At 43.2% G+C, this 54,268-nt stretch overlaps 1 protein-coding gene across 2 annotated transcripts; it reads right to left on the bottom strand.

Moving 5' to 3' along the window:
• Positions 1 to 18,097: 18,097 nt before the first annotated feature.
• GLT8D2 (glycosyltransferase 8 domain containing 2) lies at positions 18,098 to 52,870 on the bottom strand. 2 transcript variants are annotated; one of them, XM_073620297.1, is made up of 11 exons: positions 52,652 to 52,870; positions 52,505 to 52,557; positions 47,429 to 47,470; positions 47,238 to 47,330; positions 42,242 to 42,407; positions 40,361 to 40,478; positions 34,392 to 34,476; positions 31,418 to 31,530; positions 29,460 to 29,626; positions 26,652 to 26,764; positions 18,098 to 20,779 (listed from the first exon to the last, which is right to left on the bottom strand). In XM_073620297.1, exons 3-11 carry the CDS (start codon positions 47,445 to 47,447, stop codon positions 20,523 to 20,525), a joined length of 1,131 nt encoding a protein of 376 aa, XP_073476398.1. In that variant the 5' UTR covers positions 47,448 to 47,470; positions 52,505 to 52,557; positions 52,652 to 52,870; the 3' UTR covers positions 18,098 to 20,522. The 2 variants fall into 2 exon arrangements, with proteins under 2 accessions (XP_073476398.1, XP_073476399.1); XM_073620298.1 differs by having other exon boundaries at positions 18,099 to 20,759.
• Positions 52,871 to 54,268: the final 1,398 nt, after the last annotated feature.

The following is a 54,268-nucleotide window of genomic DNA, read 5'->3' as shown; positions in this document are numbered from 1 at the left end:
AACCTTTTTTTTAGGTTACCGGAAAAAATGTTTTTCTCTGGATTTTCCCATTCTAGCTTAATCGTATCAAGAAGGGAACTATGCACGGGGAAAAGTCTAGCCTTTTTCTTATGCATTTCTTCATACATAAGGTCATGTTTAGACATTTGTACCTTCTCCTCTTCTATGTCAGGAGTCACATAGATAGCATTCAACAACTCGTCATCATCTAGTGACAGCTTGTACCTCGAGCCCCTTACGGATTCTCTATCCTTAGGCCCTCCATCTGATCCTGATTCTTCCTGAGAAGAATGGGGAGATCTGGTTTCACTTTCCGTGTTCTGTGGCGGAGCGCCAGAACCGTCTGGAGTCAAATCTTGGGATGGACCCTCTGAGGGAACCTGTATCTTAGCAATAAGGGATTTAAAAGAGCTAAAAGTTGACGTTCCCTCATCCCTAACTGAAGTCAGCATTTTCTGACAAGATACTACTGGGTCATCTTTAACTAGGTTGTCTATACAAGTGTGGCAGACTGCTTTACTCCCTGAGGAGCTCTATTTGTTTCTGCAAACTGCACACTTCCTCTTCCTTTTAGGTGGCTGCGCTTGGGTCTTGTCCTGAGTCTTGGCCTGAAACAGAAAACAAATGACTCAGGATACAACTTAAGCCACTCCATAACACCCCCGTGCAGGAGAGAGGGGAAAAATGTGCCTCCTTCACAAAGTCCCACAAAGTACAAGGGGAGAAGATTCTCAGGATTTGCAAGGGGGTACAAGTAATCCAAGCTTACCTGTGAGGTGCTGGGTCCTGCATCCACTACCTGTGCAGGTGCTGCAGAGGAATCCATCCTGCCCCTGTGGTGGTCCGCAGCCTCTGTTGGGTCTTCACCCTCTTGAACACCAGCCGCCCAGCGTCCTCTGTTCTCGCCATTTGGAGACCAGATCCAGCGTCTCCGGCGCCCGCTGATGACGTCAGCCGCTTGGAAGTGACCCGCCTGGTACTCCCTGTGGGCCAGCTTGGAGCGCAGTGGCCCCACCCACCTGCGGCTTCACGGTTTTCCCCTGCAAAAAACAGCCAGGCTGCCAGCGGGCAAACGCACCAATCCAGGCCACGCGGCCTATGCTGCTGGGGCTACAGACATCACAGTGGTCCTGGCTTTCCCCAGGTACTGAGAACAAAGAAAAGGACAGCAGCAACACCCTACTTCCCCGGTGGAGGTGCCGCTTTGGGACAGAGTAGACGGTAGGAAATCTCTCCCTAACGGCAACAAGACCATCGCTCATGAGACCTAGGGAAACCAGGTTCCAGGAAACATGTTGCCCCCCCACCCATCTGGAGGAAACATGAATACTGACATGGGGCCTGGAGGCTTGCCCTTTTTATCCGGTGGGGGTTAATGTGTTTCCTGTCCTGGTAAGAGGAGTCCTAGGTCTCATGGGCTGTCCTGGAAGATGCCTTGAGAAAATATATTTCTTAATCGTATCATCACAGGGCACAGAAGAGTTTATTCTAAAGCTGGCTGTAGACTGATCAAGATTTGACTGGTTCAGCAGGGATTGGCTAAATTTTGGTCAGCGTGTGGCCCTCCCTGCACCACGGAAAGTTGATCATTTGACTTCTGTTGAAGGGTCATGCTAGTGTATTCTGACAATGGCGAGTCCTGCTATCAGAATACAACGTCCCTGCGGGATGATGGGATTCCTCCATCCACACACTTAGGAAAAAAAAAAAAAACTTTAATTGAGCCTACTGACTGAATGGGAAAACAAAAAAAAACTGCCCAGGTCCGTGGACACTGGCCAATAGCAAAGCTTAACACTGCACAAACCTCTCCCACTTCCAGCATTACCTCATTTTTTTTTGGTAGTGTCTGTAGCTGATCTTTCTACTTGAACTGTATTACTCTGTTGAGCATCAGTGTGCAATAGCAGTGGTACTTTTCCAGAACTGTCCCTGTGGATGTTTATATCCCAGAGGGTGACGGTACCCAGACCCCGTTTTGAAAAACAGTGACAGCCTGTAAGCTGCATTGGCACTGGATGCGATTTTGGCAGGCAGTTGCACGTGTGAGTTATCTGGTTGAGCTGTTGGCAGTGCTCTGGATATGCTTATCTGAAAAATCACCAGAGGAATAAGCATTTTACTTTCTTTAGAAAGCGGTAAAAAAATCTGTCTTCGTCTGGAACCAAGATGGTTCCTTTCATGGGCAAAACACTGTGGAGGTAAGTGAGGAACGTTGGGTGTGAATAGATGGTTTTGGAGGCTCCAGATGGTTGTAAAACAATGATCACTTTGTTGGTGTGACATAAAACATGGCTAATATATTTCAGGGGATTGATCAGTGCAATGTGTTCTTCATAATTCTTTGTCGGAGTTTAGCTTCACAAGATGTGAAGAAAAAAGGGATAATGCTTTTTCCTAGCACCAACATGAAAGCATCCATCTCGTAGTATGCTGCCATGGATTGGCACCAGGAAAGGAAAATTACGGTATTTAATACAATTTTCCGTTTTCCTGGTGCCAACATGGCAGCATGCTACCACAAGTAATGCTGCCATTAATTGGCACCAGGAAAGGAAAATTACGGTAAGTATTTGATACAATTTTCCATTTACTAGTGCGTGCCTGAGAAGTGCAAGAGAGCAGGACACTTCCATGTTCCTTTTATGGAGGTGCCAAATGTACTAATCAAATGTCCCTTAAGCCCACAAAGCTCTTTGAAAAAGCTTTGTAAGGTCTCTTAAAATGTAAAATTGGCACTCCGTTTTTTGTTTGCTGTAGCCTCCACAAGTCTTAGCATTTGACACTGATGCCTGTGTCTCCCCACTGTAATAGCAATATAGAGTTTCCATTCCAGATTAATGGCAGCACAACACTCGACAGTTTTAACTAGTGTGGCAATAACATGATTAAAAGCTGATTGTAAACAATCACTTTGTAATACAACCCATTCAGTTTAAAATAGTAATAAAAGGCAAAACATTTTTGTATTTTTATAGAAGTGATCACATCCCCTCTGTTCTCAGCAGCATAAGAGCTGGAGGGAGCAGACGCAGCAGGACACTGAGCTTCCAAGTGAATGGCTGTGCAGTGGGGCATGTCAGGACAATTCTATTAATTGAAGGAGACTACACGGAGTTCCCAGCATAGCTAGAAAACTGACCACAATGTGTTCTCCTGCTTAGGGTGGTCAGTTTTTAATATGAAAGCAGAGGGACTGGCAGGAACACCAGGGATTTCACACAAAGGAAGCAATACAAAGAGGACAGGACACTTTATCATACAAGGACATGGTAAAGCAGGCACATATCAGGAATATGAAGTGTTGGGGTAACAAACACTTTAAACATGATTTGTACCGTAAGTTACTTCAATGTGAAGCTGCGAACGGAACATTAAGGTTTAAATATATAAAGCAATCCATCAGATTGCATTTGTCTTTGTTCATGTGCAGGCTACAAAAAGAAGTAACTGCTTGGTTTTGCTATGTGTCAACTTTTCCTTTTTAGTTTTTATAATTTTGACTTTTTGCATCCAGACGGTGGACTAAAGAGAACAAGTGTGTGTAGAAATATGGAAGCTGCCATTGCTAACACCAGGGCTGATATCCTTGCTTCCCTGCTTTGTGAACTGCCCTGGAAAAAGCAAGCGGCCATTGATGTCAGAGCAACTGATATGCATGTATTTTGGGTCAGCGGGTCCCTAAAGCTGGCTATACACTATTAGAATTTTTTGTTTGAAATTTTTGCGCTCTAAGAATGTTTTCCTTTAAAGGTTCGTTCCATTTCCTGATCATTAGGTGGGTAAAATTTGACATTTGTTTTTGGACCACAGTGACGACAAAATAAGGGGCAGGATGGAAAACTTTTCTTAAAAAAATTTCTTACAGTTGATGTAGCTTTTGTTCAGTAAAGTCCATTTGTTAAAGTGTTTGAACTATTTTTAAATGACATTCATCAAGCCACTGAGGATGTACTGAGAATTTTCATACCAATTTTTGTTTAAAAATCTATCTATTGTATAGCCAAAATATGAGCCACAGTACACTCAAGCAGGGGCCAGTTCTATAATGTATGGCCAAAAGAAACTTGAATGTAGATCTGATATTCTATTATAAAGTTTGTTAGTTTTTTCATATAACTGTTAAAGCTCGCTGTTGTGCTGGAAGCCTTTCTGTCTTTTCCACTCATATCTTAAAGACCCAATGACTTTTAAATGTGCTCCCTGAAAAACGTTAAGAGAAATGTCCATCTTTTGCAAGTATTTCTGTGCATGTATGTATCTGTGACTTTTTTTATCTGAAAATAGGAAACAAAAAAAGTAATAAGAATTATAAAGACTAGACTAGTTAAAAAAAAGCAGTTCATGTATTTACCTCTTACACTCGGTCTTAGTCATGTTTTCAGGTTTATGGTTACTTTCATGTATTAATAAGCTATTAATAAAACTATGTTGCCGTGGTATTGTTATGGCCGTTTTTAGAATATGTTAGTGTGGTATAAATATTTCTTATTAAATAATAAAAAACACTATTGGTGAAAAGTGCTTTTATTTATTTCTTTATTTTAGCAAATTGATATGTCAGTTAAGTTATGAATTTTCTTAACCACTTCAGCCCCGGAGGGATTTGCCCCCTTCTTGACCAGACCATTTTTAGCGGTACGACATTGCGTCGCTTTAACTGACAATTAAGGTCGTGCGAAGTTGTACCCAAACAAGATTGATGTCCTTTTTTTTTTCCCCACAAATAGAGCTTTCTTTTGGTGGTATTTGATCACCTCTGCAATTTTTATTTTTTGCACTATATAAACAAAAAGCAACAATTTTTTAAAAAAAGCTATTTTTTTTTTTACTTTTTTCTATAATAAATATCCACCAAAAAAATGTAAAAAAAAACAAGTTTCTTCCTCAGTTTAGGCCGATATGTATTCTTCTACATATTTTTGGTAAAATAAATCGCAATAAGCGTATATTGATTGGTTTGCGCAAAAGTTATAGCGTCTACAAAATAGGGGATAGATTTATGGCTTTTTTATTATTAATTTGTATTTTTTTTTACTAGTAATGGCGGCGATCTGCGTTTTTTTTTTTGTTTTTTTTTTTGGGACTGCGGTGGTCAGATCGGACACTTGACACTTTTTTTTGGGACCATTGACATTTTATACAGCGATCAGAGCTTAAAATAGCCACTGATCACTGTATAAATGTCACTAGCAGGTTAGGGGTTAACACTAGGGGGCGTTCAAGGGGTTAAATGTGTGTCCTAGGGAGTGATTCTAACTGGGAGGATGGGACTGCCTGAAGGAAGAGACCGATCGCTGTTCATACTTAATATGAACAATAGATGTGTCTCCTCACCCCTGACAGAACAGAGATCTGTCCGTTTACATTGACAGACCTCCGTTCTGTGTCTCTCAGGTGCGATCGCGGGAGGCCCGCGAACATCGCGGCCGCCAGGCATGTGCATCGGCAACGTTGTTGCACCACTGGCACCCGCGCGCCCCCTAGTGGTCTTAAAGTATCCGATGTACACCTATGGCGATTTGTCCAGGTGAGGCAATCTGCCGCAGTATAATTGCGACGGCTGGTTGTCTAGTGGTTAAATACTGGAGAAAATATGTTGCAAACAAGGTATGTTGGGAAGATAGCTTGGTTTTAGGGTATTTTCGGTGGGTGACTTTAAAGACCTGTTATGACAATGGAACAAATATAGACTGTGGAACAGCTAGCTTTCATAGCGTCAACTATCAGAACTGGGCTTATGCAAGAAACAAGAACTAAATTTTTAAAAAGTTGTACTGGATCCATATCACTATTTAAAGATGAATTCCAGCCATGGCTATATTATTAATATATACTATACAATGCATCTGGAAAGTATTCAGTGCTTCACTTTTTTCCACATTTTGTTGTGTTGTAGCCTTATTCCAAAATGGATTAAATTCATTATTTTCCTCAAAATTCTACAAACAATACCCCATAATGACAACGTGTTAGAAGTTTGCAATCGTTGCAAATAAAGATAAAAAAAATCCTGTGTACATAAGTATTCACAGCCTTTGCCATGACACTCAAAATTGAGCTCAGATGCATCCTGTTTCCACTGTTAATCCTTGACATGTTTCTACAACTTTTATTGGAGTTCACCTGTAGTAAATTCAGTTGATTGGACATGATTTGGAAAGGCAAAAAAACGTCTATATAAGGTCCCACAGTTAACTGTGCACGACAGAGCACAAACCAAGACATGGAGTCCAAGGGATTGTCTGTAGACAGAATTGTATCAAGGCACAGATCTGGGGAAGGGTACAGAAACATTTCTGCAACATTGACGGTCCCAATGAGCACAGTGGCCTCCATCATCCGTAAATGGAAGAAGTTTGGAACCACCAGGACTCTTCCTAGAGCGGGCCGCCTGGCCAAACTGAGCAATTGGGGGGGGGGGGGGAGAAGGCCTTAGAACCCCATACATACAATTAGATTTTCTGCAGATTTTTGTCTTCAGATTTATGAAAACGATGTAATGCAAGGGCCTGCTTGATTGCATACAAATTGAAACTCTTAAGGTTTGACCTCATATTATATGGTTTTGGTAAATCCAGGGCTTTTTTTTAGCAGGAACTAGGGGGAACTCAGTTCCACCACCTCTGGCTCAGGTGTTCTGCTCACCACTATCACTTGGTAACACTGAAGTCCAGCTTCTGCGTTTACAAGTGATAGCTTATCTCAGGTGCCCAGGGTTTAGTGCAATCATAGGCAGGAGAGGGTGCATGGTAGGCTGCACCCTCTGTGGTCTCCATCTTTTCCCTGGTAACCAGTTGTTGATGCTCTCCTTGCATGATCTCCTTTGCAAATGTCTGTAGTATATTATAGTATGCTGGGAGGTACTACAGCCGGATAGGTGTTTTCAGCTTATTATTGCAACAAAGGTAAGACATATGACAGATGGTGAAGCTTTTAAGGAAGGGGAAGAAAATGAGGGCAGTGGAGGGAGGGGGTTGTATGCAGAGGGAAGAGCTGCTATTTGATGCCATTTTGGCAGGTATTTGTGTGTGGTGGGCACTGTTGAGTTTCTGCACCTATTCTCTGAGGAAAAAAAGCCCTGGGTAAATCTGAAGACAAAAATCTGCAGAATCTGTGTATAGGGTCTTAGTCAGGGAGGTGACCAAGAACCTGATGGTCACTCTGACAGAGCTCCAGCGTTTCTCTATGGAGAGAGGAGAACCTTCCAGAAGAACAACCATCTCTGGTATGGTAGAGGGGTCAGACGGAAGCCACTCCTCAGTAAAAGGCACATAACAGCCTACCTGGAGTTTGCCAAAAGGCACCTGAAGAGCTCTCAGTCCATGAGAAATAAAATTCTCTGGTCTGATGAAACAATGATTGAACTCTTTGGCCTGAATGACAAGCATTATCTGGAGAAAACCAGGCATGGCTCATCACCTGGCTAATACCATCCCTACAGTGAAACATGGTGGTGGCAGCATCCTGCTGTGGCGATGTTTTTCAGCGGGAGGAACTGGGAGACTAGTCAGGATCAAGGGAAAGATGAATGCAGCAATGTACAGGAAAATCCTTGATGAAAACCTGCTCCAGAGTGCTCTGGACCTCAGACTGGGGCAAAGGTTCATTTTCCAACAGGACAACGACCCTAAGCACAAAGGCAAGATAACAAAGGAGTGGCTACAGGACAACTCTGAATGTTCCTGAGTGACCCAGACTTGAACCCGATTGAACATCCCTGGAGAGATCTGAAAATGGCTCTGCACCGACGCTCCCCATCCAACCTGATGGAGCTTGAGAGGTCCTGCAAAAAAGAATGGGAGAAATTGACCAAAAATAGGTGTGCCAAGTTGTAGTATCATACTCAAAAAGACGTGAGGTTGTAGTTGGTGCCAAAGGTGCTTCAACAAAGTATTGAGCAAAGGCTGTGAATACTTATGTAGATGGGATTTTTTTCATTTTTTATTTTTTAATAAATTTGCAAAGATTTTAAACTTCTTTCACGTTGTCATTATGGGGTATTGTTTGTAGAATTTTGAGGAAAATAATGAATTTATATTAAAGTGAAGCGTTGTGAATACTTTCCGGATGCACTGTAGTTACATTAGTCCAGCTTGGACCAAATGTATAAATATATATACACACACTCACACTATACCTGGCTGATCCCCCTGGAGGCTCAAAATCACTGAAGTAGACACTGCTACTCCAGCAATCACCACTTTCTTCCAGGTTCTGTGCAGATTAGCTGGCCTGATGCATTGTGAATACAGGTAGTCGGCCACTCGGTAGAGTCTCCATTTAGAGAATGCTTTGCATTTTCGTAATGAATGCAAAGCATTCTCTGATTGGATGAGGCGGGGAGGTAAAGTCGTACTCTCCACCCCATGCAATCAACTTTGCATTAATTTAAAAAATGCAAAGCATTCTCTGAAAGGTGCCCATGCCAACCGGTCGACCTCCTATGTTCACAGTACATCAGGCTGGCCACTCTTGCATAGGACCCAGAAACAAGTGGAGATCACTTGAGTAGAGGCAGCTACTTCAGTGTATTCAAGCTTCCAGGGGTAGCAGCCAGGTATGATTATTTATATAATACATTATATATATATATATATATAATGTATGTGTGTGCATCTCATAAAATTAGAATATCATCAAAAAGTTAATTTATTTCAGTAATTCAATTCAAAAAGTGAAACTCATATGTTTTTCAAAGATGCGTTACACACAGAGTGATATATTTCAAGCATGTCTTTCTTATAATTTTGATGATTATGGCTTATAGCTAGTGAAAACCCAAAATTCAGTATTTCAGAAAATTAGAATATTCCATAAGACTAATAAAAATATAAAAAAAATTAAGTATTTTTAATACAGAAATGTTGGCTTACTGAAAAGTATGTCCATGTACAGTATAGTATGCACTCAATAATTGGTTGGGGCACCTTTTGCATGAATTACTGCATCAATGCGGCGTGGCATGGAGGTGATCAGCCTGTGGCACTGCTGAGGTGTTATGGAAGTCCAGGTGGCTTCGATAGCGGTCTTCAGCTCGTCTGGTGTCTCTCATCTTCCTCTTGACAATACCCCACAGATTCTCTATGGCAGGGGTCTCCAACCACCGGGCCGCAGCCCACTACCGAGCCGTAGCATCTCCGCAGCGGGTGGCATGACATTGCAAGGCAGGCGGGCAGGCATGTGGGCGAGAGAGCCTGGTGGTTCAGATAGCCAGGCGGGCGGGAGGCTGAGAGAAGAGGGCTGGCGAGCAGAGATGACATCATCTCTATCCGCCCGCCCAGTATCACCGCTCTTCTGCCCTCACAGCGTGCGGAATGTCGGAGGTGCGGTGGGGAGCAGAGGGATGACAGCATCTCTCACCGCCCGCCCCGCATCACTGCTCTCCTGCTCTCACTCAAGAACGACCACTGCACAGTGGCATTCCTTATCTGGTGGCAGGCAGCCTGGCAAGTGGCATTCTTCATCTGGTGGCAGGCAGCATGGCAAGTGGCATTCCTCATCTGGTGGCAGGCAGCATGGCAAGTGGCATTCCTCATTTGGTGGCAGGCAGCATGGCAAGTGACATTCCTCATCTGGTGTCAGGCAGCGAGGCAAGTGGCATTCCTCATCTCGTGGCAGGGAACGTGACAAGTGACATTCTTCATCTGGTGGCAGGCAGCTTGGGAAGTGACATTCCTCATCTGGTGGCAGGCAACATGGAAAGTGACACACTCAGGGCTCCCACTGATTTTGCATTATGGTGAGTTGAACTATTTCATTTATATTACAATGTAATATAAGAAATAATGCGCTTCAATCATTCTGACACCCTACCAACCATGGTGCCATGATGATTGAAGCGCCAACACCAGAACACCAGCTGTTGCCCCAATAAATTGCCCGCAAAAAATCGCTTACCCCCCCGTGGGGGTAATGTGATGATTTGGGGAGCCATGTAATCTGCTGGCATTGGTCCACTGTGTTTTAGCATGTGCAAAGTCAGCGTAGCCCTTTGCCAGGAAATTCTTGAGAATTTCATGCTTCCCTCTGCTGACCTCTTTATTGCTGATTTCATTTTTCAGCAGGACTTGGTGCCTGCCCACACTGCAAAAAAAGTACCAGAACCTAGTTTAATGATCATGGTATCACTGTACTTGATTGTCCGGCAAATTTGTCTGACCTAAACCCCATAGAGGAAGATGAGAGACACCAGACCCAACAATGAATTCAAGCAGAAAACCACTGGGCTTCCATAACACCTCAGCGCTGCCACAGGCTGATCACCATCGTGCCACGCCGCATTAATGCAGTAATTCATAAGGAGCCCCGACCAAGTTACATAGTTACATACATACTATGTAACAAGTATTGAGTGCATACTATACTGTACATGGACATACTTTTCAGTAAGCCAACATTTCCGTATTAAAAATCCTTTTTTTTATCGGTCTTATGTAATATTAAAATTTTCTAAGATACTGAATTTTGGGTTTTCACTAGCTGTAAGCCATAATCCTCAAAATTAAAAGAAAGAAATGCTTGAAATATATCACTCTGTATGTAACTCATCTATATCAAATATATGCGTTTCACTTTTTGAATTGAATTACTGAAATAAATTAACTTTCCGATGATATTCAAATTATATGAGATGCACCTTTACATTTTTACATAGGTCCAGCAGCACCTTCGAAAATACATTTGGTCAGAAATTCCTCCTGAAAAACAGGTGCATTTCCTGGTTTGTGAGGGTGCCTAGGCATTCATGTACTGACAGACCATTGGCTGTATGATGTCTAAGGTGCAGCTGCCTCTAACTTGCTAGGCCAGTGAGATTTGTGATGTCAACAATAATGTGAAAAGAACCAAGATTGCTGCTTTCACACACATAGATAGTGTAGAAGCATGCAGCTGTAGAAGCTGTGCCACAAAATGAGATACAGGGTAAAGGATTAGTCCCCAGCATTCTGACAGCATAAATGTGGGAGTAATCTTTCATAGGTAAGCCTGTATATTCATAAAAATTTAAAACTGACTATTCAATTTCATACTTGAGCCCAATCATAACTGGTTCTCTTTGCATGTAACACTTTCACTATTTATGAAAACCCAGTACAATACAGTATCTACCTCCCCTATCCTATTCACGGTATTTTTTTGCCAACTGAACTAAACTTGTGTTTCCACTAAACGTGGTAAACTATTAGCAAGAGTATAGAGTTGCAGCTAGAGATACACTATCTACTATACACAAGTGGCTGAGGAGCTGGTGTAGAAAGGAGGGGTTTGGGTTCCTGGAGAACTGGGGCGACTTCTCAGTCGGTTACCAGGTCTATAGAAGAGATGGACTGCACCTAAATGGGGAAGGTGCAGATCTGCTGGGAGTAAAGATGGCCATAAAGTTAGAGGGGCTTTAAACTAGGCGACGGGGGGGGGGGGGGGGGGGTGGGGGGGTCCAGAGGTAGAGATAGTCAGCGCGGAACATTTCAGGGGGTGCATTAGTGGTAGGTTGACTAAAGCACTTAAATCCAAGGTAAGACTAGTAACAAGTCCTATTTGCAACCCCAGAGCACCCGATAAGGAGATAGTATGTGACCGGTTTAAACTACGTGGTGTGTTCACCAATGCCAGGCGTCTGGCGGACAAGATGGGAGAACTAGAGCTACTGTTGTACAAGGAGGATTTAGATTTTGTATGAATTACAAAGACTTGGTTCGACAGCTCTCATGATTGGCTGGCAACCATTCAAGGGTATTCCCTATATTTTGCTGGGATAGAGAGGGTAAAAAAAGGGGGAGGGGTATGCCTGTATATCAAAAATGATGTACAAGTGAATGTGAGAGATAACATCACTAAGGGAGCAAGGGAGGAGGTGGAATCCTTATGGACAGAGCTGCAAAGGGAGGAAACTAAGGGGGATGTAATACTGGGAGTATGCTATAGACCAGTGTTTCTCAACCTTTTTCCAGTCGGGGCACCCTTAAAAAGTATTTTCAGTCTTGAGGCACCCCAGTCCAAGTCGCGGAACATGCGCAAAATCGCACTCGTTCCTGACACACAGACAAATTCTCTGCTCTTTAGGGGTGCCATTAAATCTAAATGGTACCTTACACATTGGAAAATGTGGGGTGCTTTTGGTGCAGTGCAATTTAAAAAAAAAAAAGGTCGGATTTCCTTCCCTGAATCTTTGTGGTTAGGGAAGCCCATTGAAATGAATGGGCTGCACTACACGCAGCAACACAGATGTGAACCAAGGGCTTGTTCACATGTCGGGTTGGAGGGGTGGTAAAAGCACATGGTTAAGCTGTTTTTACCACCCCCAAATTCTTCTCCTTTAGCTGCAGAGACAACAGCTGGGGGTGTACACATGTTGTGGCTGCAGCTGGAGGTATACCCAGGGTGAATGGGGCTGAACTGCAACTACCCTGCAACTGTGTACATTGCACAGTTGCGGTGTAGTGATGCTGCATTAAAACAGGTGGTGATGAGGAGGCAACATAACCGCCTGTCAAATGCCTCTGAAAAGTGATCTGTGCATAGGTTGCCTTTCAGAGGAGAAGCAGTCCTTGCTGCTATCAAACAAGACCTACAAAAGCAGTTCTGATGGTACAGGAATGGGGGGGGGGGGGGGGGTGTCAGTATTAAAAGTAACATACACACACACACACACATATACAGACACATACATACAGACACTTGTACATACGCACGTGCACACACACATGCAGACACGTGCACACACACATGCACACACACACATGTACAAACACACATACAGACACACACACATACAGAAAGACACATGCACACACACATACAGACACACACATGTACAAACACACATACAGACAGACACTCACATGCACACACATACAGACAGACACTCACACATACAGACACATGCGCACACACACATGAACAAACACACATACAGACGTACACACACACATACAGACAGACACTCACATGCTCACGCACATACAGACACATGCACACACATACCAGACACATGCATGCACACATACACACACACATACAGACACACACATACATACAAACACATGCGCACACACACATACATATACAGACACATGTACACACATGCACAAACACACATACAGACACATGTACACACATGCACACACACACACAGACACATGTATAAAGCCCTTTTAAAACGAAATCTAGCTTCTAGCACAGTACCTTTCCAGTTTCCTCATTCAGCCGGGTACTGCACTGTAGGGGGAAGCAGAGAGCAGAGCACACTCCCCTGCTCTTTACTTTCACTTTGCTGAGGTTGACGGAGTTTCTCACAGTGCCGATGTACAGTTCGGCAGGGGATCGGGAGATCGGGCTCATCTGACAGCCCTTCTCTCCCCTGATCCCGCGGCACACCTGAGAACCTCTGACGGCACACCAGTGTGCCGCGGCACACTGGTTGAGAAAGGCTGCTATAGACTCCATTCTTGCCGCTAATCCAAATTGTGATAGGAGGTCCACCTCTGCCTCCGGTTAGGGGAAGTGTCATTATAATGGGGGATTTTAATTATCCAGACATAGACTGGGTGGGTGGGTATAAGGAACTCCAGATTCATCTAAGGCTCGCCAGTTCCTAAATGTCTTGCAGGACAATTTCATGGGTCAGATGGTAAATGCACCAACTAGAAACCAAGCGTTACTAGACCTACTGATTACCAACAATACAGACCTGATCACGGATGTGGAAATACGGGGCAATTTAGGAAACGGCGATCACAGGTCGGTTAGTTTTAGTATAAATCACACAGATAGGAAACATAAGGGGAATACATGGACACTGAATTTCAAAGAGCCAACTTCCCTAAACTACAATCCTTGCTAAAACATAAAAATTGGGATAAAATCTTAGGAACAAAGAACACGGAGGAACATGGGTATGCTTTCAGAGCATATTAAATAAGGGCATTAGCTAGTGCATCCCAATGGGAAATACATTTAAAAGAGCTAATAAAAGTCCTGGGTGGCTTAACTTCACAACGAAAAATTCATATAACAGCAAAGGAGAAGGCCTTCAAAAAAATATGAGGCTGAGGGATCATTATCAGCATTCCAACTTTACAAAGAATGCAACAAGAAATGTAAGGGTGAAATCATGGCAGCTAAGATAGAACACGAATGGCACATAGCGGAGGAGAGTAAAAAAAAACCCCAAGAAATTCTTTAAGTACATAAATAGTAAGAAAAGGTGGTCAGATCATATTGGTCCCATAAAGAATGATGAAGGAAATCTGGCTACTAAGGATGGAGAGATGGCGAAGGTATTGAATTTATTCTTCTCCTCAGTCATCACGAGGAAATCGGGGGGCTTCAGTAACCAAAACTGCAATGCTTATCCTCATGACATGTCACAGGAAGCACCCTCATGGCCCTCAACAGAGGACAGAATTAGAAATAGACTTGGAAAACGTAACATTAATAATTCACCGGGACCAGATGGCTTGCACCCGAGGGTCCTTAAGGAAGTCAGTCAAGTAATTGCCAGACCATTGTTCCTAATCTTTACGAACAGTCTACTGACTGGAATGGTACCAGCTGATTGGAGAAAAGCCAATGTAGCACCAGTATTTAAAAAAGGGCCAAGATACATCCCTGGGAATTACAGACCAGTTAGCCTAACATCAACTGTATGCAAGCTCTTGGAGGGGATGATAGGGGACTAGATACAAGAGTTTAGGAATGACAACGGTATCATTAGCAGTAATCAGCATGGATTCATGAAGAATCGTTCTTGCCAAACCAATCTATTAACCTTCTATGAGGAGGTGAGCTGCCATCTAGATAAAGGAAGGCCCGTAGACCTGGTATATCTGGATTTTGCAAAAGCATTTGACAACAGTTCCCCATAAACGTTTACTGTACAAAGTAAGGTCCATTGGCATGGACCATAGGGTAAGTACATGGATTGAAAACTGGCTACAGGGGCGAGTTCAGAGGTTAGTGATAAATGCGGAGGTCCAGGGTGGAAAGTGGGTTCCCCCAGGGTTCTGTGCTTAATTAATTCATAAACGACCTGTAGGATGGGATAAACAGCTCAATCTCTGTATTTGTGGACGATACTAAGCTAAGCAGGGCAATAACTTCTCCGCAGGATGTGGAAACTTTGCAAAAAGATCTGAACAAATTAATGGGGTGGGCAACTACATGGCAAATGAGGTTTAATGTAGAAAAATGTAAAATAATGCATTTGGGTGGTAAAAATATGAATGCAATCTACTCACTAGGGGGAGAACCTCTGGGGGAATCTAGGATGGAAAAGGACCTGGTAGATGATAGGCTCAGCAAAGGCATGCAATGCCAAGCTGTTGCAATCAAAGCAAACAGAATATTGGCATGCATTAAAAAGGGGATTAACCCAAGAGATAAAACAATAATTTTCCCACTCTACAAGACTCTGTTCCAGCCGCACCTGGAGTACGCTGTCCAGTTCTGGGCACCAGTCCTCAGGAAGGATGTGCTGAAACTGGAGAGAGTCCAGAGAAGGGCAACAAAACTAATAAAGGGACTGGAGGACCTTAGTTATGAGGAAAGGTTACGAGCACTGAACTTGTTCTCTCTGGAGAAGAGACGCTTGAGAGGGGATATGATTTCAATGTACAAATACCATGCTGGTGACCCCACAGTAGGGATAAAGCTTTTCCGCGAAAAGGAATTTAATAAGACACGTGACCATTCACTAAAATTAGAAGAAAAGCAGTTTAACCTTAAACTGCATAGAGGGTTCTTTACTGTAAGAGCGGCAAGGATGTGGAATTCTCTTCCACAGGCGGTGGTCTCAGCAGGGAAAATTGATCATTTCAAAAAACTATTAAATAGGCACCTGAACGACCACAACATACAGGGATATACAATGTAATACTGATATAAAATCACACACATAGGTTGGACTTGATGGACTTGAGTTTTTTTCAATCTCGCCTACTATGTAACTATATTGTTAAAAGTATTGGGATGCCTGCCTTTACATGCACATGAACTTTATTGGCAACCCAGGCTTAGTCTGTAGGGTTCAATATTGAGTTGGCCCACCCTCTGCAGCTTTAACTCTTCTGGGAAGGCATTCCACAAGATTTAGGAGCCTGTCTATGGGAATGTATGACCATTCTTCCAGAAGAGCATTTGTGAGGTCAGGCACTGATGTTGGACGAGAAGGCCTGGCTCGCAGTCTCCGCTCTAATTGAGCCCAAAGGTGTTCTGTCAGGTTGAGGTCAGGACTCTGTGCAGGCCAGTCAAGTTCCTTCACTCCAAACTCACTCATCCATGTCTTTATGGACCTTGCTTTGTGCATGGGTCCAAATCATTTGTTGGAGGGGGGATTATGGTGTGGGGTTGTTTTTCATGGGTTGGGCTTGGCCCCTTAATTCCACTGAGGGGAACTCTTAAGGCGTCAGCATACCAAGACATTTTGGACAATTTCCTGCTCCCAACATTGTGGGAACAGTTTGGGGGCAGCAACTTCCTGTTTCAACATGACTGCGCACCAGTGCACAAAGCAAGGTCCATAAAGATATGGATGAACGAGTTTGGGGTGTCCTGCACAGAGTCCTTACCTCAACCCGATAGAACACCTTTAGGATGAATTAGAGCGGAGACTGCGAGCCAGACCTTCTCGTCCAACATCAGTGCCTGACCTCACAAATGGGCTTCTGGAAGAATGGTCAAACATTCCCATAGACACACTCCTAAACCTTGTGGATAGCCTTCCCAGAAGAGTTGAAGCTGTTATAGCTGCAAAGGGTTAGCCAACTCAATATTGTACCCTATGGACTAATGCCCTGTACACACGATCGGATTTTCTGACAACAAATGTTGGATGTGAGCTTGTTGGTGGTAAGTCTGACTGCATGTATGCCCCATCGAACATTTGTTGTCGGACTTTCCGCCAACAAATGTTGGCTAGCAGGTTGTCAAATTTTCCGCCAACAAATGTTTGTTGTCGGACTTTCCGATCGTGTGTGCACAAGTCCGTCGGACAAAAGTTCACGCATGCTTGGAATCAAGTACAAGCCGGAGATATAACTAGCGTTCGTAATGGAGATATCCATTATGTTACTACGTTCGTAATTGTTGGCCAACATTTGTGTGAGAGTGTGTTTGCAAGACAAGTTGGAGCCAACATCCTTCGAACAAAAATCCGGTTTTGTTGTCGGAAAGTCTGATTGTGTGTATGGGCATAAGACTGGGATGCCATTAAAGTTAATGCGCGTGTAAAGGCAGGTGTCCCAATACTTTTGACAATATAGTGTATCGGCATACACCTATGTTCCTGAGGAGCCTAAAGGCCCGTACACACGTTCAAACTTTTTGACAACAAACATGCAAATTAGCTGTTTTAAGGCAACATCTGACCGTGTGTACGCTCCATCGGACAAACTTTTTCAGTTTTCATCGGACTTTTGTTGGCTGTCCGAACGAACAAACTTTCCGACAACAAAATTTTGATAGAGCAAAGTCCGATTGTGTGTACACAAAACCATCAGACTTTTGTACAAACTACAGTACCTGCCCGCAAGAATGTTTCCAGCATGATCCCATCGCGCTGGTTCTTGGCGATAGGGTACTGTACATCTCGCGCTGGCTGCAATAGGAAAAACATATTTTCCTATTGCAGCCAGCGCAACAAGGAATTCCCCTCCATGGGCATACCAGGCCCTTAGGTCTGGTATGGATTTTAAGGGGAACCCCCATGCCAAAAAAAACGGCGTGGGAGTCACCCCCAAAATCCATACCAGATCCATAAAGTAATGTATTAGGCAGCTCCGGGGATCTTCTTCCGACTTGGGGGGTCTCTTCCGACTTCTCCGCACTCTCCGGCCTATTCTCCAGGTGTCCGGTTCTTCTCCCGCTCTCCGGCCTCTTCTCCAGGTCTCCGGTTCTTCTCCCGCTCTCCGGTTCTTCCGCCGGGTTCCTCCGCTATCTTCTGCTCTTTTGCCACAGCGGAGGAACCCAGCAGAAGAACCGGAGACCTGGAGAAGAGGCCGGAGAGCGGGAGAAGAACCAGACACCTGGAGAAGAGGCCGGAGAGAGCGGAGAAGTTGGAAGAGACCCCTGAAGTCGCAAGAAGACCCCCGGAGCTGCCTAATAAATTACTTTAAAAACCTGTCTAGTGTGTTTTTTTATTGACACTTTTTTTCCCCAGGTGAATGAGTAGGGATACAATGTACCCCTACTCATTCACATAGGGTGGGGAGCCGGGATCTGGGGGCCCCCTTATTAAAGGGGGCTCCCAGATTCCGATAAGCCCTCCGCCCGCAGACCCTGACAACCAACAGCCAGGGTTGTCGGGAAGAGGCCCTTGTCCTCATCAACATGGGGACAAGGTGCTTTGAGATGGGGGGCCGCAGGGCACCCCCTGCCCCAAAGCGCCCACCCCCCATGTTGAGGGCATGCGGCCTGGTACAGTTCAGGAGGGGGGCGCTCGCTCGTCCCCACCCCCTTTCCTGACCAGTCGGGCTGCGTGCTCGGATAAGGGTCTGGTATGGACTTTGGGGGGACCCGCAGACCATTTTTTCAGTGTAGGGGGTTCCCCTTAAAATCCATACCAGACCTAAGGGCCTGGTATGCTCTTGGAGGGGAACCCATGCCGGTTTATTATTTAAAATTTGGCATGGAGTTCCCCCTCATGATTCATACCAAACACCTGTCGGCAATGCTTGTCACTCATCGCGAAAGAAAAAAACAAATTTTTCCTTTCCCGATAAGCGAGCTGGCTCCCGCGACGGGGCTCGCAGGTGTCAAATCTCGCCGATAACAGCGATGAGATTGACACAATATCGCGGTCACTTACTGTACAAACAGGCATGCTCAGAACCAATGCAAAAGATCAGACAACAATACAGAAGTTAACCAAAGGGCGGTGGCAAAGAGCTGACAAACCACGTGATTTGGTGAAAGTTGGATGAAAAGTCCTCCCGTGTGTATGCTTAATTAGTTTACGGCCAACGCCCTTTGTACAAAAATCTACAGGAAAGTTTGTACAAAGTTCTATCATGTGTATGAGGCTTTAGGATGTTCATATGAGCAAATCTCAACTTCTGCTTAAAGTATGACTAAACTTTTTTTGAGTGATTAGAACGCTTGTCAGTTTTTATTGTTGTCTGTGCCCTTGTTATGGAGATTCACCCTCTCTGTTTGTCCTGTTTACCATTATCATTGAAAGTGAAAGTAAAAAAAATCCTAAATTTTGGGTTGTCCCCAGAAAAGTAATGTAGGGGAAATCTTCCAATAGTTCTGATGATCTGGAGGTCCCCAAAGCATTCCCTTATTTTTCAGGGATTTTCTTTCACTTCCTGTTTGGCTACCGGCCAGAAAATGAAGGGAAATCTCCCCAGTGGGACACCGATGGTGCAAAAAAAATAAAAATCTGGCAGTTGGTAGAACCCTCCCTTACTCTATCCAAAATGGAAAAAAAAAAGTTTTGCCTATAGTTGTACTTTAAGTTCTGGCACATCCCCGTTTGGAAGAAGTCCAGGCCCTGTATACACAAAGGAACAGGTGTAAAGATAATCATAGGTACTAGTGAGCTCCAAAATGCACCTGCATTTACTAGTTGAATTTGTTTATACGTACACTTTGGTGGACTATCCACTTTAATTACATTACTGATATCTTATCTGAAAATGGTAATTGCATGGTTATCATTATCATGGTTATGGTTGCTGTAGGCCAGGTTCATACTGTGTGCGGACGCAACTCACAGCAGGGGGTCCGATGTGTCCCTGTTCTCCATTTCAGGGATGAATCAGGCCTGAATTTGCCTGAATTTGGACCCAAAACTGAGCCAAAGATGCACAGGACCCTTGTACAATGCACTCCGCAGCTGCCCCAGAGATGTGTGAAACGGATCTGTTGAGAGCCAGTCACACTCACCTGTCATGAGAATTGGATGCAGGAAAACCTGCATCCAATTCACATCAGTGTGAACCCAGCCTTAAAGTGACTTACCTGCTCTATGCAGTGGTTTTGCACAGAGCAGCCATGATCCTCCTCGGGTGCCCTGCTGGCGCTCTTGGCCCCTCCCTCCTGTCAAGTTTCCCCAGAGCAAGCAGCTTGCAATGGGGGCACCCAAGCAGGCGCGTTCCCAAGCTGCTGCTCTGCATGTCCATTCAGAGACGGAGACGTGGCTGGGCCCCATCCCCTTTCTCACCTCATCGGCTCACTGGCTGTGATTGACAGCAGCGGGAGTATCTCAGCCAATGAGGAGGGAGAGTCCCCCGAAAAGCGGATGATCGCATGCACATTGCTTGATCAAGGTGGAGCTCAGGTAAGTATTTTGGGGGGCTGCTGCACACAGAAGGTTTTTTACCTTCATGCATATAACCTGCCACTTCCCCAAACCTAGATGTGGTTGTGGATAAGGATCTTTGATGTTTCTTTGATTTTGCATATTTCCAGGTCAGTGATTTATAAAGGACAGAAGACATTTTGTCAGGATAACAGCCAGCTAACTATAGCATTTTCAGAAGGGGATCTGCAATGGCAGTCTCTCTCATGACAGGTGTACTTTAAGCACAGGTACTCTTTATTGTCCTCAGCAATATACTAGTAAACAACCTTGGGGAAGTGAGCTGTGGGTCACAGTTTGTGGATCTGGAACTTTCCTGTGGGGTCTGGAATAAACCATCTCTCCCAGAGTTTGCTGTGTGAGCTTGGAATTTGCCAGGGTTTGTATCTTCCATTCCAGTGAAGTAGCTTGGCATCACTAAGGACACTCTCAGATATCTGATCATCTGGACTCCATCCTGCAAAAACAAAAAACATACTGCTATCACAGAAACAGCAGTCCATTGAAAGTAAGATTTTATAACACTTAAAAATCACATGATAAATGCCATATTCATGTTAAACCAGACTTCTACTTATGATCATAATTGCATAGTTACACTACTCCAGATTCATCATTATCTTCCTGGTCCTGTGCCTGATTAGCACCGCTGCCATTTACAGAATACCTTGTATTTTTTAAATTAATAAAATTTGATGAGGTAGAGAGGAGCGGCAGTGAAGTCACAATCTCCACCTTGTCCAATGCATTTAAAGAGGAGCTCCAGTAATTTCTGTTTATTAAAAGTCAGCAACTACAAAAAGTGTAGCTGCTGACTTTTAATAGGCACACACTCACCTGTCCCACGATCCAGTGATGTGCTCACCCGAGCCCTCGGTTCTCTCCCCAGCGCTGGCATTTTAACTGTGGGCACCCGGCTTTGACAGCTTGAGGCTTCACAGCCAGGTGCGCACTGCATCTCCTGAATGGTTTGGTAGTCTTCTTGGACCTGTGACGTGTCCCAGAAGACGGGAGGGAGGGAGAGAGGGGAACTGTCAAAACTAGGTACCTGCTCCCCACCCCCCAAAAAATTACATGCCAAATGTGGCAGGGGAGGGGGGTAGGAGTATTTAAAGTGGAGCTTCCCCTTTTAGGTGGAGCTCCGCTTTAAGCTTATACCTGGAGTACAGCCTTAAATGAGAAGTATGGGTATTTTTTTTCCCCCAATCATACTTACCTAGGTGGATGCAGCATCAGACCAATGCTGCATCTGTCCCCTGGCGCCTCCTCGCTGAAAACCAACAGATCGAACATCGCCGATCCCTCGGTTTTCACAGCTCCGTGAGCAGAGAGCTGTAGACTGTCAGTCACAGCTCTCTGCTCTTCTCCATCCTCACTCATTGGAGCGCTGGGCTGTGGAGGGGGTGGAGCGAGCCGCTGAGAGGCTGCGCGGGGTGTCAGTCCAGGCACCTGGCGGATCCAGACTCTGTGGTCGGGATGACGCGGTGCCTGGACTGGCATTGGTGACGTCAGCAGAGAGAGGACTTTAGTCCGCTCTCTGTTGAAAACAGGTCACAGGGAGTGCAAAACGAATTGCACTCCAGTGATCCTTAGAAGTCCAGCCAAATGAGCTTTAGCTGGACTTCTCCTTAAGTCAGCCTGCCACAAGTATTTGTATTTGTGGGGAAATACATTTTCTCTTTCTGTTCTCTTTAAATACTTGTTTCTCTGGAAATCTCCTCAGTTTTATAATTGTAAGTGTGGGTGCTTCATAAGCTTAAAAACCAGAGGCTGCTTGGAAAGTGAGGCTGGGTTCACACATATGCAATGCGGGAAAAGGCAAGATTCCTGTGCGAGTTCCCGCGTCACATGTCTCTCGCAGGCAGTTCACACTGCCCTAAGCGAATCACGGTGGGTGTCAATACAAGGTTAATGACACCCCCAGATCGGTTCCAGTGCGGACCAAAACAAGGGTCCTGCACCATTTTGGTCCGAATGCGATGCAAATTCAGCCATACAGTCTGTATGGCTGAATTCGCATTGCACAGACATCGCATGTGATCTGCACAGCATGCGGTGCGAATCACATGCAATGTCTGACATTGCAATAGTGTGAACCCAGCCTGAAGGATAATCTTTTTGCTAATTTTGCTTTCTCTGTCAACATATTAGTATGCAGCACATATGACTGGCTTCAAGTTCTACAACTTCCTTTTCCAGTCTGCTGCTGTGTAGGGGATTTCAATAAGCTGATAAAGGTTCTAAGGAATATACACTAGCTGCATTTTAAAAAAAATGCTTGTAATGATTTATAACTTAAACCTAACTGCATTAAATTGTGTCTGGAATTCAGCTTTAGGTGAATTGTTTGAAGTGAAGCGCCAATTTTGTGGGTATAGTCTTCTCCTTGTAATTTTATATACCTTGCAACGAGTTTAGTAAGTATTGCAGGGGATGCTTGTAAATTTGTCCGATTGCAGACTCTCAAGAAAGTCACTGAAGCAATCACACAAGCGGGAAATAAGATTTTTTTTTTTTTTTTACTACTAACAATCCTTTATACTGGCTTTTGAAGTTTACCAATGCAGAAACCTAGAAACAGGATGAATAGTTTAGCTCTGAAAAACACTTTTTGAATGATAAATAGTGCATTTTATAGACAACTATATACAGTAGATCATACCAAAATGAGGGACAAATAAAAAGGAAAGGAGGGCAGAAGGACTTTGTTCCAAATCATTGACAGTGCCTCGAAACCAGGGACAGTTGGGAGCTATGTAGGTAAAATTGATCCAGGGAATATCTGATTGCCTCTTAGGGGACTAGGAAGGATTTTTCTCTGCTGGAGAAAATTGGATCATCCTTTAGGCTGGGTTCACACTAGTGTGAATGGAATGTGGATTCAATTTGCATAACAGGAGATTGTGACGGCTCTCTATGGAACGGATTGCACAGGGTTCTGTGCGTCTTTGGCTCCGTTTCAGGTACGAATTCAGGCAAAAATTTGGGCCTGATTCATCCCTGAGACGGAGAACAGGGACACGCCGGACCCCTGCTGCGAGCTGCATCTGGCATATGTGTGAACCCAGCCTTATTGTTTTTTTTTCTGTTTTTTTGCCTTCCCCTGGATCAACTGTGGATATAGGATTATGTATATGGAAGTTTTCTGTTTGTGTGTGTGTGTTTTTTTTTTAGTTTTCTGTTCCATGTGGGTTTAACTGGATGGACTGGTGTTTTTTGGGTTGTTAAGAAGAGGCCCTTGTCCCCATCAACATGGGGAAAAGGTACTTTGGGATAGGGGGGACAGAGCCCCCCTTGCCCCAAAGCACCCCCCTATGTTAAGAGCATGTGGCTGCATGCTCGGATAAAGGTCTGGTATGGATTTGGGGGGGACCCCACAATATTTTTTAAAATTTTGGTGTGGGGTTCCCCTTAAAATCGATACCAGACCCCAAGGGCCTGGTATGGATTGGGGGGGCCCCAAGCCATTTTTATTTAATATTTTAGTATTGCCAGAAATGGTATTGTATTGCCAGCAATTTAAATGTCTTTTTTTTTTCTTTATAAAAGTCAGTTTTGCTGCAGCAGGTTCTACACACGGTACAGATGCACCACTTTAGAGACAGACTAAGGGAACACCCCAGGCACTATATTTAAAGGAATTTTTCACTTTTATTGTTTCACTTTAAGCATTAATAAAATCACTGCTCCTGTAAAAAATATATTTTTTAAAACATTTTTGTGCATTGATACATGTCCCCCAGGGCAGTACCCGGGCCCCCATACCATTTTTATGGCCAATAACTTGCATATAAACCTTCAAAATGGGGACTTTTGATTTTTCCAGCTCAGGTCTCACAGATGTTAATAAGGTTTGTGGTTTGAGTACGAACTTTTGCGATGTTCGAGAGTTCTGGCGCGAACCAAATGAGTGGTGGTGGTGGCGGGGGGGTTTTGGCCCATCTCTACTTGTTTGGTGTCATTGTATATTAAGGAAAGGATATATATAGATTTCTCTTTTATCACTCCACTTTAGGGTTAGTATTGCTTCATTACGCAAACTGTCTGTTTTCCCCCCATTTTAGTTTCGTGGTGACCAAGCTTTGTGGGAACCCCTTGTGGTTGGCCCATGCTGTCCCACAGGCCACAGAACTCTGATGTAAAAGGGACTGCTGTGGACTCTGGTGTAAAAGGAAATTCTGATGTAAGGGGTTTCTAGTAAACACTGCCCTTTCTTTACACAAGAGTCCACAGAGCTCCCCCTTACATCACAGTCCACATAGACTGCAGGCATGGCACAAGGGACAGTCAGAAACTGCGGGCATGGCACAAGAGACGGTCAGAAACTGCGGGCATGGTACAGGGGACAGTCAAAAACTGCGGGCATGGCACAAGGTACGGTCAGAGACTGCGGGCATAGCACGGCAGGAAGTGTATCCCCAGGTGAATGGGGTCACCAACCTGCAACCATGTACATTGCACGCAGTTGTGGCACTGTGATATTGCATTTAAGTGGATTAAAAGAGGCATTGAGGAGGCAACTTATTGTCTCTTCACTGCATGTCAAATTCCTCTAAAAAGAGATCCGAGCATGAATTGCTTTTCAGAGGAGCATCAGTCTTTGCCAACATTATGAACAAGCATAAAAAAAAAAAAAAAAAACAGTTGTGATTGTACAGGATTAGGGGTCAAGAGTAATGTACATACACAAACGTCTTTAAACACATATACATATATTGCTCAGGGGGATTAGAAGGGTGACACAAGGAAGTTGGACAAAGGTATAAATTTGGACTTGTCAGTAGGCAAATTCAAAGCTTCCCTGCGACTTCCATCACTGTCATGCAAACCTGGGCACTGCCACGCTGCCAGCAACACCTAGGCACCGCCATGCTGCCGGCAACACCCAGGCACCGCCATGCTGCCAGCAACACTCAGGCACCGTCACACTACCAGCAACACCCAGGCACCAGTATCCAACCTGTTAGACCCAGAGACATCTATTAATTATCAATCAATGGTATTCTGCATGTAACAGAATCCAGAGCAAGCTGTCCTGGGCACTGTCCCTGCTTGTCACATCTGTGCTGTGCAGTCTTGTCAGCCTCACCTGGTGCCATCTGTGTTGGTGCTGACAGTTACCTTCCCCAACCAGACATCTCAACATCTTCCTCTCCTCCAGGAGATCTCCCCCCCCCCCCCCCCGGCCCCCGCACAGACAGCCATAAACCCATTAGACTCAAACAGCTTGTCCAGCATCCTCATCTTCCCGGACTTCCCGCTCATGCAGACCCCACCTCTGCCGCTGCCAGTGACATTCAGCTGCCTCTGGATTGGTGCAGGGCCCAGCTCACTGATGAAGCTGCTACTTCTGCCTGCCCCGATGACGCTCACACTGCTCTGATATACAGCTCAGCAGCACAGTGGAGGTTAGGGGGGTTTCATGCAGGGGGGGAAGCTTTTTTGCCGCCCTAGGCCTGGGCCTTATCGGCCTAGGCCAAAATAAAGCGCTGGGCGGAATAGTGGGGGAAATGTGTAGAAATGATCTACATACAAATTGTAACCTTTCTAGAATAGCAGCTCCACAAGTTGGCAAACAATTTTGCTGTAGCAGGCTGTCCTTTCCCTCAAAAATTAGTTGTATGTATATCCCATGGACCTGTCGCATAGCTTGTAAAATTTTACCCCGTATTTGGCCCATTTACTAGAGATGTACTTCCAGTAATGATACACTGTAACCTCTGGCAACCAATCTCAATCGCTGCCTGATCTGATTCAGTAAACTGATTTTGAGTCTAACTGCTGTTTATTGTATGTCTCAGAGCAGGTGGAGAGCAAAATTACATGGGGGGGGGGGGGGGGGGCAAGAAAATGTTTGCCCAGGGTTCAATCAGTATTAAAGATGGCCCTGCTCCTGGTTACTCCCCTCTGCCTTTCTATCAGCACGCTTCTTGTTAGCATGTAAGCACTGGAGCATAACAGGCTGGCCCCTGGTGAAGCACTTCCCTCCCCAACCTGAGCTTTGCTGTATAGGGAATAGCAAGAGGTCAAATTCACGTATTTACACTAGTTGCTTTTAAAAAATACTTTTTTTAATTAACATATCTGCATCAACTGGGATTTTTTTCTGCCTGGAGTTCAGCTTTAAAGGGTGATTCCACCCTCTGGCTACACATTGTTGTAAGGGTGAGAATTACAAGAGGGGATGAACAAAATTACATATATTTGGGTGGGTAGCATAGATCATCTAAATGTTTAAAATGTAACAGATTGGTTTAAATTCTATTTAAATGTTATTGAATTTTGTATAAAAGTTACATCATTTACCTAAATAGCATTCCTGCATAATGAAATGACAGCGTATACTCACCCAGATGTCTGATGTGCCAGTTTGGAGTGATTGGGGAATATTTATCATGGAAAACGATAAGCATGGGAGGAGTAGCTACACCTCCTCCAACAGTACTGCTGTATAGATTCTCCCTGAAAGAAAGCACAGTGTTGCTAATAAACTGTCTGGGGATTGATCTTTTTCACACTCACTACAGAGTATATTTATAAAGCAGTGAAATGTGACATTCACCAAACATTCACTGCACGGTATCTTCCTGGGGCATGTGTTTTAAACAATTGTGATTGATTCACTTGCAGTAACGGTTTGGTAAATGTTAAAGTGGATGTAAACCTGATTTTCTTATCTCTCTCCAAAGCCCTAAGTCCCGTGGCTTCCTCCTGCTCCATTCTTCTGTTATCAGCATGATAACTTCTGACAGGTTCTCTATTAACTGTGATAAAACCAGCCTGAATTTTGTGTCAGGGTGGGTGCTATAATTAGATTAGCAGAGAGCTGGTCCATTCACAGCACAGCTCTGCAAGTCTCTGCCAATGTGGAGAGGGCGTGTGTGACTTTCCTCCAATCAGCTGTCTCCCAGTGTAAGCAAAGAATCAACACCCACAGGTGAATCAGGAAGAGAAAATTCTAACAGGACCTGTACTTTCTAAACAGTATATAAATCTGAGGACTGCAGATATACATCAAAACATATGTAGGATGATTTGTTTCATCTCTGTGTATCAACTGAGGCTGTTCACTTCACTGGGTATATGTGAGGGTTTACATCCACTTTAAATTTAAATGTAAATTGCAGCGCTATAAAAGAAACTGTCAAAATCCAAAACCATTGTGGTGTATTTGCCATTCACCTACCATATCCTCAATAAGTATCATAAAATAAATGTCCAGTCATAAAATTCTGCAGATTGACCAATCACTATATCAAGAAATCGGTGCACAAAATGTCGACTTCTATGACGAACACTAAGCACCACTAGATGTTCAAGGTGAAGACTCACTAGATAGTAGGACCTGGCATGTATAAAGGTCAATATTCATTTGTGTCAATAAAGAAAATGTAGGACTCCTATGCCATTTGGCTTCCCGCCACTTTTGATCCATAAGGATAAAGGGTACCAGGGGTGGCCGCTCCATTAGGGGCGCCTCCTCCCTAATCGATGCGCCCGGCCCCTACTCTACATGCAGGGCGCCAGATGTATGAATTTCAATTTTTTTTTTTTTAAGCATATGATTAGAGCCTGGCTTTAAAAAGGTTGGGTTTTGGGCGCAGAGCACTGCACCCGAGCCCACCCACTTGTGTGACAATAGCGAATTTATATTTGCTTTTGGTATCCTGCTTCTCCTCCCAGCCAATCAGGAAGCAGGCCTTAAGAAACAGGCCCAACTGGCCGAGAGGAGACGCAATTATATTGGCAGGCCAGGAGCAGAAGCAGGGGAGAAGCCACTGAAGCTGCCCCTGACCTGGATGGGGTAAGTGCAGGGCTGGTGGGCGGATGGCGAGTGGGGGGTCTTGTTGGGCGAGCGACCAAGCGACGAGGGGGGGTGGAGGGTTTTCATTGATTGACCGACCAAACGGGGGGGTCAGGTGGTTTGTTTGCCCCCCCCAAAAAATGGAGCACCAGCCACCACTGAAGGGTACTCTCCCACAACAAAAAATAGAAAGAGGGGCTCCATTAAAGTCCATTAAAACATGCATTGCACTGTGTTGATAGTCCATTAAAAATAAATACGCTGCCTTAACATAAAAACATGACGCATAACACAAGAGAAACTAAACTCAGGACACTGCGCCTAAAAAGGCAGAGAGAGGACAAAGGACTAGTCACTAGCACTGACTGTGGGTGGTCTCTCTACAGCTGATCTTTCCCTATTACTGTCCATGTCTTGTTCTGCACTGTGTGTCTGTATGGAGGCAGCAATTTTGGTAGAGGCAGGGTTCTGTTTCCTCATTTCAGAGCCTCCAGGAAAGAGAACAGTGAGCACAATAGTGACTTCACCAAATCTTACTTCAAATCTAGCCATGAGAGGCAGCAGTGCCTTAGATCTCACATCAAAGATATATTGTACATCTACATGCTACTAGTAGTGACACTGACCCTAACCAAATGCAAAACTAGTAAAAAACTGTCAAAAAGATGAGTAGGGGTAAAAATGTCAGTGGCCTCCACCTGTAAAACCGTTCCTGTTTTGGAGATTGTCTCAATGTTTCCCATCTAGTGCACCTGTTGTCAATTTCATTAACACCAAAGCAGCTGAATCTGAATAACAACCCCCTCTGCTACTTAACTGACCAGATCAATATACAAGGAGTTAAATTGACTTGATGCTATACTCTGATTAAAAATGTTTCTTTAATTTTTTGAGCAGTGAATTTTAAATGTTGTTATTGACATGATATGTATGAAAGCTCAACTCTGGGAAACCTAAATATGATCCCTTGCAGTGGAGCCGTGCCCACACTGCAAGTACTGATTGCTCATTTAGGACTAGGGGACATAGAAAAGAAGATCTAATTATCTGGTCCTTTGCTCCTCCGCACTGATAGACCAATTCCCACAACATCTTCTACATTCTCTGGTGGTCTAAGGTCCTGATGTCTTCAAGACCGATGCAGGAAACAATGATGTCCTAATGATGATGAAGGGCAGTCCAACCACAGAGCATGGGGGAGAGCTGTCTACCAGGGGGGCAGAGGTTTGAGTAAGTGCTTCTCCTCTTCCCTAGACTAAATGAGCAGGTAACCCGTGCAGTGTGGGCACAGCCCCACTTCAAGGGATAATTTTCCCAGAGTTGAGGCTTTTTGGCATGCATTAGGTGACTTACTCCACATTTTTCTTCATCCATTTTTCCAGTTTCTTTGTGATGTGCTGTTGCCTCCACTCAGTCATGTTGGCTACAAATACTCCTGGGTTAAAGGAACAAGTGCTAGGGCTTATGCCCAGCTTCTGAATAGACTTCTTCCTGTAGTCTAGAAATCCCATGAAACTGTTCTGCAAGAGAAGACACATGACTAATGACCACTGTGCTTTGGCAAACAAACACCATTTATGTTTTGTTGGGTATCTTTGTCTAAACCCTAAAGTGGTTAAATCCTTCTGCTGCCCATGTACCTCCAGACCTATTGTTAAATCCCAACTTTGGGCAACTAATTAAAACTAAAAATTTAAAGATGTTTAGGGCTTCGACCTGCACTGAAAGCGTTAATGGCATTTTGTAAAAAAGGTTTAACATAAATCAATAAAATCTGACACCTGTGAGTGGTAAATTGTGTCAATCCTCAAGGTACCACTTTTGCTGGACAGCTTGGTCTGGTAAAGGAATGACTGGATCACCAGGTGAAAAAAAAGAAAAAAACAGAAACAATTGGAGCCACCACATCTAGCAATTGGTAAGCTACAATGTATTACTTTTTTTTATTTTTTATTTGGCAAGAGTGGGGGATACTGCTTAAAGGGAGTTTTGGATAGGTAAAGTATCCACCACTCATATTAGCCCAATCTGCAGGTCTGAATTAAAAAGTTTATCACAGTGAGATTCAGAGAGCTGAAATCTGCCACAGCTTTGGTTGCGCTGCTGCATTGTCCTGTAGGAAGACACGCAAGACTAAAGCCTTTAACATGGCACTTTCAAAATAGGCTGAAACTATCACTGGATTAGTCAACGACAATGTTTACCCACCCTTAGCAGTTATGTAATACATGACAGTAGGCATGTGCAATTCGTTTCGTTCCGAATTCGTTTTTTAACGAATTTCGATAAATTCGTTAATTCGGGAATATCCGAAATAACGAAAACCCGTTTAACGAATTTTTTCCGAATATTCGTAAATTCGATAAAATTGGACATTCGTAAATTCGGGCATTCGAACATTCGTACATTCGCAATTTACATTCGTACATTCGTGCATTCGTACATTAGTAAATTAGTGAATTCGTAAATTTGTAAATTCGAAAATTCGGAAATCTGAAATAATAGTTAACTAATAATAACTTAACTATTAGTAATTACTAGTAACTTTTAATTTATAGGTATTGTAATTTCCTTTTAAATTTGGCTGTTAGTGAACGTAACACGTACAAATTTATCCGAAGTTATGAATGATCCGAAAAAACGGAATGGAACGTAATGAATTAATAATAATAAATAACAATAATAATAATAACAACGTTTTATTATTATTATTTATTATTAATTTGTTCCGTTCCATTTGTGTAGATGCAGCATTCGTTTTGGATAATTCGTAACTTCGGTTAAATTTGTATTTGTTACGTTCACTGACAGTCAAGTTTGAAAGGAAAATACAATACTTATAATTTAATAGTTAGTTACTATTTCAGATTTTTGAATTTTCGGGTTTTTGGATTTTCAAACTTCGAATTTACAAATTTCCGAATTTTCTAATTTACAAATGTACGATTTTACGAATGTATGAATTTACGAATGTACAAATGTAAAAATGTACGAATGTACGAATGAACGAATGTACGAATGAACGAATGTTCGAATTACGAATGAACGAATGTACGAATGAACGCATTTACGAATTTACGAATGAACGAATTTACGAATCGCGATCATAACGAATGACCCGAAAAACGAAAAAAATAATAAACTAATGAAACGAAAACGAAAATAAACAAATTTTTTTGGTTGTGCACATGTCTACATGACAGAAGGAGTTTTTCAACAGCAGAAGGAATGCACTATTAACAGGATCATATAGGAGGAAAATAAGTTAGATCCTTTTAAAGAAATGTGAATTTTGGACATTGACCTAGTACCTGTATTCCAATTTTCATGGCAATATCTCGTAGTGATGGTAAGTCACAATCATCAGAAAATGCAGCAATATGCCCCCTTGATAATTTTGTGTCATAAAGTTCTTGAATATCACCTGTGAATGATAAAAACAAAAATGGTTGAGTATATTTAAAGGGAGGATTTGTAAGCAAAGTATTTAAACGAATTCTAAAAGAAATGAATAGTCTTTTCAAGGTTGATTTACTTTTTTTGTTTAGATGAAAGAATCGATCTTCCGCAATTAATACATTTATTTATCCAGGTATGCCATTGATATGATTAAGGCTACACGCTGAAATGCATAAGCTCTGTATTTTTTTTGTACCACACCTGGATTTATAAATGTATCCATTGCGAAAGATCGAGCTGCTGGCTTTCTTTCACCTACATGTTTGCTTGAGTGCTAGGAGGACACCACAAGCCAGTGCACCGACTACTCACCACCTCGGGGAATTACTACAGGTGTTTTCTACTATATTTTGATATTTTTTTGTTTGTCTTGTGTTTTTGTTTTTTAAATTTGCTGCTAAAAGAGAATTGCTTGATACAACCCAACTTTTTTGGAATTAGGGTTGTTCTTTGCCAGCTTTTTGTTTGGTCCCATATTTTTGAGACGGCTTGCTGCCATCAATTTCAAAATTACCTTATTTTATTTAAAAGCGGTAGTAACCTTAGTTTTTTGAAAAGTTGCTGACAGGCAGGGTATTAATGACAGAAGAGACCCTATCGGGCTCTTCTATCATAAATGCTTCCTCCTACCTGTCAGCCGTCATGTACACTGAGCAATGCATGTGCAGCTCAGTGAACATTTATGGCCCTGTTCTGTGCCACCGCAATGTGATGTCATCACGACCCGGCCATTCAAGCGGCCTGGAAGGAAGACTGGGTGAATATGGGAGCGCCTGTGACCTGCCAGATCGATCATAGCGCAGTGCTGGATGGCACGGTTTGACAGGTAAGTATGCCTTAATATGCTAAGACAAAATAGAATGGCGCATGAGAGGCTACCGAAACACACTGATAAAACAACTAAAAGTCTATGAAGTCCAGGGAGTATTCTGTACATATGCTGCATTAGTGGCAGCTCCCTTGAGAGCGAAGCAGTCTCTGGAAGAACAATGGGAGAAAAGCAAGGTGCGTCAACAACTAAGTGCAGCAGAAGATGCAACGTATGGTATATTTAGTTAAAATCAGCCAAATGGCTACTCACACTTATATAAAGATCAATAGGCATATAACAGTATAATACTGTGGTCACTCAGCAGGTCCCCGGTGGATGGTGGCTCAATGGTCAGTCCGCCCCTGATTGTTATAGATATGAGAAGTGGGAAAGGAAAGTTTGAACATGGGTGCTACATAGAACCAGGATGGTATAGCGAAATGGGGTAAAAAAAAGGGGTAGGGATGTGACATGAGGGTAAATGGGTTTGCACCTCTGCTACCCCTGGGCTGAGGTTTTATTCCCCCCTTGTGGGTTTTCGGGATATTGCATGTAGCTAGCTTATAGGCAAAAAATACAAGTGTGGGTTTGTGTAGGGGCATGAAGTAATGGTATTCCATGTTCTTTTTCAGGTATGGAGAGATGAGACATAATGTTCTCAAACTCTGTCATCTTTTTATAGTATATCCAGCAGGACTACATTGTCGACAATTCCTGTAGAATGGAATGTTTTTAGTATCGCTAGTGTGTAGGTGCGCACATTCTGGCAGCATTGATCATGTGAAGAATAGCCAATGCCCTACAATAGTGCATCTGGGTAAAGTGGAGTAGTAAAGAAAGTACTCTACCCGAAATGTATGTAGTCCAGGTTAAAAGTAGGAATTGCAGAGGTGATACAGTGTACATAAAGTGGAACTTAAGGCATACATACTTATTTCCCAATGGACTGACGCTGGCAACGGCATCTTCTCCCTGGTGCCGTTCTCCAGCCATAATGATTGGCCAGCGTGGGATGACGTCACTTCCGCTTATGAGGAAGATTCATCCACTGGTACTGTGCTGGAAATGTAAATGTAGCTGTGCATTTACATTCCTTAAAATGTATAATGTAGATTCCTTAGCTCCGTGTGCATTCCTGGATTGTGTGGATTGTGAAAAGGCAGGTAAGTGCATTTAATTGCAGAAAACACATTGCATGTCTCGTTTGCAGTAAAAGACCTGCTTGTTTGCAATTTTTTATTTTGTACATTTAGTTCCACTTTAACGCCAGAAGTGCTGAAGTTCCAGGCATGGTCACCAAATAGTGATCATATAATCTTTTAACCCTCCCCTACACTCTCCCAAATGAAAACAAAATTGGCAATTTTGCCTTAGGTGCCAAAGGACCTTGTCCTGACACTGAATATAGCCTCTGATCACCTAAAGTGACATTTAATCTGTCAAATCACTTTAGGCCACATGTTTTTTAGCCTGTTCCTATGTTGCAAAGTTCTGCCACCTTGACCAACCTCTGAGTCATAATGTACATGTACCCGAGGTGTTATAATAGTTAAATTTAGTCTTCCTGTTACAAAGCTTCTTATAACGCTAACATGATGCACTGACTGCACAATAAATAATGAGACCTGTAAGTGTCATACTAATATGTTCTTTTTTGCTAGGAGTTCTTAGCTTTCCATAGACATCTGAAAACTGTCTCAACAATTCAAAGTTTATAGGGTAACAATACGGTTTCTGTTTGTGATACCACTGAGTCAGGTCACATCATGCATGAATGATCAACCACTAAACTGTCATTTTTAAGTCAGTATTTTCTGCAGTGTTTAATACACAACTCAAAACTAAAAAGTCAGCTTTTTTGAAATGTACTGTATTCCCTCCTCTTTTTTTAGAGAATTAAAACATTAAACTGATGTTTTAGATGCTGAATAAAAGTCAAATGGAGAAGACAGTCACCACTAAACACTTAAAGATTCACATGATCTTTATGTCAATAATATTAAAAAGAAACCCACCTAATACAATGATATCATCATCCAGATAAATGACTTTCTCGTGTTCCTGGGTGAGCAGTGGTAGGTAGAAACGTACAAAGTTCAGCTTTGTGAAAGAATTAAAACAAAATCCATAAATTAGGATACCATAAAACTGCTAATAATATTACAGTTTTTACAAACATATCACGGCTCCAATTAGGCTTAGCAATTAAACTTTTTGTAATAGGGGCCTTTGAGTACTTATCGCTCCGGAAGGTGGCAGGTCTGAAATCCTCTCTCTTTAAGAGCTACAGCCTCCAGCAGAGTCTTTACATCTAAAACACTCCTGGGTGTGTTGAATACCTGGTCCCCTGTCACACATAAAATCGTTCCTCTCTTTGGCCCCTAATGCCAAGTACACATGATTAGAAAATCAAATGAAAAATATCGCACTGAAAGAGATCGTCCGATAATCTGTTTGTTAGTACACAGCTTTCGAGAGCCTATCGGGACAGTTCATGCTAAATAATCCAAAGGGACAAACACAAAAAAATTTCTCGTACGGTACCAGAATGAATGATTTTCATTCAATTAGTACAGTATTCATCTGCAAATATCGGAAAACCAAGACCACGCATGCTCGGGAATGAAAGACTACATTACAGTACAATACAACACATTACATCACTGCCGAAATTGTATTCTGTCGTACAAGAATTTTTGTAACTTTAATAAACCTCTTCATTTTCGATATAAGGCTAGCATGCAAAAAAAAAAAAAATGGACGATCATTCGTCCAATATTCTCATTGTGTGTAGGAGGCTTTAGTCACTACTATATCTTGCAGTGATACCATTACTAAGACCCCTTTCACACTGGGGCGGTTTGCAGGCGGTATTGCGCTAAAAAACCGCCTGCAAACCGCCCCTAAACAGCCTCCGCTGTTTGTTCAGTGTGAAAGCCCGAGGGCTTTCACACTGAAGCAGTGCGCTGGCAGGACGGTGAAAAAAGTCCTGCAAACCGCTTCTTTGGAGCGGTGAAGGAGCGGTGTATTCACCGCTCTTAAACCGCTCCTGCCCATTGAAATCAATGGGACAGCGCGGCTATACCGCGGCAATACCGCGGATATAGCCGCGCTGTACGAGTGATTTTAACCCTTTTTCGGCCGTCAGCGGGGGTTAAAACCGCACCGCTAGCGGCCGAATACAGCTGCAAGAACGACGGTACAGCAGCGCTAAAAATAGCGCTGTTGTACCGCCGACGCCCCCACCGCCCCAGTGTGAAAGGGGCCTTAATCATGTAGTGATGTAAGAGCATTAACACTCCTGAGGTCTGTAGTGCTTGAAGACAGCAGATTTTCAAATTGGTGCCTGCTGGAGAGGAAAGTATTCAGAGGCTTCTATTGCATGGAACTTTTACAACATTTTTTTTAGTCAATAGAGTGGCTTTAAAGTGAAATAATGTAATGGTCACTGAATACACCAAATTATCAGTGACAAAAAAACCTGTTCCAAAATATCCACATTAAAATAAAGTGATCCAATGGGTGTCTGTAGGTTACATAAAGAAATACAGGGTAACCATGTGTTCATTTGCTCTGTCTTCCCATGTACAGTACAGAGTCTCATCCAAAAATAAGTCAAAAAGTGGGGTAAAGTCTGGCCAAAAGACTGTATGACATGACCTTATCCTATACTATTTGTAGTTTCCCCGCTGTCAGAATATAATAGCGCAGAGGGAGGGATTGCCCCATCTACATTGAGTGTGTGGATACAGGAATCAAGTCATTTTCTTTTGTTCAACCCGCTGGTTGAGCAAAAAAAAACATGACTCATGTACACACACAACTATTTTTTAATTTTTTTCGTTTAACCCAGCGGGCTGCAGTACACAGGGGCCGAATGTCAGCTAGTTTCTGTTGAACAGGCCAATACCGCCTGACGTTTGGCCCATGTGTACTAGGTTTTAGGCTGAACAATATATAATCTGATTGTACAATCTTCTTTAGACCCACCAATAAGTACTGGTATGTATTGGAAGGTCTGGTTCACACCTATGCATTTTTTAGCACGTTTTCAGTTTTGCAGAAACACACTAGTACAGCCCATTTAACCACTTCAGCCCCGGAAGAATTTACCCCCTTCCTGACCAGTGCGTTTTTTTTTGCGATTTGGCACTGCGTCAGTTTAATTGACAATTGCGCGGTCGTGCGATGTGGCTCCCAAACAAAATTGAGGTCCTTTTCCCCCCCACAAATAGAGCTTTCTTTTGGTGGTATTTGATCACCTCTGGGGTTTTTATTTTTTGCGCTATAAACAAAAAAATAGCGACAATTTTGAAAAAAATACATTTTTTAAAAACTTTTTGCTATAATAAATATCCCCAAAAAATATTTAAAAAAACATTTTTTTTTCCTCAGTTTAGGCCGATACGTATTCTTCTACATATTTTTGGTAAAAAAAAATCGCAATAAGCGTTTATTGACTGGTTTGTGCAAAAGTTATAGCATTTACAAAATAGGGGATAGTTTTATGGCATTTTTATTATTAATTTTTTTTTTTTACTAGTAATGGTGGCGATCGGCGATTTTATTGTGACTGCGACATTATGGCGGACACATGGGACATTTTTGACACATTTTTGGGACCATTGTCATTTATACAGCAATCAGTGCTATACAAATGCTTACTATACTGATTCCTGTGTAAATGAAACTGGCAGTGAAGGGGTTAACCACTAGGGGGCTAGGGAGGGGTTAAGTATGTCCTAGGGATGTGTTACTAACTGTGGGGGGGGGGGGGCGTGGCTACATGTGATGCCCCTGTAGCAGTCCTATTAGGATGAAAAGCGTAGGGCTTTGCTTTCTGGCTCTCCACATTGCTTTTTTTAACTCAGATCACAATTTTATGCCATTATACGCTGGTTTTATGAAAATAAATACCCGATTTGCTTTTGAGCTGCACCATCTGGAGCATTTTTTCTCTTTATTCCATCACCATGAATATGCTTATTCTATCCATCCGGTCATCATTGGCCCAAGGGCTGCTTCCCCTGTGGTGGTTCTTTTGGAGAAGAGCTGACTCTCGATGATACCTGTGTCTACTCCAGTCTCCTTGCTGACCATCTCAGGATACTTCAAGCTGTTCCTGTCCATGCCTGTTTGAACTGGTGTCGCTGACATCCAGATCCATTGGTTCTGGTAAGAGTACCCATTCATTATTGACTGACTGCCTACAGGAAGATGCCTTCAACTTGATGTACACCTCTCTTCATGTATACACCACCTTTTTTTCATTGACTTATTTGTGATTCACCACTCATTGGGACTTGTTTGTTTGTTGATCACATTTTGCATATGTGCATTTACATGTTTCCTCATATTTTATTATATTTTGGCCCACTTAGCTGTTTTACACAGTTTCCATTAGCGCTACATTTTCACCCACGTACATGTGACACGTCACTGATCTCTGCTCCCAATCACAGGGATCAGAGATCAGTGACACGGTCACTAGGCAGAACGGGGAGATGCTTGTTTACTTTAGCATCTCCCCGTTCGTCCTCTTTGTGAGGCGATCGCGGGTATCCCCGTGGTGATCGAGTCCGCGGGACCCACAACCCGACTCACGGAGTTCCCGGCCGGCACGCGCGCGCATGCAATGGCACGGCGGAAAATTCAAAGGGACGTACGGGTACACCCATTTGCCCAGCCGTGCCATTCTGCCGACGTACATCGGCGTGCGCCGATCGGGAACCGGTTAACATGGTTTGCTATGTATGTAGTTTACACCTGTGCATTTCATGGAAAGGGCCAGGGACTTTTTTCTGGCTTTTGGTTCCATAGACTTCAATGGATCAAAAACGTGTATTAAAAAATGCAAAATGCACCTGAAATGTAAGGAAAAGGGGGGAAAACTGTTTTAAGCCTCCCTTGCATCATGGGATTGCGGCAGCGGGGTTTCTAGTATCCCCTCAGGTTTAAAATTTGCGGGAAGACTTCCCTTTGGCCCTTGGCTTCTGGAAAGGTCAGGTGACACTGTATCTGGGCAGTTTAACCACTTCAGCCCCGGAAGATTTTACCCCCTTCCTCACCAGAACACTTTTTGCGATTCGGCACTGCATCGCTTCAACTGACAATTGCGCGGTCGTGCGATGTTGCACCCAAACAAAATTGATGTCCTTTTTTTTCCCACAAATAGAGCTTTCTTTTGGTGGTATTTGATCACCTCTGCGTTTTTATGTTTTGCGCTATAAACAAAAAAACAGCGACAATTTTGAAAAAAAATATTTTTTACTTTTTGCTATAATAAATATCCCCTAAAAATTTAGAAAAAAACTATTTTTTTCCTCAGTTTAGGCCGATATGTATTCTTTTACATATTTTTGGTAAAAAAATTGCAATAAGCGTATATTGATTGGTTTGCGCAAAAGTTATAGCATCTACAAAATAGGGGACAGTTTTATGGCATTTTTATTTATTTATTTATTTATTTTTACTAGTAATGGCGGCGATCTGCGATTTTTATCGGGACTGCGACATTATGGCGGACACGTCGGACAATTTTGACACATTTTTGGGACCACTGGCATTTATACAGCGATCAGTGCTATAATAATGCATTGATTACTGTAAAAATGTCCCTGGCAGGGAAAGGGTTAACACTAGGGGGCGATCAAGGGGTTAATTGTGTTCCCTAGTGTGTGTTCTAACTGAAGGGGGGAGGGGACTGTGTAGGGGAGGTGACAGATCGCTGTTCATACTTTCTATGAACAGACGATCTGTCTCTTGTCCCCTCAGAGAACCGGAAACTGTGTTTACACACAGAGATCCCGGTTCTCGGTGTGCCCCTAGCGATCACGGGAGCCCGGCGGTGATCACGACTAGTGCCCGAAAAAGGAAGCGACGTAACATAACGGCGATTCGCACAGCCGAGCCAGTACAACTGCGACGGCTGGTTGGCAGGCGGTTAAGGGGATTGTGGTGTGGAATTGAAAAAGATCTCCTCACGTTTTAAAAATTGCGGGAAGACTTCCCATTGGCCCTTAGCCTCTGGGAAGGTCAGGTGACCACTGTATCTGGGCAGTTTAAGGGGTTTTCTGTGTGTCGCGGCTAAGAACTTTATTATGTGGCTAGTGTCACCTTTCAAGGGGGACAGTTTATTTTAAACAAAGTTAAACAAATTATTTAAAGGTGATAAAGTTATATGCTGAAAGTGGGGAGATTCCCCTTTATTTGATTATACAGCTTGAGCCGTAGTGGCTTAGCTGTTTTACGCGTTCTAAAGTTTATCTTTTATTATTTATTTATTAAGGCCAATAATAAAGACCACAGCAAAATATTTTTCCAATCAAAAGTTATAGTGTGTTTTATTGTGTTTAAATTCTGCTGACTGCTATCCCATATGCAAACTGCAACCTGCATAGGTGTGAACCAGGCCGAAGGGTCCACCTAACTATCTACTGATTGATTGGATAGTTCAATTATTACCTATTAGTATGGTAGATGTAAAGTTGATTGTACAATGATTGTACCTAAAGGTACGAAAATTCTCGTACGACAGAATAAAAAAATCAGAAGTGATGTCGTGTTGTAGTGTATTTGTATTGTATTCTCAGACGACAACTGTACTGATTAAACTAAAATCGTACGATCTGGTATCATATGAGAAAAATTTTCGCGTTTGTCCAATTGGATTATATCGGATGAACTGTCGTAATCGGCTCTTGAAAGCTCTGTACTAACGATCTGATTATCATATGATCGTTTCGAAAGCGTTTTTTTCTTCCGATTTTCGGATCGTGTGTACAGGTCTGTTACACGTGACTATTACAGCAAAATAAAACACATTTTTGACAGTTTGTAATAAATTTTAGGTCTAGCACACCTGCCATATAGCAAAATTGCAAGCATTCACCATTTGTATCCAATATGAGTTTCTATTTCATACAACGTATGTACTTAACTCAGAGAGCATTGGCAGTGTAATGCATTTGGTGTATTGGCTTACTGGTTGAAGAAGCTCTGGGAAAGCTGTATCAGGGCGAATTTTTCCTTTAAGGACCATTGGGTTAAATTCTACAATCTTAAATCTAATATCAGACAGCCGAGTGCCTTCAATCCATTTCCTAAAACACAAAATCAAATTGTCACAATTAAAAAATAACTGAGCCTGAGGACTATATAGCATACAAAAGCTTGTTTATTCTCAATACCTAAAGTTTTAGGCCATGTTGTTCACATTATTATTATTATTATTATTCAGGATTTATATAGCGCCAACAGTTTACGCAGCGCTTTACAATATAAAAGGGAGACAATACAGTTATAATATAATACAATACAATACAATAGGATTAAGAGGGCCCTGCTCAGAAGAGCTTACAATCTAATAGGGTGGGGCAGGTGGTACAAAAGGTTGTAACTGTGGGGAATGAGCTGGTGGAAGTGGTAGGAGATTAGTTGGAGACGTGATAGGCTTTCCTGAAGAGATGAGTTTTCAGGGATTGCCTGAAGGTAGCAAGAGTAGGGGATAGCCGGATAGATGGAGGTAGCGAGTTCCAGAGGATGGGAGAGGCTCTGGAGAAATCCTGGAGACGAGCATGGGAGGAGGAGATGAGAGAGCTTGAAAGCAGGAGGTCTTGAGAAGAGCGGAGAGGACGATTTGGGTGATATTTGGAGACAAGATTAGTGATGTAGCTTGGGGCAGAGTTGTGAATGGCTTTGTATGTTGTGGTTAGAATTTTGAATTTAATTCGCTGGGTGATTGGGAGCCAGTGTAGGGATTGAAGTAGAGGGTTGGCAGACACTGAGCGGTTGGTAAGGTGGATAAGTCTGGCAGCAGCTATCATGATAGACTGAAGAGGGGATAGCCTATGGAGCGGTAGGCCAATGAGAAGGGAGTTGCAATAGTCAAGGCGAGAGATAACAAGGGAGTGAATGAGGAGCTTCACATGGGTGTACTTGTGGCATGTAAGGACCACATTTTGCTGCATGGGATGCACAGGTGTTCCATGCATCCGCGAGTATGCAGTCTCATTTATGTCCACTGGGACGCAGCAGTTGCAGGGACAAGGAGACTGTGCCCAATTTGATATCCATGTGGGTGTAGGTGTGTGTCCCCAAATGCAGACAGTGTGGGACATGCACCTGCACCCACACGGATGTCAAAATAAGAAGCAGTGGCTATGTCTGGAATACATGGAACACCTGTGTGTCAGCATATTTCAGCCTCTCAAATGCTTTGACAGTCTGCAGGTGGTGGTGGGAGCATGAAAATGCTGGGATTGATCGCACAGGGGCTAAACACCCAATGTGCATGTGGCCTAAGAATCTTTCTTTTAATCATATGCCTGTAATTTTCAAACATTTTAGTCCGAGGAACGATCGTACGATTTTCTGATTGTGTGTACACAACTTTCGACAGCTGATTCCGACCTTCCGAACGAAGATTTCCAAAAGGACAAACGGGAACAGAACGAACGATTTTCGTTTATTGTGTATCGTTTTTGTATGATTTTCAGGTAAGAAATATCAGATACGAAACAATGCACATGATCAGAAACAATAAATAACAAAAAAAAGCCTTTGTCTTATGAGACTTTTCGTTATTTCTATTTCTTGGTTCCGACTTGCTTTGAAACATCGAGGAAAACCGTCCGAACATTCGCCCGGTTTTCTTGTAGTGTGTACCTGGCTTAAAGCATAATCTAGCTAAAATAGGCTACTACTGCAGAACAAACATTGGCTGTCCTCCATAGCCACCAATTTCTTTTTTTTTTTAATCTGCTAGAGTAAACTGGCATTTAGAGCTTTGTGCTTGCTTTTATAAATGTGACCCACTGTATTTGTTTATCGCTGTTTACACAGTCTGAGATAGATGTGTACTTACCTGATATGAACTAAACTGTTTCTTAGACCAATAATATAAAAGAGCACATTGGCATTAGTGTTGCTGTATATGCTATTAATTGCCGCAATAGTGCCTCCCATCCGGCCTGAAGGTGCACAAATGACAACAGGAATGACGTCCTCCTCTTCCACTTCTATTTCAGGATCTGGTAATAAAAAACACGAATATTAGAAATCATTTGAGGTAACCAGTTACAGTGGGAGACTAGCTAATATACAAATTTACAATTTTACATTACCTGACACCCAACAAAATATGTTCCTAATTCTACACCTTTCTGTTTCCTTAAAATTGTATGCAAAGCGGAGTTCCACTCGTTTTTCTGTTTATTAAAAGTCGGCAGTTAGAAAAAGTGTAGCTGCTGACTTTTAACCACTTCAGCACCGGAAGAATTTACCCCCTTCCTGACCAGGCCATTTTTTGCGAAACGGCACTGCTTCACTTTAACTGACAATTGCGCGATCGTACGACATTGCACCCAAAACAAAATTTATGTCCTTTTTTTCCCCACAAATAGAGGTTTCTTTTGGTGGTATTTGATCACCTCTGCGGTTTTTATTTTTTGTTCTATAAACAAAAAAAGAGCGTCAATTTTGAAAAAAAAAAAATGTTGTACTTTTTGTTATAATGAATATCCCAAATAAAAAAAAAAGTTTTCCTCAGTTTAGTCCGATATGTAGTCTTCTACAAAAATGTGGTGTGGTAACAATAATCGCAATAAGCGTATATTGATTGGTTTGCTCAAAAGTTATAGCGTCTACAAAAAAGGGGATAGATTTATGGCATTTTTATTATTTTTTTATTTTTTAACAGTAATGACGGTGATCACCGATTTTTATTGTGACTGCGACATTGCGGCAGACAGATCGAACACTTTTGACACTTTTTTGGGACCAGTGACATTTATACAGCGATCAGAGCTAAAAATAGCCCTTGATTACTGTCTACACTAGGGGCGATCAAGAGGTTATCTGTGTTCCCTAGGTGTGTTCTAACTGTGGGTGGATGGGACTGACTAGGGGAGGAGACCGATCGGTGTTCCTACTTAGTAGGAGCATGCGATTTGTCTCTGCTCCCCTGAGAGAACCTGGATTTGTGTGTTTACACACACAGATCCCAGTTCTTGCTCTGTCACAAGCGATCGCGGGTGCCCTGCTTAAAAAGCTAACGTACAGCTATGACAGCTCACGCAGGGGAGCCAACCTGCCGCAGTATAACTGCGGCGGCTGGTCCGGAAGCGGAAAACACACATGTCCCACAGTTCAGCGATGCAGACGTCCGAAGTCTCGCTTCCCTCCCTCTCCTCTCCACAGCGCCACAATTGCAAGCATGGGCACCCGGCTGTGACAGCCTGGGGCTTCGCAGTCAGGTGCGAACTGCACATGCCCGAGTCACGCGGCACGTTCTGAGTGGCCGAGCAATCTTCTGGGACCTGTGAGGTGTCCCAGAAGATTGCAGGGAGGGAGAGGAGGAGACGCCTGGGCGGTGAGAGCGGAAGTGGGAGCTGGGTACCTGTCAAAACTAGGTACGCACTTCCCCCAAAAAAATTACATGCCAAATGTGCCATGTCAGGGGTAAGAAGTCTATAAAGTGGAAGTTCCACTTTTGGATGGAACTCAGCTTTAAGGATTTATAAACATATATAACATCAAGCACAATTCTAATCAAGAAGGGTGAATACACAAGATCAGTGTACGATACAATAATAGTCTGGGGCCGAGGAAGCCATGACTATATTCTCTCCAATAGAAAATCACATAAAACACCTTAATTGTGATGTAATGATCAATTAAAGGGGAAAGAGAAGAAAGATAGAAGAAGGAGGACAGCCTGGGGAGGTAGGGTAGGTAAGAGGTAGGGGAGGGGGGTCTGCCGGGGTGCATATTGTATATCACTCATTGACCAGGTGGGGTGGCCTACCTGGCTAGATGATATAGTCAGTGATCAAAAGTGAGTAGTTGAGTCCCTAGGTACAGTAAGTAATGTTTAATCCAAAGGACTCCAAACCCATTTAAATTTATACAGTGTGTTGTTAAGAATCGTAAACATCTTTTCATTCAAGAGATGCCATGGGGCAGATTTACTAAAATTGTTGCACACAGAATCTGGTGCAGCCGCGCATAGTAACCAATCAGCTTCTAAGGCCCCTTTCACACTACCGCAACATTAAAGTCGTGCGATTTTGCCGCAATTTCGCGGCTGCAATTTTGCCTGCGATTTCAGGGAATGCCTGTGTAACTCACATCAAAGTCAGACCAAAGTAGTGCAGGGACTACTTTGAAGTCGACACGACTTGAAGTCGTACTAATATGAATGGTAGTCATTGAAATCATGGGAAACGACTTGTTATACGACATTTGCAATTCCAAGTCGTAGGACAAATCGTACAAGTGTGAAAGGGGCCTAACTGCTGCTGTAATCACCATGTCGGATGTCAAAAGTCAGATGGTTAGGACAAGGATCCTACTTTGATCCTACTTCAATGATATTCAGTGTGCTGAAGTAGGACCAAAGTTGGACCAAAGTAGTGCAGGGAGCATTTTCAAAGTCGGACCAACTTGTGTCGGACCAGTTAAGACGGCTCCCATAGGGAACCATTGATTTGCACACATCATGCGACATGAGCTTCCAATGTCGGCGCATTTGTCGTACCAGTGTGAGGCTGGGTTCACACTGGTACAACACAACAGTCGTACCACTTTGGATCCAACTTTGCCCTGCGACTTGAAGTCCGACATGCGTCCGTCTTCAATGAACAGGGATCCTACTTTGATCCCCAACAATACCAGGCACTGTGTGTGGTATGAATCTTTAGGGGAACTCAATGCAAAATGTTTTTTAAAAATGGCATGGGTTCCCCCTCCAAGAGCATACCAGGCTCTTTGGTCTGGTATGGGTTTTAAGGGGAACCCCCACGCCAAAAAACGTCATGGGATCCCCCCCAGAATCCATACCAGACCCTTATCCGAGCACACAGCCCGGCAGGTCAGGAAAGAGGTTGGGGACGGCCGAGCGCCCCCCCCCCCTCCTGAACCATACCAGGCTGCATGCCCTCAACATGGGGGATGGGTGCTTTGGGGCAGGGGGGCCCTGCGCCCCCTACCCCAAAGCACCTTGTCCCCATGTTGATGAGGACAAGGGCCTCTTCCTGACAACCCTAGCCGGTGGTTGTCGGGGGCTGCGGGCAGGGGTTTATCGGAAACCTTTGAGAAAGGGGCCCCCTGATCCCGGCCCTCCCCCTAATGTGAATGGGTAGGGGTACATCGTACCCCTACCCATTCACCAAAAAAGCAGTGAAATGCAATAAAAACACAAGAGCTAGTTTTTGACAATTCTTTTATTGATAGCTCTGTCTTCCCTAGCCATCTCTTCCCATCGTCTTCTCCTTTCCGCCTTCTCCTCCTTTCCGCCGTCTCCTCCTTCCCACCGTCTTCTTCTCGAGCTGTCTCCTCCCGCCGCCGTCACCCGCTACTGTCTTCTTCCTCGCAGCCGGTTACCCACTAAAATTTTTTAAAAAGCCGCTCTTGTTCTGTTGCATTAAGAATGCATTAAGGTGAAAAAATTTTTACCTTTACAACCCCTTTAAGAGAGGGCCTACTGTCAAAGAGCAGCTAGAAGTTACTCATCCAGTCCTCAGTAGGACCCAGAGTCTGTGCTCTACTGTGATTGGGATAGTCAAAGGGATAGTACAGGGCAGGGGGGGGGGGGGCTCTGTGTGAGCCCAGGAAAGGTGCGCTGTCACTTGCTATAAACACAGAAGCCTGCAGAGGAAGCTAGTCATGCAGAAAATTTCCTGTATCTGCTTCTGTGTTTAGTTGACAACAGTCAAACTAGGGCCAGTGCTAGAGGTGGTGATACAGAGTTTTCTGACTGCAATCACTGCTATTATGCTGACATGTTGCTGTTCTTTACATTACATTATTAAATAAGATAACTTGTAATTGTCATATCATGCAGAATAAATTCCCTTGGAGCATATACTGTAAAGTCTTTCAGTGCCATGTTCTTTACGACTTTGGTGCTGAATTTGATCACTGGTATACAGGGGCGTTGCTAGGTCTACAAAAGATCTGGGGCTGGAGCCCATAGCAGCGTACTAAAGAAAGTAAGACACTTGGGTGGGTATATATATATATATATATATATATATATATATATGTGTGTGTGTGTATATATCCCCAGAGAGCCCCCCCTTACATCAGGGTCCCCAGAGAGCCTCCCCCTGCATCAGGGTCCCCAGAGATCCCCCCACTTACATCAGGGTCCCCAGAGATCCCCCCACTTACATCAGGGTCCCCAGAGAGCCCCCCACTTACACCAGGGTCCCCAGAGAGCCTCACCCTGCATCAGGGTCCCCAGAGAGCCCCCCGCTTACATCAGGGTCCCCAGAGATCCCCCACTTACATCAGGGTCCCCAGAGAGCCTCCCCCTACATCAGGGTCCCCAGAGAGCCCCCCACTTACATCAGGGTCCCCAGAGAGCCTCCCCCTGCATCAGGGTCCCCAGAGAGCCCCCACTTACATCAGGGTCCCCAGAGAGCCTCCCCCTGCATCAGGGTCCCCAGAGATCCCCCCACTTACATCAGGGTCCCCAGAGAGCCCCCCCTTACATCAGGGTCCCCAGAGAGCCCCCCTTACATCAGGGTCCCCAGAGAGCCTCCCCCTTAAATCAGGGTCTCCAGAGAGCCTCCCCTCCCTTTGGGGACCCCTGCAGATACTCAAGGCTATGGGCCCCAGATTCGGGGCTATAACCCCAAAAGCCACCCTCTAGTGACGCCACTGCTGGTATACATTGCCCACACACTAAACATTCACTTGCTTTTACTGCTACATTGAAGGTTTTCTGTTCACAGCATCCTGACAGTTAAGAGCCTTTGTATAACCTCGACTTTACTGATCCAAATATCTACAACAATATGTTATATAAAAATATATTTAAGTTATAGGTGGCTTGAAAATTGCATGCATTTTTTTACCTTCATCTTTCGTGATAGTAGGCACCTTATAGATGGTGCTATACCATATGCCACAAATTGTCAACAAAAGTAGAAGCAGCAGTATGTGATTAACTGCAAAAGCATAAAAATATTTTGGTTACATAAACAGAGAAAATTACAGTTTGTCTGAATCATATATTTACATGGGGTTACAACAATTGGCTACTTACGTTTCCTTAGAATAGCCATAAAGTTGAATGCTGTAGAAGCACCTACAAAATATAAAGCACATTTAAAAGCATGCAATAGTATTCAGAAACGGCTTTTCTCTTATATGATAATAAAAAAATAACAAAAAATGTAGGATTCAGTAGAATCAGGTAGCCCATAGACACCAACTACGGCTGCCTCCCTATCCATCTGGTTTTGGCTGAATTTGGCTATGCCAGTATGCAGACACCCCAGGCTGGACAGTCTTGGCCGTTTAGATTTTCTGGGCTGACTGCTATTGGCAATACAAGATTAGACTGCTATAGACCTAAAAGGCCTGGTATGAATTTTGGGGGGGACCCCCACACCATTTAAAAAAAAAAAATCGGTGCAGGGTTCCCCTTAATATTCATACCAGACCTGAAGGGCCTGGTGTGACTTTGGGGGGGACCCCCACGCAATTTTTTTTTTTTTTTTGGTGCGGGGTTCCTCTTAATATTCATACAAGAGCCGAAGGGGCTGGTAGTGGACTGGGGGGAAACCCATGCCGTTTTTCTCAATAATTTGTATCTACATTGCCAGGATCCGACAACACATTACAGCCACAAGCAGTTTTAAATGACGTTTTTTCCTTTAGAAATGTCATTTTGCTGTGGTACTGTTATAAACACGGGAAAGATGCGCTACTTTACAGGCATACTATAGACAACCCCCAGGCATGATATTTAAAGGAATATTTCATTTGTATGGTTTCACTTTAAGCATTATTAATATCACTGCTACTGAAAAAACGGCCATTTTTTAAAAAAATGTTGCATTGATACATGTCTCCTGGGGCAGGACTCGGGTCCCCAAACACTTTTTACGGCAATAACATGCATATAAACCTTTAAAATGAGCACTTTTGATTTTTCATGTTCTTATCCCATAGATTTTAACGGTGTTCGCACAAATTTTTCGGCTGTTCGCAAGTTCTGGTGCAAACCGAAACGGGGGGTGTTCAGCTCATCCCTATAGTCTACTACTTGCATAATACAAGCAGATTTGGGCAATACCAGCAGGCACATATGCTAGTGTAGCACCCTCCTAAGTAGGTGCTAGGATAACTAGGTAAGTGTTAGTGTGTGTTTTTGATAAGTACATTTAGTTGCCACACTGTAGTCAGTGTGGCTATAATTTGGGGTAAGATAAAAGCATAGTTTGGCTCACTGTACTCAGTGAGCTATGATTATTTAGCTAGGTCTGCTCCATGTGCTCTGCTGCTGTCAGTCTGCCTGATAGCTCCCTCTGTATCCAGGTAACGTGAGAAGTTTCTGGATGATAGGTGTGGAGCTATGCAGATGAAAGCATGAATATTGAGGCAGCCCTGGCCTGGCCCTGGCTCTGATGGCAGGCTGGGAGAATGCATATATTCTGAGAGCACACAGAGCTGAGGGTCTTCTCCCAGAGTGGATTATTCCAGCCTGGGGGGCACACTACCCTTCTAGGCAGATAATGCTGTTGGTGAGGCCTCAGGTGAGCGATCTGAGAGGAGGAATGCTGAGACCCGGGTGCTAAGTAGAAGCTGACTGAGGGGAGCTGTCTGCCAAAGATCTGTCTGGTATCACTGGAAAGTGTCGCTTGGAAGATTGGAAGGAGGCTATCATCTATCCTTGGGCCTTGTGAGTACAGACACTGAGATATCTTGGGGACCTTGTGCTCTAGCTATCGCTCTGGTGCCTTATAGTCAGCTGTGGATCTGTTAGGAGACACCGGCTGGTGTCCTGAAGAGCTTTGTCCAGATAATCAACTACTTGAAGGGACTCTGCTCTTGTGGTTCTAAATATAACTTAAAGAGGAACTGCAGTCTGCTCACATGATTTAAAATATAAAAACATCTTTGCCATTCTGAAGCTTCCCTCCAACCACTTTGCATATTATTTCATATATACTGTGATTCTGTACTTGCCAAATATGCTGCAGAAATCTCCCTCCACTGAGTCTGGCTGCAATCATTTTAACTGTGGGCAGCTGCCTGTTCACATCCTGGATTTACACAGACACACAGAGGCACACCCCCAGCTCTGCAGCTCTTATTGGCCCGCTTATGATTAACCCCCCCCCCTTCTTGGCAAACTCTCACAAAAGTGAGAGAGAGCTGTGCATGATGTCATAAACCTAAGTTTTTTTCCAGACAAGAATCAGGAAGTGGACTGTATAAGGTATTTAATGGCAGAAAAAAATGTTTTACTATCCAAAGTTAAAACAACAAGGGCAGAAAATTTAATAGATGGAAAAAAAAAATGACTGCAGGTCCGCTTTAAACTGAGGACTACTGATTGTTACAAGCCCATACTTCAATATACAGATCCACAGCTGACTATACTTCAATATACAGTAGCTTGCTCGGGAAGAATTCCTTGAGAGTCAATGAGCCTGTTGTGTGCCTGGCTGCAGGGCAGAAGTTTGGGAAGACCTGGACAGTAATCCTGCGGCTCCTACGGGAGTGGCGCTAAACTAGTTTGACGTCCCCTATAGGAAAATGTATTGAGACTACAGAACACATCCCCTCTCCCAATCTCCATTAACACAGGAGAGGTGTTCTTAGTCTGCTGGGCATAATTGATAATGCTGATAAATGCAGCACAGGCAGATGCTCAGGAAGTTCTGCGCTCACTTGATTTCTGGTAGGATCCGCAGGTGTTTTTTGCACTTATCGAACACATTTAACAAAATGCTTTCAATGGTATATTTAACACACTTATGCTCTGTACACACGGTCAGATTTTCCGACAGAAAATGTGCGATCAGAGCTTGTTGTCGGAAATTCCGACCGTGTGTGGGCTCCATCGGACTATTTCCATCGGAATTTCCGACACACAAAGTTTGAGAGCAGGCTATAAAATTTTCCAACAACAAAACCTGTTCGTGTAAATTCCGACGCACAAAGTGTCACGTATGCTCAGAATAAATTAAGAGACGAAAGCTATTGGCTACTGCCCCGTTTATAGTCTCAACGTACGTGTTTTACATCACCGCGTTCTGAACGATCGGATTTTGCAACAACTTTGTGCGACCGTGTGTATGCAAGACAAGTTTGACCCAACATCCATCGGAAAAAATTCATGGATTTTGTTGTCAGAATGTCCGATCAATGTCCAACCGTGTGTACAGGGCATAAGAGGGAGCAAATAAAAAAATTGTTTTTAGGGTTTATACACCCTCTATTATACAAAACGAGACAGGGCCTGTCTTGTGACAGTTATACATCATTTTAAAATCTAACTGCAAAGATCTACTTGTAAGTCCACATCTGTTCTCATTTATGCGTGCAGAAGCACCTGCACTCACAGGGCACAGTGATACTCCATGCCTTTTTTCTGAAGGTTTTCGTACTCAGCTTAGAAAACTAGATAGATTGCAAAGGTGCAAAGCCTGTTTTTGCAAATAGTTTGAGCTTATGAAATTAGGTATTATCTGCTGAGATATAGGCAAAAGCCGGGCAGGTTTCATGGACATAGATGTTGTCACAAGGTAGGTTTGGCATGGTATTTTGTCCTTACCCTGGCTAACCCAGATACATCTTTATTCCTATCTGTGACTCTGCTGAGGATATCTTACCTGTCTGTCCTTGTGACAGCAAGACAAGAAAAGGGTATAACAGATGGCAATGGGACAGGACTTTTTAGTCCACATATAGTTTCTAGCCCTTCTCTACTCAGTCCAAAACAAAATATAATGGTCGCATTTGGACTTAAAGTTGAACTCCAGGATAAGCAAATGTTTTCTTAATACAAGAGACAATATATTTTTCCTTTAACCTTAGTGTGCCTTGTGTATTTCCTCCAGATCAGTTCAATAATCCAGTGTGAAACTTTGCCCCTGCGCAGGAGCTTCCTGTAATAAAGACCGGTCGCTGCTGCTCTCTTTCCTTGTGCAGGGTGACTGGTCTTGTGTACGCCCCCTTCTGTAGTTTATTACAGGCAGCCTGTGTTGGGTGGGTCTGCCGGGCCCGCCCCCACATCTCTGTTCCCTGCACAGGCCATGTACAGCACAGTGATGATTTAACAAAATGATAGCGATGAATTTGGTGCTCACATAGCAGATTTATATCTTTTGTGGCTTCTGAGGAATACGTTAAAATTAAAGTTTTTGTGCCTAAAGTTCAGCTTTAAAATAAAAGCTGTTACTTACATTATAAACCAGATGCCAATATAATACATTTTCAGTCAATTAATGTTCTGGTGTGCATGGTGATCTATACCTGGACTATTAGATTTCAGTCAGAGGTGTAGACATGGCAGGTGTATTTAAATGATAATTAATAAATCAAACATTGATCATAGTCAATTAACATACTATTGTGCAAGTGCATATATACCAAATGCAAAGATAACTACCTGGAGATAATAAAAAACATCTCAGTCTCATTTGAAATTCAAATTTCATATATGGTTGTTATGTTGAATGTATTTATTCGATTCACATTTATTTTTATTGTGGTTTGAATCGATTAGTGATACTTATTGCAGATTATCTGGTTTTGCAAAAAAAGTGGTACGCAAAGAGCAGCAACCCTGGAAAACCGATCACAAAGCACCTTGAAGTAGTTAGATTATATATAGGTACTGGTTGCTACAGTAAGCACTTTTCACTTAGGAGTTAACTTCTCTATAGTAAGCATAATAAAAAAAAAAAGAACTATGACTTTGCTTTTCGTTTTTTTATTTAGTACCGCTAAATGAGACACGTCCCAAGTTTAAACCACTGACGTGGTAAATACAGTCATTCGAGTGCTGAAAAGGTTAAGTAATGACAAAACGTGATTGTTATTTCCTGTGCCTGGAGACATAAAAACTTCAATCGAAATGTAATGTCATGCGATCGAGGCCGTTTAGGAACTAACAATATAAAAAAGTCTTCCTATAACGTTTCTTTTGTTCTTAGTAAGCTATGCTGCTATTTTCACAAACACTATAGTTTCTTTATGACTTTTCTTTACAACTTTTATATTAAAAATACGCCATGTAAGCAATGACTTGCAGTCTGTTATAGTTACATTTAGTAAGAAAACATTAAGAAAACATTGGGCATTATACCAGGTAAGTTTTACATACCAAGGCGAGGGTGCTTCAGGCCTAGTTCTCATCAGACATTTCAGGAGAGTGGGCTAAAAAAAGAAGAAAAAAAACATCCACATTAGTCTGTAATTGTTATCAGTAAGCCAAGCTGAGCGTTATCCTCATCTGTAAATGAAGGTGTACCAGGATAATACAGGCATTGACTGCAACCCAGGGGTTATCCTTTGTCCCATCCAGTGTGATAAACTCCTCTGTAAAATGAAATGCTACATTTGCTCGCAGAGACAGAAAGAAATGAGTTCCAGATGGGAGTCTTTCCAACATCTGTAAATCTCTCTAGTGTTCTGCAGAGACTGGAAATTAAAACCCTGCAGCTAGAAAGCCAAACAGGCTGTACTACATATTTATATAGTAGGTGAGGTTGAAAAAAAGACACAAGTCCATCAAGTCCAACCTATGTGTGTGATTATATGTCAGTATTACCTTGTATATCCCTGTATGTTGCGGTCGTTCAGGTGCTTATCTAATAGTTTTTTTAAAGTGGTTGTAAACCCACTTTGAAAAAAAAAACAAAAACAAAAAACTAACACCTGCAAGACAAAGGCTTAATGAGCTAGTATGCATAGCATACTAGCTCATTATGTAATACTCACCTGAGATCGAAACCCTCGCTGCGGTGCCCGTACAAAGCTCCGGCGGCCGACATCACTCCTGGGGGTTACTTCCAGGTATCGTGGCTCCGGCGCTGTGATTGGCCGGAGCCGCAATGACGTCATTCCCGCAACGGCACATACGTGCCATTGCTTCAGTTTGTGTCAGTGCGCATGTGCCGATGACGTCGGCACATGCAAATACAGGGGATGTCTCCTAAACCTGCATGGAAATCCTGGGTAGCTACAGGTAAGCCTTATTATAGGCTTACCTGTAGCACAAAGTGGTCTGTAAGGGTTTACAACCACTTTAAACTATCAATGCCCCCTGCTGAGACCACCGCCTGTAGAAGGGAATTCCACATCCTTGCCACTCTTACAGTAAATAACCCTCTACGTAGTTTAAGGTTAAACCTCTTATCTTCTAATTTTAATGAGTGGCCACATGTCTTGTTAAAATCCCTTCCGCAAGAATGTTTTATCCCTATTGTGGGGTCACCAGTATGGTATTTGTAAATTGAAATCATATCCCCTCTCAAGTTCAGTGCTCACAACCTTTCTTCATAACTAATGTCCTCCAGACCCTTTTTTAGCTTTGTTGCCCTTCTTTGTACTCGCTCCATTTCCATTACATCCTTCCTGAGGACTGGTGCCCAGAACTGGACAGCATACTCCGGGTGAGGTCCAGGTCCCTCCAAGAGCTTACATACTTTTGATGTTAGGCTAACTGGTCTGTAATTCCCAGGGATGTGCTTTGGGCCCTTTTTAAATATTTATGCTACATTGGCTTTTCTCCAATCCGCTGGTATCATTCCAGTCAGTAGACTGTCAGCAAAAATTAGGAACAATGGTCTGGCAATTACTTGACGGAGTTCCCTAAGTGCCCTCAGGTGCAAGCCATCCAGTCCCGGTGATTTACTAATGTTAAGTTTCCCAAGTCTAATTCTTTTTTTATATAATCTTTATTTTATATTTTCAGATACAACAACAAGTAATAATACGGGGGATACAAAATAAAAAGGGGAAACCAAAGGGGTATAATTTGGTACATTAAGGGGAAAAACAAACAGTAAGTGCTTAAGGGGTACATACAGAAGGGAAATAAAATCGTTTGGGGCCTACTTGTTTAAGAGAACCTTTGATGCATATA

This window comes from Aquarana catesbeiana, linkage group LG03 (genome assembly GCF_042186555.1).
Source record: "Aquarana catesbeiana isolate 2022-GZ linkage group LG03, ASM4218655v1, whole genome shotgun sequence".
Taxonomy (NCBI): domain Eukaryota; kingdom Metazoa; phylum Chordata; class Amphibia; order Anura; family Ranidae; genus Aquarana; species Aquarana catesbeiana.
Note: the sequence above shows the minus strand (reverse complement) of the source record. Positions and strands in the feature narration are given on the sequence as shown.

Coding starts and splice junctions, on each gene's coding strand:
- GLT8D2 (XM_073620297.1), bottom strand. Junction 34,477..40,360: donor TCCCAGAGCTTCTTCAACCA/GTAAGCCAATAC, acceptor TCTTTCACAAAG/CTGAACTTTGTACGTTTCTA. Junction 26,765..29,459: donor TGGATGAAGAAAAATGTGGA/GTAAGTCACCTA, acceptor GCTTTCTTTCAG/GGAGAATCTATACAGCAGTA.